Below are 61,724 nucleotides of genomic sequence, written 5' to 3' on the forward strand. Positions count from 1 at the left end.
GTAAAACAGCTCATATTTGTTTTTCTTAAGAATGAATGAATTTACTCATGTTGTGACTTTTAAAATCACAGTGGAAATACAGAAAGTCAAAATTTCACTTTTTAAAGTTGAAAATTGTAGTATACAGTCAACTCTTTGGTAAGATGAAACTATAAGATATTATACACAAAATCAGAATGCTGACTTCAGGAATTAAAATGAGAATAAATCAGTAGAATGATTGATAGATGGATGGAATTTATTGTTGTCATTACAAGTGCAACAACGAGATTATGTCCACAAGTGATCTGTTAATGTCACACCTTCTAAAGGACTTCATGAGATATAAATTGGTTTTGAGTCTGCATTCTTCTATGAGTTTTTTTTCTTTATCAAACATTACAATTGCCAATTTCTCATTTTAGGTAGGTGTAATAAGCTGTGGCTTTCTTCTTGGTTGCAAGCCTAAATAAATTTCAAAAGGTAATGTCCTCATCTCATAATTTTCATTTACTGTTTTTGCTATCACAATTATTGCTGCTAATGATAAACTTTTTAAAATTAATTTTCTGTTGCTTATCCAACTGACGGAGATTTTATATATATATATATATATATATATATATATATATATATATATATATATATATACACACACACACACATACACATATATTCCTTCCTCTCGAGTGCATAATGTCATTAAATGATTCAAGGCATCTGGAGAAATTTTAGTGCATAAAGGATTTGGCTGCAAGCCTAAATTCAACACCTGTGATCTCCGATCCTGCAGATGGCACACGGGCCAGGGATTATTTTAGGAAATGTTTGTCAAACAATGCACTGCGGAGTTGCATTTACAAATGCAACTTAAAACTTTACTGTGCAAAAAAGAAACCTTATATTAACCTTGTCCAGAAGTGGTGTTGACATCTCTGTGGTGTTGTAAGCATCTGGATTGGATTATCACAAAATATGTATTGTCAGATCAGTCAGTATCCTTATATATATATATATATATATATATATATATATATATATATAAATTTTTTATTTCTACAAGTCCAAAAGCCAGGGTTTGTCATGTTCTCTTAGCCAAGATAATTTACACTTCTGTGATGACATTAATGCAGGAAAGCATACTGAGATTCTAAAGCAATGCCATCTTCATGATGACATCTTTCCTAGAGATGTGCATGTATTTTTCAACAGGACAGTGAAACTCTGCATTCTGCACAAATTTCAAAGGCATGGCTGTGATAGAAGAGGTAAAAATGAGTTGACGTGCATACACACCTGACGTGTCCCCAAAACAAAATGTGTGGAATATTGTAAAATGAAACATGACGATAACCCTGTTCTGTTGTACACTTAAAATGTCTGCATGAAGAATGGAACAGTATCACACCTGAAATGCTTCATCGCTTGTATGCTCAATGCCAAAACATCTATTAAGTGTTGTGAGAAGGAATGGCAACATTACAAAGTTGGAAATGCTTTACAAGCGTCCCAAGTTTAGATTTATTTTTTAATGTGCTGTCGACCTTAAATAGAGGAACGGATGTATATTAACAAATGCAATAAAGTTGATCAGAGGGGAAAAAAGCATGAAATCTCTTTGTTTCAAATAAGTGAAAGTAACCATAAGAATCACTGCCTTTATTGATTAGTTTTTTTGCATTTACCATGTCATCCAATCTTTTCCGATTGGCTTTGTACGATTATGTTACTGAGCGATCATAAACTGTGTTTATCTTATGTAGCAGGCAGTATATCTCGAAGGAAAACAAGTTTGCTTTCTTGTTTGTTTTGTTTATGTGATAATGGGGTTTAGAACTTAATAGGTTGTTTTCTTGAGTTAAGAAAAAAAAAACATTAGGCTTTTCTTGGAATTGGAATGTTTGGACTTTGCAAATTTGAGTTTATATTTCTTATGCAATATTAATTTTAAGTGTACGTATGTATTGGTGCAAAAAGCAGTGCACCTTATTTTTTTTCAGCGGTTGGCGTGTTAAAGACAATAAACAGCTCACAGCAATAAGTGAGACAAAACTGACACTGTTTCATAAATTAGGAGAAAATGTTTGAGGAAAAAGATCATTTTCACAAACGACAGGTTTTATATCTTAATAAAACTCATCCATCTCCTTCCTTTCTTTGTTGCCTTGTTGGGAATTAACAAAATGGCACAATTAGCTGATATGGGACCTTCAACTACACAGCAACTTTTAATCGTGCTGATTCTCAGAAAGTGAAAATTTGTCATCTACTGCACATGCACTATATGCTGAACTGTTAGGAATTGTTTTCCCCTTTCTCCTGGTTGCTATGGTCGCAGCTGAGCCTGGTGTGATGATAGCGCAAGAATAAATAATTTGACCTTTTGCATTTTTTAAATTACTTCAGTATTGTTTGTATATTTGTTTTTGTTTGGGGTGGGGGTGTGGTGACCTACTGTTTTGAGATGCGTGCGGCCCTGTCTGGTTTTCATGTGTCAGTGCCTCGGATGACGTCATCACAGCGCGACCGTCGTCGGTTTGTGTATCGTCTGGTGAGCTGACAGCTGCGGCAGCTGTGTTTTGGTTTTGTTTTGCCGCACATGTACCGATGTCATGAGGTAAGAAGCTGAACATAGTCGGCTCTGCCCTCATGTTTTGCTCTCGTGTTACCGGCGACTCGTAGAAAGGTGCGGCTTCTCTGGGAACGCCGCTAGCCTGTTAGCTAGCTGCCCCGCAACACCAGCGCTTAATGTATGCCGAATGCGCAACCGTTGCGGATGTAGTGCAGAAAAAAAAAAATGCGCAGCGATGCGGCAGGTTACAGACGTCCGGCTCACTGACAAAAAAAAACGCCACAGTTATTTGAAAAAGCCTCATTGTTGTAAGAAATATTATGTTTAGTTTTATTTCAACTGCAGAATAGAGCCTGCTGGTACTATAGTACCCTGACTGCTGTAGAATGGATTCTGTTGGTACTATAGTACTTGACTGCTGTAGAATGGATCTTGTTGGTACTATAGTACTCTGCTGAAGAATGCATGGATCCTGTTGGTACTATAGTATTCTGACTGCTGCAGAATGGATCTTGTTGGTACTATAGTATTCTGACTGCTGCAGAATGGATCTTGTTGGTACTATAGTTCTGACTGCTATAGAATGGTATACAAATAAATAATGTTTTTTAATTCTTCACCTCATTGAATGGAACTTTCAGTCTTTCACTTCATGAAATATTTGTCCCATTGAAAGAAAAAACATGCATTATTTGTTTTTATAATGACTAAAATAGATCCTTGTCATTTCATATTTTATTAATTTATAAACAACCGAAAACGTACTTACATTTTGGTGTGCGTTACTGGTGCTTTGACATCAACAGTCCAACACGAACTTTAAATAGGAGTCCAAAATTGTTCTCAGTCATCTTGCAAAAAACAATTCTGACAAGGTAGTCCATGATGCTGTGCACTGACTTCATGTACAGACTGCCGTCTGCACTTTCCTCACTCTAGCAAAAAATTGTGTCAGAAATTTGTCCATCTTTTCATCCTAATGGCTCGTCATGCCTCCAGACGGCTTACTGCATAGTGGTTTTGTTTTTTGTGTTAGAAGAATTAGTACTGCCAATTAGCTCCTTCAAATCGTCGTCCATCAGCAAAACAAACTCTGCTATGTTTAGCTAAACGCTATCTTCACTAGTCTCTGTGTGCATGCGGTGGTCGCTGCATGCAATGGTACAAAATGTATGCAACCAAATTTGTATGGTAAATGCAAAACAACACAAATGGGACAAATAATCCATGTCACGTGGCATACAAAGCACCAATCAAATGACAAGAATTCACTCAGCCATTATATAAATTCTGTTGGTACTATAGTACTCTGATTGCTGTAGAATGGATCTTCTTGGTACTAATGTACTCAATATGCTGTAAAAAGGATCCTGTTGGTACTATAGTACTTGACCTGCTGTAGAATGGATCCTGTTGGTACTATAGGACTCGACCATCCCTGGTTCTCAAGACCAGGCACCCAAGTGGCTCTGCTCTTCTTTTTTTCTAGATATTTAGGTATACACTAGTAGAGTTCTACCTTAGAACTGCAGTGTATAATAGAAGATATACCTTACTGAATTTTCATGAATGTCTGAGGACTCTGATCACTTTGAATGTTTAGCTCACTGATCTGTACACACCACAGTGCTACAAAACAACATTTGAGGGTTCTTATTTATGCAGCAGTGTTTTTCATAAATCACCGCCTCAGAGTCTGTGTTAGCGTCTAATATTTAAACGATACCACATGCTGAAGAGGACTGATGACAAATCAACAGTTGGAACTGGAATAAAAAAAAAAAATCAGAAGGTGGTGACCTGTCTGAGCGTTGAAACGAAAAAACAAAAATAGATGTACAGTGAGGAAAATAAGTATTTGAACACCCTGCGATTTTGCAAGTTCTCCCACTTAGAAATCATGGAGGGGTCTGAAATTTTCATCTTATGTGCGTGTCCACTGTGAGAGACATAATCTAAAAAAAAAAAAAAATCTGGAATCACAATGTATGATTTTTTTTAATAATTTATTTGTATGTTACTGCTGCAAATAAGTATTTGAACACCTGTGAAAATCAATGTTAATATTTGGTACATTAGCCTTTGCTTGCAATTACAGAGGTCAAACGTTTCCTGTAGTTTCTCACCAGGTTTTCACACACTGCAGCAGGGATTTTGGTCCACTCCTCCATATAGATCTTCTCCAAATCTTTCAGGTTTGGAGTTTCAGCTCCCCCCAAAGAATTTCTATTGAGTTCAGGTCTGGAGACTGGCCAAGCCACTCCAGGACCTTGAAATGCTTCTTACGGAGCCCCTCCTTAGTTGCCCTGGCTGTGTGTTTGGGGTCATTGTCATGCTGGAAGACCCAGCCATGACCCATCTTCAGTGCTCTTACTGAGGGAAGGAGGTTGTTTGCCAAAATCTCGCAGTACATGACCCCATCCATCCTCCCTTCAATACGGTGCAGTCGTCCTGTCCCCTTTGCAGAAGAGCACCCCCAAAGTATGATGTTTCCACCCCCATGCTTCACGGTTGGGATGGTTTTCTTGGGGTTGTTCTCATCCTCTAAACGTGGTATGTGGAGTTGATTCCAAAAAAGCTCTATTCTGGTCTCATCTGACCACATGACCTTCTCCCATGCCTCCTCTGGATCATCCAGATGGTCACTGGTGAACTTCAAATGGGCTTGGACATGTGCTGGCTTGAGCAGGTGGACATTGCTGCCCTGCAGGATTTTAAATCATGACAGCATCATGTGTTACTGATGTAATCTTTGTGGCTGTGGTCCCAGCTCTCTTCAGGTTATTGACCAGGTCCTCCTGTGTAGTTCTGAGCCTTCTCAGAATCATCCTTACCCCACAAAGTGAGATCTTGCATGGAATCCCAGACCGAGGGAGATTGACAGTCATCTTGTGTTTCTTCCACTTTCTAATAAATAATCATAACAGTTGTTGTCTTCTACCAAGCTGCTTGCCTGTTGTCCTGTAGTCCATCTCAGCCTTGTGCAGGTCTACAGTTTTGTCCCTGGTGTCCTTAGACAGCTCTTTGGTCTTGCTATGGTGGACAGGTTGGAGTGTGATTGATTGATGTGTGTGAACAGGTGTCTTTTATACAGGTAACCAAGTTCAAACAGGTGCAATTAATACAGGCAAAGAGTGCAGAATAAGAGGGCTTCTTAAAGAAAATTAACAGGTCTGTGTGAGCCAGAATTCTTGCTGGTTGGTAGGGGTTCAACTACTTATTTGCAGCAGTAACATACAAATAAATATTTAAAAAAATCATACACTGTGATTTCCAGATTTTTTTTTTTTTTTTGATTATGTCTCTCACAGTGGACATGCACCTAAGATGAGAATTTCACTCCTCCATGATTTCTAAGTGGGAGAACTTGCAAAATCGCAGGGTGTTCAGATACTTATTTTCCTCACTGTATGTCAGAATTGTTATTCTTGTTTTTCTCTTGGGGTCATCACAGCAGATCTAAGGTGGATCCTGCATGCTGATTTGGCACAAGTTTTACACCGGATGCCCTTCCTGACACAGCTCCACATTGCATGGAAAAATGTGACAGGGGTGACGCCCCTATTCGACAAGGCACCATTCTATTACGATCCCCCACAACCCAGAAAAAGTGCAAAAATGGAATGAAAGGACTGACCCCCAAGTCTATACTTGGCAACCCGCTCAAATACATAAGTAATGCTGCGCCGGCTGCATCCTCGGCCAGACCTGCAACAAACCCTGCTCCTACTTCAAGTTTTTCCCCTGATGGAGCACAGGCAAACAAGTTTCAAGCTGTACTCACTAGTAATACCCCGTTTAAAGATGTTTGAACATGATTGAAGCTGTTAAAACTACGAACACCTGGAAGTGGCCATGTAATGACACAGACTTGGCGAATCAGGATGAAATTTTTGAACAGCTCAAAAATTTTACCCCAATTTCAAAACTGGTGCTGATGATGGCTGTAACTACTGCCTATACCAAGTTTGTTAAAGACGGACAAAACATGAATCAAGAAATTACTATGATGCTTCAAAATGCGTGTCATTGTGCTATTTGGGATGAAACAGGAAGGAATGGTGCTCTGTGGAATAGCCCCATTACATGCAGCTTTCTGCTGTTCAAGATTAAAGTTACGGTATGTGGATTTTATAAACAAGGCAGCAAATTTCATATCTCTCCACTTTTATTTTTTATTTCATTCTGCTTCACTTGAACAAGTTTCTAGCCAATTCTGAACATCCAAAAAGAATAATCAGATCCAACGTCTGTTTCGTTTCGAAAGACCTCAGCCCATATCCACAAAACATCTCAAAGACCTCCTAACATAGCCTAAAATTTCCTGGCAAGGAATCTTATCCTAAGACTGAGCCAGCAGGTGTCTGAGAGCAACTCAGTAAACTGCATGACGTCATCAGCGCGACAGAGACCGCTCACCCAGACGCCGTTTGCATAATCGTCAGAGATTTTAACAAGGGCAACCTAAAGACTGTACTCCCCAAATACTACCAGCATGTGGACATTCCCACCAGGGGTAAAAATATATTGGACCACGCATACAGTAATATCCGTGGCGCTCTGAGGGCAGCACCACGCCCCTCATTTGGCAGCTCTGACCACATCTCTTTGTTCCTGTACCCAGCTTACAGACAGAGACTTAAACAATCGAATCCTGTCACCAGACAGGTGCAGCTATTGTCACCAGAGGTTGAGAGCACTCTGCAGGACTGTTTTGCTAAAACAGACTGGGATGTGTTTAGAACCGCGGCCATCCAGGAGGATTCTTCTGTTAGCGTAGTAGAATATGCTGAGTATGTATCTGGGTATATCAGCACCTGTGTTGAGAACATCATACCCACCATACAAGTCAAGAAGTTCCCCAACCAGAAGCCCTGGATTAATACCGAGGTACTGCGCTTACTGCGTGCTCGCACTGCTGCATTTAAATCTGGCAACGAGGCTGAGCGCAAAGCCGCACAATATAGACTGAAGAAGGCCATAAGAGCGGCCAATAGGCAGCATAGAGAGAAGACAGAGAACTTCTACTCCAATGCTGCCCCAGGAGGATGTGGCAAGGTCTGAACCACATCTCAGACTTCAGAACCGGCTCCAGGACCACCACCATCAGCTCTTCAGACAGCCTCCTGGAAGACCTCAATGTGTTCTACTCACGCTTTGAGAGCTCCACCTCCACCTGTACCACATCCATAGATCATACACACACTTCGGCTGCCCAACCTCCCTCCTCCCCTCTCGTTATCACACCAGCCCAGGTACACAGAGCACTGAGGAGTATTCGGCTCCGGAAAGCTGTTGGCCCGGATAACATACCTGGTCGTGCCCTCAGAGCGTGTGCCAACGAGCTGACTGACGTTCTTACCTCCATCTTCAACCTTTCCCTCAGTCAATGCACTGTTCCCACCTGCTACAAGACCACCACCATCATCCCCCTCCCCAAGAAGAACCCCCCGTCTTGCCTGAATGACTATAGGCCAGTGGCACTCACTCCAATCATTATGAAGTGTTTCGAGAGAGTGGTACTGTCATACATTCAGGGCTGCATACCGGACATCACAGACCCCCTGCAGTACGCTTACAGGCACAACAGGTCAACTTCGGATGCCATTGCCGCCGCCCTGCACGCCTCCCTCTCCCACCTGAAATAAAGACTCTTACATCAGAGTACTTTTCATTGACTACAGCTCTGGCTTTCAACACGGTCATCCCTCACAAACTCACCTACAAATTGTCTGCCCTGGACTCCACCCCACCCTCTGTGACTGGCTTCTGGACTTTCTGACTGGCAGACCACAGTCTGCCAAGATTGGGAATAAGACCTCAGCCAGCATCACCACCAACATCGGTACCCCGCAGGGCTGCGTCCTCAGCCCTATTCTCTACACCCTCTTCACCTACGACTGTGCCGCCTCTCACCCCGACAACACCATCATAAAGTTTGCTGACGACACTGCTGTGATTGGACGCATCACCGGCGGAGACGAAGCAGCTTACAGGAGGGAGGTGGAAGGCCTGGTGACATGGTGTGGAGTCAACAACTCACTCTGAACACAGATAAAACCAAGGAAATGATAGTGGACATGAGGAGGGAGAGGGAACCTCATCAGCCCACTGTCTATCCAAGGCCGCAAGGTGGAGAGAGTGAGCAGCTTTAAATATCTGGGGGTCCACATCAGTAGTGACCTCACTTGGACACTTAACACCACACAGGTGGTAAAGAAGGCTCAGCAGCGGCTGTACTTCCTGAGGAGGCTGAGGAAATTTGGCATGTCACCCAAGATTCTCAGCAACTTCTACAGCTGCATCATTGAGTCCATTCTCACCACCTCGATTACTGCGTGGGTATGGCAGCTCAACGGTGAATGACCGCAAACGCCTGCAGAAAGTAGTGAAGACGCATCAAGATCACGAGGACGCCACTACCATCTCTGCAGAGCATCTACCATCGGAGAGTCCACAATAGAGCTGCCGCCATCATAAAAGACCCTACACATCCCAATACGGACTGTTCACACTGCTGCCTTCAGGACGGAGGTTCAGGAGTGTGAAATGCAAAACCACCCGCTTCAAAAACTCTTTCTACCCCACTGCCATCAGACTGCTGAATGCTGCTAAGGACTGAGCAGACCCCCTGGGGTCACTTCACACTGTTACTGCACCTTACTGTTACTTTACTGTTAACTGTTAATACTTGAATCTTGCTATTTGCACATTATTTCATTTCACTTCATACTGTAACTGCACCTTTATTGTTACTTTACTTTTTAATGCTTAATGCTTTTAATGCTTTTTTTTTAATGCCTATTTTGACTATTATTATAGACACCCGGTGAGAGCAGCAAAGAAGAGAATTTCATTGCACAGGGAAATACGTTTCTTACTGTACATATGACAATAAACCTTTTGAACCTTTGAACCTTGAACTCTGAGCAAGGAGGGGACAGAAACTTTTATCTTTGTGAGGAGGCAGGGTTGACCCTCTTGCTAGGTATGACGCAGTCCTCTGAGAGCTGATTGTTGTCACAGAAAGGGGAGGAGGAATAAAAAATAAATGCTCCGCCCTCCTAGTCATGAATGGACAGTGAAATCAACCGATCACATAACCTGAACTGCATTAAGACGTGTCATTGTGAGGATAACTTAATGTTATGATGATGAAAGCCAGCAAAATTAAATGAATTGTTACACAGCTTGAAAATGTTTGAACGTACCTAATTCACATGCAGAATATCTATATATTAAAAGCATGCATGTGTGAGTTTTTGTATGTTCATTGTGAGTACCTAATATAATTGTAAATAAATTAAAAATACATGCATGGCACAAAATTAAACACATTTCCATTGTGGTCCATTTAAAATCAAATGATAAAATAGAAGTAATAATAAAAGAAAATAATAATAATACCGATAATAATAATAATAACAATATTATCAGTGTGTATATGGCTCACCAATATGCTAAACTGTTATGAAAGTGTAACACAAAGGTAATTTTCAAGTTACATGTTTTATTGCAAACTAGTTTGAAATTGTAGTACACATTCTTCGTAAACCACAAAGCTCAAGATAACTCATTACTATAACTTTAAAATTTCACTTTTCCATATGGAAAAGTGAAATTAATAAGGAGTATGGACCCTTGCGGATGTTATTTTGACGGACAATTCTCAGGTTGTTTTGTAACTTGTTATAATTTTCTTAATACGCGTATCTTTTATACAAATTGACGATGTATATCGGAGAATACATATTTCAAAGTACAATGCCCATCTAAGTGTAAATGTTAGCTGTAGTTTATGCGACTTTTTACCCATCTCCCACTTGGTTTTGACAGAACGGTGGTGTAACGTCCGCAAGGGTCATTTTTAATTTAATTTTTCTGTACTTCTGTCTTTTCCACCATCACCTCTGTTTAAGACACTCCTCGGCTTCCTAAAAGTCCTCCTCCCTACTCTTACCACTTTGGCACATTAGGAGCTCTCTAAAGGCCTAAGGTGCTTTGCGGACAACTTTCATCTTACCAAGGGAAAATTCTAAGAAATGTCTAAGAATTCGAGGAATTCTAAGATTTTTCTTAGAATAACGTCACTTGGAGCTATTTTTAGCCTTAGGCTGCTTTGTGGATATGAGCCCTGTACCCTTACAGCTTCATGGAAAGTCAATCTTTATTCTTTCGGTTGCACATCCGGACACAACGCCAGCTGGCGTGAAAATAGTCAAGCTGGGGTGGATTGTTTAAGTAGCACACAGTTTAATTTTATGCGATTTTCCTACATTGTACCCACTGTTTCAATTCAACAGAAAATAACTCTTGCAAATATACCAGCCCAGTCTCACGCTTTATTGTGTGCCCCTGTCATGAAATGAGTCACATTTTTGTGTTGCAGGTTTTTTTTTACTATTCCTAATCTTACTCCTTCTCCTAACTCTAACCATAACGTAAGTCTCGCCCTTCCCTTACCCCCCCCAGACCCCCCATGTCACCCTGCATTTCGTGCCCCATCACAAAATGAATTTGTGCTCCCGTCCATGATGGTATCACGAATCATAGATTAATTTACTTTTCATTATGTCATCGCGAACTGCGGTGAGATTACGTTGACTGCATCTCTATGGTATAACAAGACGCCCGGCAGCGTGTTTTCACAGCAGTGAGTCACATGATGCGGAAGCAAACCGAAAGTGACATTGCTGCGACTCATAGAATTCATAGATTAGCTTTTGTTTTCACTGCATTTTTCACATATAAAAATACATCATCTTGGAGACACTTTGCTTTCATGGCATCATTTGCCACACCACCTTTCTGAGCACACTGCAGCACACTTGAGTAGCTCCTGAAATTAGCAGCTCTATATACTGAATTAATTTAGAATTGAAAATCGCTTTTGAACCGAATTGTGACCCCATGAATCAGAATCAAAACAAATTGAGAGATACTGAAAAATTCACACCCCTACTGTCCAGCGTATGCTGGAATAGCCTTAATTATAAAACCTGAACAGGCTAATCAGTACAAAATGTGTTGATCTTGGTGTTAATCACCCAATTGAATTGTTTTTTTTTTTCTTTCTTTCTAATAGAATTGACCAGTTCTGCTTTCAATTCCATCAGTTCAGCATATGAAATTTGACAGGACTGCAGAACAGCATTTACATCATTCCTGTGACAAACAGCCCTCTGCATTACAGATGTTCCCACCTGAAACGTGCAGAATCAGTGACTGTCAATTTCAAACCTTGAAAACTGTAAATATTTATTCTCAAACTGGCCTCAGTCCTATTGTGTGTGCACAGATAATTTTCCTTACATATTTAATAATGTTGAGTCTAAATGTAGAACAGGTCAGTGGGATAGGAGTTGAGACCTGGGTTCAATTCCTGGTCACGCGACCAGTGTTTACCTGAACAAGACACTTGATCTACATTGTCTCAGTGCACCCAGCTGTAAATGAGTATCAGCCTTGGTTGGGGAAGTAACCTGCATCAGACTGGTGTCCTATCTGCTTCACGCTATGGACTCCCAGGATAAGTATGGGCACCAATGGGCCTCAGATCCTGTATAGGACTTCTTCATTTGAAATGACTGAGCCTGTTTCTATGGGTGGTGGAAAAACACACATTTAGAGCACCTGCATTTCTGAATGATTGGAATTGAACCTTTTTAAATCCATAGGAATTAAATCTGAGCAGAATTGAAAAATTGGAATTGATTCCGATGTTGTAAATCTGTAACATACTTGTCAATGCACTCTCATTTATATTCTTGTGTTACTGGAGCAGAAGCTGTCAGAATCAGAATTGGCCCACCAGTCAGTTCTGCTGTAACTCAGGTCTGACTCATGACTGAGTACTACGAGGAGGGGGGGCTGCTGTACGAGCAATCACCTCCCATGCACATCAAAGTGGAGTCTCCGGAGGGACCCTTTGGAGGGGGAGTCTCGGAAAACGGCTTCCCCAGGGACGATGAGGACTCAGATGCTAGCTGTGACCAGGGCAGTGGATTACCAGGGGGACTCCCCTTCAACGTGGTAGTGGTGCATCCAAACATCATGGCACCTGGCATGTCCTCAGACGACCTCTTGTCCATTGAACAAAGTAAGTCTGAATAAGGTCACTGCTTGTTTGAAAACTCCTGCTCTATCTGTAAATTCTAAATGCAGCCATTTAACTCAAGTCAAGATACAAATATTAGTTATTGCCTCCGCCAATGAAGTTGGGCTAAGGTTATGTTTTTTCCCCGTTTGTCTGTTTTTAAACAGCCTGGAGTCCACAATTTTTAATATATCGTTATGAAATTTTTACAGAGGATTCATATATCCTGATAGGCAACAACTGATTAAATTTTTAAGGTCAAACTCAGGAAAAATCCTGCACTGTCTGAGGTGCAGAGGCGTGGAAGTCACCAGATGTCAGTGGGTTGGATACACCTACTTTTGGTCTGGTAGCTCCAATGGTTGGCATTTCAAGGGAGTGGCAGTAGCCTTGGCAGACCAGCTCCATCAGTCAATGAGTGTACTATGAGGTTCAGATTTAAGCATTCTCTGGGTGTCTTGTCTGTTGTCTCGGTCTACCCTCTGACTGTGGTGAGACACTTTTTACTTGCAGCTTCACTAAGAGATTGGTAACTGCCACAGAGGGACAGATGGTGATTTAAATACAACCTCTGGCACATACAGGGCTGGCTATAAGGACTGTATTGGTCCTCGTGGATCTTGCAACAGTGGCGAAAAAGGCTCAGTGCTTAATGACGTTGGTCATTAAGTCTGTGGCTACGAGTTGCTGGATCCTGGTTTCAGCAGCCAGAGTGGCACAGATGGACATGATAATGTAATACTACGCCAGGTTGTCTTTTCACCCATATGTCAGTGTGAACACAAGTTCTGACAATTCTTTGTTGTGTTTTTGATCTATTTTGTGAGTATAACCATAACAGGTGATCACCCCACTGCCACTGGTCCACTCTGCAGTTTTTCTTATAATGAAAAAATACTGAAAGACTTTGTCCCTGCCACTGTTGCCAATGTACTTGTTCTTGGGTAGGTAACATCTAGACGTTGCTTTTGTGCAGAATGTTGAGATGACTTGTATTGTGATTTGCTGCTGTATTAAATGAATTTAAAGGAATTTCTGGACTTGGCAATTAGACATGTATTTGTGTGCAGTGACAATCTCATATTCGTAGAGTGATTCACTGATCTTGGCAGTGACGTTCATCTCTTTTGTTTTGTACGCTTTTGAGATAGACTATGTGGAACAGCTTATGGAGTTATGAGGCCCCTGGACAGAAGTGTTTGATGATGCCGATACATTTGCAGGAGAATAAAGGTCCAGGTCTGTAGGATCCTGGTGCTTCCTGTTTTTACTGTATACTTCAGTGACTTTGGTCCTAAGAAGCAGGCCTGCACATAACTGGTACTCATGGTGCTTATGTGTGCTAAAAAGAAATGATGCAGAAAAACACAAGGGAAGCACTTCATAGGAGGAAAGCAATGACAGATTGAAAGTGTACTGTCCTGCTGTGCATCAATGATTTTTAGCACACATGAAACACAATGAGTACCAATTATGTGCACCCTTGCTAATAAGGAGTGAAGGCAGCAACTGGATGTCTTTGACATCAGTTTCTTTTCAGAGGATCCTTGGGTACTGCTAAAATGACTGTGTCAAACAGTTACTTAGGGAGACTCAGATGAGAAGTACAGAACATCAGCAATGACATTTTGGATATACGGTGCGCGTCTGTGGTCATGATCCAGCACACAGGTTCCTCAGTGTTGAAAACGCTGGCAACTTGGGAAAAAACCAAGGGGACGCCCACATTTCACCTGGCTAACAACAGATGGATGATGACTTTTGAGATGTGGGGATGGAATTGGTCCATCTACGGTCTGTCTGTGTGCTAATCATCAAGAAACCAAGACCGTTCCATTGTGTGATCAGTGCAGCAAAGCACAGCACAGGCGCATCCTCCTGGAGCTGACAGCTGTTAATTCAACTGCTGAGGGTTTTTTAAAACATAAATCTATTAGTCTATGAAGTTTTGTCTAAATTGCATTACAAAGCCCACAAATATTCCAGTAATGGTAATGAACAAAAAAAAAAAAAAAAAAACAGCGCATTGACCATGAAAGTGATTCAGTGTTTTTTAATTAATGGTTTATAGCACTTCAGTAGTTATAAATCATTGCTGCTTAAATTTCCTTCAGTTGACAGTTGATGAACAGAAGATTTTTTTCAGGCTGGTTTTATCTTCGCTCAACATCTGTAGTATTTCGTGAACAAAAAAATATAGGTGCAATATTTATTCTTTTTTGGTTCTGTGTACTGCAGTTAAGGACATTTCTTTTTGTCCTTCCTGATTTATTTGTTTGAACTCTTACCATTTTCCTCTGCAGACAGAGCTATGTCAGCTGCACTGGCTGCAGGCGGTGCAGGGAAAAGAAAGAGCCGTTTCAGTGGAGCAGAGCTGGAGGTGTTGGTGTCAGAAGTCACTCGATGTGAAGGCGAACTCTTTGGCCCTGCAGGGAGGCTACGGCGGCGCGAGAGAGAGCGCATCTGGGCAGGAATCCTTGAGAGAGTCAACGCCGTATCCAGAGTCCCACGCACACTTCGTGAGGTGAAGAAACGCTGGGATGACTTGAAGCGGCGCAATGGAGGAAGGCTAGCAGATGCCCGCCACCGCAGCTGTTACTTGCCCTCCAGCAGAAGCGCCTCGATGCTAGGACGACCTTCTCAGGCCAGCCCAAGGCTCCTGCAGTCCAGGCAGAAGCAAAGCAGCAGAACAAAGCCCATCTTCCCGTGCTTCCCTGACTCTGACACAGGTAAGAATTAGTTGTTTCATGCCTCTGATTTTTTTTTTTTTTACCTTGTATGTACACACTAAACCCATCTCTTGCTTTTTTTAATATGCAGTGGGAGTAGAAGGACTGGACAGAGATGGTTTGGATAAAGATGAGGACAATTGTGAGCGTGAGAGAGACTTGGGAGACCCTGACTGTGAAGCAGTAGAGAACACCATGGAGGACAAATTGGGCTTAGGACTGGGCCTGGGCATTGGACCGCCCCCTCCATCAGAACGATGGCTGCCTCCTTCCCCCCTCTACAGTGCGCCTTTTCTCAATGGCAGCCCTCAGCCTAGTAGTCCCCAGCCATCGCTCGGAGCTCAACAAGGTCCTCTCGAAGCCCCGCCACGCAGCTCCTGGCTGGAAGATGAGCTGCGAGGGTAGGGGAAGCAGCAATTCAGCTGGGAAATCGGGTAGAAAAGAGTTTACGGGAATTTGGGGAAGGTTTCAGACAGGTATGAGGACACTTGTTGCATCACAAGAAGCATTAGTGGTCAGTCTACAGCAAAACAATGTCCTCCTGCAAAGGCTATTAGCAGTGCTTGAGGCACAACATCACCGCAGCAGCATCGTGTACAACATGTGCAATCATTCACAAACATCTCAACAGCACGTACAACCACAGGCAGCACAGCAGCAGCTTCAGCAGCACATAGAGGCGCAGCAGCAGCGGATTGAACCATCACACAAACGCAGCAGCAGCAGCAACAACAACCCACCGCAGGTACTGCAGCAACAATCACAACAGCACCAAACTCAAATGCAGCAGCCGCAAATTACCCAGCATTCAAATAGTCAGTCACCTGTAGCAGTTGCTCCAGCATCCCTGTTCTACACTGCACTTTCTCCCATGACCATCCTACTGGCATGAATGGAAGTGTGCAGAGGCCACGGCGAGGACGAGCTGTCGATCACAGGCGCAGGAGACGGCGCTGAGACAAATGAAAGTATGTGTGTGAAATAATTCTTAAAAAAGTGATAATTAATGCTCTTTTCTATTGACAGTGTTTAAATGTAAATAAGGACTGAATTATGACATATACTGTCGTATTTTCTACTTCAAGTAGACTGCATCCAATTAAAAGGGACACTGCATGATACGCAAGTGACAACAAACGTGTCAGCGACTGCTGTCGGTCAAACAAAAGTTTGAAACCCTTCCGCACTCCAAAACGGATTGAATTAGGCACTGCAAGATAATCATTAAAACTAAGTTAATAACATTTAGATGCTGGTTTGTGTAGATACAGATAATGTTGATTTAAAAATGGAAGTTAAAAAGCCTATATTTTTTGTTGTGATCACTTAACATGGTAAATTTAAAGGGGTCATATTGTGTAAATTATTTATTTTTTAAATAAACTCTTTACCATTAAAATTAATGAACACCTTCAACATCTCAAAATGCTATGCCTTTGCCATGACCCTCGTATCAGTAAACCTGGGCCTCAAACAGGTCATCCGGTGATGGTTGTTCTTTTCTGAGCAATTATTTGGTCTAAAGCAGCTCTTATACAGTATAAGTATTTGTAGGCAAGAGACTGAATGATGCACCCTCTCCAAATGTAGAGCCCCCTTGTAGCCAGCAGTCGCTTCTTTCCAACAGGAGAAGACAAGTCATTTCTTGGCTTCAATGTCTGTGGTGAAGTGTAATAGGTTGCTGAAAAGTATAATATGACCCCTTTATTAAGACTCTTCAATAATATGGACAACTTCATGTCAAATTGTTAAAAATAACTTCAGGATTGCCTCGTTAACTTCTTCCTTCAATAAAGATTGGAGTGACAGGAAAAGTCATCACATGAGAAGGAAGTGGCCTTAACCTTAGCTGGATTCTTTATAAATAGTCTTGCGCTAAAAGATGGGAACTTCCAGGAAATCCATTGCTATAGAAGGTAATGACTTCTTTCATAAGATTCTCAGAGCTCCGTCTGCAGAATACTGTAGGCTCTGATTTTTAATATGTATGCCATTGTACTTGGTTTGCAGCAAAGCTGCAATTCTGATGATGCTCTTACTAGCTCAGTAACTGTCTAATACTCTAAATACACTAATTACATTGTCCTAAAGTTCTTGTAATCTGCATTTACTAACGTATATTGTAGAATTGTACAGCAGTATTGTAATTACCTGCTAACGTACTGTATGCTTGTGCTTTGTTTTTTAAGGTTTCACGGTACATTTTTCCCCCAACTTTAGTGTGGGCAATAAAGACTGTGCTCTTCTGTTTGGTGCATTTGGGAAACAAATGATACATTTTACAGTATTACACTTGTTTTGTTGATATAAATGAAGTGGCCCTATGGGTTTTTGTCAGACACATTGCAGTATAGGATTCTGATTTTCATCCAAATGTCTCTGGTGAAATTTTAAAATACACAGTAAGTGTGTAGGGCTATGTTTCATAATCCTGCATGTCATATGGTGGCTGTGTTTGTAGGTAGTTGCAAGGAAACAACATATGTCCATCATCTGTGTGGTTTTGCACACGCTATATTTTACAAATAGCTACTGTTCTGATTAAATGTAATTAAACTTTAATAAAAGTCCACATGGACTACAAACAAATGTAGCCAGTCACTTGTGGATGTGTCACATTGAACATAAGTTTATCAGTGGATTTATATCAGGGGAATTCAATATTGTGACTACGTTGAGGAGATAGTAAACATGCAGAAGTGTTAGAAAAGATCTCCGTCTACAGAAAAAGATGTAAGTTTTGTTTTGTCTTCAGTATTTTTCACATGATATACATACACACGATGTCCAGTCAGCAGTAATATTAACAGAGATGAGGGGGAAAAATAAATCAGACCTAGGGTTTGAAAATGAAAGAAACTGACAAGTAACTTCAAGTACCTGCTGCAATTTTGTTTATTACAATTATTATTTTTAACTATGTATGTAATGATGATTATTCTCCGCAATCATCCCAGACATGTCCAGAAGGTGACAGACAAGCACGTTATATTGCATAAGCAAAACTGTTACTTTGTGAACTGATCTGATGCATAAAAGTTCACCAAATGTTAACTAGTTCATATTCAGTATATCACCTTTTAATCTGGAGATAAGATAATTGCATTATTATTTTTGATTTAGTTTGTTAACCTCGAGGGGATGGAGTCTGTTTCAGCTGCATTTTACAAGAACAAACAAAATGATTTTTCTAAACTGTAGTAAAGTGATTTACAGGAAATCATGTTCATACACTTTTGCTTTCATTTAATAATTTACTAGAAAATGTAAAACTACAGTTAATATAATTGATTTGACACCATTACAGGACTAGTGCTTGAATTTCAATATTAATATACTCGTCTGTAACAAAATGCATGAATTAATCTGGAAATTAAACCTAATTCTTCATAAAAGATGAGCCAGCACAACTAGTTTCCATTTACCTTTTACAGGTAATATAGTTTGGGTTTCATATGAAATCTCAAAGTCCACAAAAAAAATTTTTAACAGTTCATATATAAATTTTCCTGCTATAAGCTAAATTTGGACTCCTGTTTAATCAGCACAGCAAGTAAGATAGTTTGTGCGCTCGGTGACAGACCTGTACAGTATGTCAGACAAACTGCGATGTCGGACATGGTCACCAACAGCTCATTTCCATTTAAGGCACAGGAACAGCTCGTTAGAGACTTGAGAATGACTCCTGCCGCACCAATGTGTGGTCGACTGCCACATCCTGCCAACAGTGACAATTGGAACTAAGCTAATATTTGTGGATTCGGTAATAATTGAACTTCAACACTTTATCTTATGAATTCTACACTCTACCAGACTACCCAAATGGTAATCCTCACTAGCTAAACCAGTAAGAACATATTTCACTCTGGATCGCACTTTGTTACACCATACTGTAATGTGAGAAACCATTTGTCATCTGTTCCTCCCAGGTCATAGGCCCATTCTCCACCAAACCTTGAATTGTGGAATGAGGGAGAACGTGAAATTGCCCTTAAAGGGTTTGTTTTGGCAAAAGTCAAGATTGTTGGGGTGGGGCACAAGCCAAAATTCAGATTTTCTGATATCCTCCAAACCCATTAGACATGCATGTGGGCTCTGGAATTGCCCAGGTCAGACACTAGGGTCAAACCTCATTTTTTAAAAATTCTGATTTGCACCTTTGCACACATAATGAAGATAGGTTCTGGAATTGCAAATTTGCCAAAGGTCATCATTAGGATCAAGGCCATGTCTGTGTCAGTTGGCACACTCCTCCCAGGCCCTATTGCTGGTTTCTACAAAAACATGGTTGTATTTTAAGGCTAATGTCCTGATTATTATTCTCCCCTCTGTACTGGGAAGGGTTTAGGGATAGGACCAGGGTCTGTGGCAATAAAAACAGTGTAAGGAAAATTGTTGAAGGATAAAGGTGACCCTTGATCGTAAATAATTCATTTAGCAGATGCCAAGGAATTTGATTTGAACTCTACAGGGACCAAATGTCCACCACCAGGTGGATCCCAGAATTATCTTTGGCAGGGTCAAACTCTGGTCAACCATCTGGGTGAAGGGCACAGTCCCTGGGGTCAAGATGTCCGATTGCCGTAACCTTATGGTCTGCAGGTATGAGCCGTAAAAATAGACCTAATCTAGTTCCCCTTATTTTTAGACAAGAGTATCAGCAGACCGTCAGCTCTAATGAGTACTACTCTAGTTTGGTTGAATGGTAAGGTAGATGGTAAATAAATATTTCCCAAAAGTCTATGGACCGTTTATTTTGAAAAGCCTCGTTCCTGGCTCAGGGTGTCTAGCCTGATCCTGTCTGGCTCTGGACAGGGGGTGCATGGGTGAAACATGGCCGCCGTAGACCCGTCGGAGTCTCCGAAAACGACAGAAATCCCCCGTGGGGGAGGTGAATCATTCGTGGAGAAGACTAAGCCGTGCCGGCCGGGATGCGACTTAAACGAAACGGACAAATCGGCGCCAGAAAGCGCGGAGAGCCCCGGCGGTGAGCGTCAGGCGGCGCTGGCAAAAGACGGCGGCTGTGGTTGCCAGCCATTCTGAGGTTAGTGTCGAGCCCGGTGCTGCAGCTGACAAAACCACACCGGAGGACCCGACATCGAGGGAAAAAAACCCTGCCCCCCAACGCCGAGCATCCGGCAGCGAGCAGCGGTCTTTCGACTGGTCCGAATCCGAAGACGACGAGGAAGACGAGGCGAACAACCACAGACGGGAGAAAATGAGAAGCGTGGTATGCTATGTTGTTAATGTATTTAACGCTTAGCTTTAGCCTCCAGGCTAGCGTTAGCTGGAGCTATCACTACCGGTTCAGTACACACCGTCGGTAATTTCCTTAAAACAAACACACTGCCCCCCTCACTTACTGCGAACAACCTCTTGTGTCTGTTGACACCAAGACAGAAACGTTTACCTCGCCCACTGCCATTAGCGGCCAGATCAGTGTATTCTGCAGGCTTTATTGTTGCACCACAGGGTTCACATCCTACACTCACTGGCCCCTTCATTAGGGACACCTTACTGGTTCTGGGTTGGATCTCTTTTTCTTCTTCTTCTTTTTTTTTTTTAAGCCTTCAGAGACCTGCCTTAATTATCCTGGAAAGCTGGTGGAAATATCCCTCAATGATTTGGGTTTATATGAACATGACAGCACACACTGTTACGCCACCATAACACTGAACTGTTGTTGCAAGGTACAATAGATTTGCATTTTCACATTGCACCAAATTCTGACTGTAGAAGTATAATGTTGTAGTGGGAATCAAAGACATTTCAAACCACCCACTGTTTTTCCAATCTTCCATTGTCTTATTTGGTGAACATGTGGCCTCAATTTACAGTTTATCACACTTGACATCAGAAAAAAGTGATGTGGGAGGTCGGTTTTTTATTTATTTTTATTTTTATTTTATTTTTTTAGAAACTGGTTCATTCAACGTCATTTCAAAGTTGAAAAACGACACATACAGCACCTGCATACAAAGTGAGGAACTGAAAATATCAACTATTTTTAAAATAAATCTTGTTTCCATGAATACAGTCATTGTACTACACACTAGCAGCGTGATAAACATGCATACAATGTGTAAGTGAGATGGAGCAACTGACTGTGAGGTTGTCAGTGACAAGACGCAAGTTCCAGGTCCGGCTCGGTAAACTTGGCCGATCTTCGTCCAAAGCATACTTGCCACCTAACGGACTTGCCAGTTCTTGCACCAGCTGTACCACCATCAGTGAAATTCGCCAAAATAAAATATAATTTATAAAAGTGGATGCGAGACGATTTTGGCATGCAGCCGGGAATGATAGAAATAGAATTCAGGGGTTGAAATACATTTTTAACCTACTTGCAACTGGTGCTAGTAACAAAAAAATTACTTGCCCAAAAAAAAAAGTTACTTGCACAACCAAAAGTCAGTCTTATATCAACCTTAAAACTCCTCTGATGTGTCAGACTCTTAATTCCTCTCTGGGGAGGGTTTGCCGCCGTTGCTGCTGCTGCTGCTGCTGCTCTCCCCTCAGTTTTTTTTTTTTCACGTGCAAGCGCGAATGAATCGTCCATGAAGATTATTCTATTTATTAACTACACACGTATAATAAAACAAATGGTGACTGGTTTATAACACAATTATGACAGAGTTTCAGGGGAGAGAGAGCGAGGAACTACAGAGCCCTGGAAGTGTCATCGCAAAATGTTTTGCATGTGGAGAGAATGTGAGCACATTTTATTATATCATGCGCACGTTTTATGATATTGTGCGCCTCGTTTTAAGCATCGTTTGAGTAAACAAGGGCACGATCTACTTAAACGTGGCCACAATTTGTAAAACGTACATTCAGTATTGTCTTGACACATAAATGCTGACTATTAGTCAACAACCCAGGAGACAGTGTCATACATTTCCCATTAGAAATGGATCTGGTCAGGGTATATCGTCTCGGTTGGCGCACAAGGACATACAGAGAACTCCAGCTGCCCAGCATGGCATCATCTGGAGTTTAAAGCACATAAAAAGTATGCTGAGGTTGAAGCGTCGTGAAGATGACAATTTATGTCATATTATGAAGTGCATTTTGACAACAAAGGAAAACATGCGCATGTTTTATTAATTTGAGGGCTCAATTGAAGGAAAAACGTGTGCATGTTTTATATTCGTGTGCTCGATTAAAGGAAAACGTGCGCACAAATTATCATGGCCAGAAAAAAATATCACTTTAGGTGACGTCTCCTGGGTTCCATAAAGGAACCGCAGAGACACCACGTTTTTTTTCACGTGCGCGCGCGAACTAATCGTCCGTGAAGATAATTTTATTACTACACAGATGTATAATAAACAAATGGTGACTGGTTTACACAATGAGGACAGAGTTTAAGGGGAGAGAGAGCGAGAGGAACCGCAGCCAGCCAGTTTTTTTTTCTTTTTTGTTTACATGTGCGCGCGCGAACACAACAAATGGAGCACAGCAACTCGCTCCGTGTGTCTGAGTCATAAAATGCAGGGAAGACGAAGACAACACACTGGGAATTGTTTTTTCCTTATTTATTCCTTTATTGGTTCATTCTACTGGTGCTTATAGTTGCTAAAACTTGGATAAGTTACTTGCACTAGTAAGTGCAGTATAAAATTACGTGCACCGCTCAAATAATACGTGCACAACTAGCACATGCACGTACTATTTCGAGCCCTGTATATAAAACAAAACTTGTCCTCTGCATTTAACCCATCCGAATTACAGTTAGACACAATTTAACCAGTAGGAGTAGTGGTGGATAAACTAATGTCTTTTTTTATGGGTGTTATTAATTGATGGACGTGGCGCCTGGTGTGGTCTTCTTCTGCTGCAGTCAAACTCCTTCAAAGCTTCAGTGTGTTGTTACAAGCGGTTACTTGAGTTACTCATGCCTTGTGTATCACCTTGAATCAATGTGACCATTCTTCTTTGACCTTCACTATAAACCTTATATTTCCACCAGTATCAGGTCAGCTTGCATCACCTACTAACTCGTAGCACATGCTTGATCAACTCATTAGCACCATGGCCAAATCGTAGCACCTTTCAAATTGGCAAGCAGACTTGGTGTGTTACAGCTGTTTGGTTTTATTTGTTTGCTTGGTGTCGATTTGTGCCGGTAATTTTTTAAAGTCAGTTAGCGTAATAGCAGGCTAACACTTGTTTAGTGTGGCGTTGTGAGTAGATCCTATCCAAATGTTCTGCTGCATAGATATACATTAGATATTGAATTTGATGAGCAGCATACCCAATGATCTGGCACAGATCTGACAACTTGCTTCTGACGGATTGTTTGTTGCTGTGACGCCACTCTGAACTTCACACGGTTGTATACACTTCTTTTATTTCTGTTTAGCACTCTTCTGGTTATTAATTGTATCTACTCTGAATGTTATTTAACAGTCCTGTTGTGAATCGCTAGCAGTTAGCATTCGCTAGCGGTTAGCTTTCGCTAGCTAGGTCGACCTCTCTCCTTCCCCCGTCGTACTTTTTATAGCTGTTTCTTTTCTACCCGTTTAATACTCTGTTCGTTTTCAGTCGAACTGCTGTAAATTTTAAGTAATTATTTTACTCCTGTGTAAAATCTTAGGAGCGGCTAGCATTTTTGCTAGCGGTTAGCTTGCATTAGCTATTTCGGACCCCCGTCATCATTTTTTTTTCTTTTATTTTTTACACTCGTGTTAGTTAATTAACTGTTTAGTGTATTTATAGCTGCTGCTTTTTTTTTTTTACCTGTTTAATACTTCTGCTAGTTTTTCAGTGTGCAATAAATTTATTTGCGTCTGTGCGAGTCTTAGGAGTGGTTAGCTTATACATTATTGGTTAGCTCGTGTTTGCTTGGCTACATTCTTGAATTTCTTAGTGCACAAGGTACACTACTAATTCTACTTTACACCCTCCGTAAATCCTGCGTGATGTTGGAAGATAGGGTGTCTCTCTTAGAGAGCCGTGTCCATAAGGTAGAGTAGCTTCTTAGCTCAGTGGAGTTAGACGTTACGGGCACTCCAGATGAGGTTAGTGTTGGGGCCGGCTAGCGGCTCATTAGCATCAGCTTAGAAACGCCGGCTGTGGAGGACAGCTTTCGGACTGGCTAGGCGGAGGAAGCCCCGTAGGGCTTGGTGCCCGGTTGTGGCACCCCGATCACACTCGCCAGTGCGAACTGTGAATCGGTTCTCCCCCTTGGATTTGCCTGATGTGAATTCTCTGAGCCCACAAGTGACTTCCACTCCTGTCCTCCAGGCCGAAACACCGGACTTTAGTGATAGGGGATTCTATCACCCGCGAAGTCAGGTTACAGACGCCGGCTGATGTTAAATGTATTCCTGGGGCCAGAGCTCCCGACATTGCATCTCATCTTAGGGTGCTGACTCTGCAGAAGGGAAGAGAGATGAAGGAACATGACATGAGATATAGTCACATAGTTATTCACGTTGGCACCAATGATATCAGGATGAAGCAGTCAAAGGTCACAAAAATGGACATAGAGAGGACTTGTGACCTTGCCAGAAAGATGTGTTGGCATCGATTAATAGTCTCTGGTCCCCTCCCCTCCCGGGGTACTGATGAGGCGTTTAGCAGGCTGACATCGTTAAATAGGTGGGTGGCGCAGTTTTGTAGACAGCAAGGCTTTAGCTTTATTGATAACTGGCCTTCGTTCTGGGGCTGCCGTGGCCTGCTGATGCCGGATGGCCTCCACCCTACTGGGGAAGGCGCCACCATCTTGTCTGCGAACATAGATAGAGCTCCACAGGGAGGGTAACATTAGGAATCTACAGCAGGCCACGAGGCCACGGAGCAGGTGATTGGAGACCCTGCAAGGCTTATGACAAATGTGGCTGTGGAATCCATTAGCTTAGCGGGGAATTTAGTGCAGAAAATACACTATGGTGATAGTGCAGTTTATTTGCCAGGGAGGGAATTTCAACAAGTTGAGACTGTGGCCTGCTTCCGTAGTCATGTCCATAAAAATCATAGAGGGATATGCTTTCCAAACTTAATACCCATTACTATATTGGATGATGTTGAAATTGAGGATGGCCCAGTGGTTGTTCCAGCAATAGCAAAGATTTCGTGTCTGCTACCTACAACGCGCGTGGAATGTCTCAAACCTAAACCTACTTCTAGGCATCTTATATATGCTACTCTGGAACCTCCCCTAAACCAAAACAGTTCAACTGTCAACCCCACTGAGGTCCTTAGACTGGGTCTCATTAACATAAGATCAATGTCCTCAAATCATTGTTGATCAATGATCTAATTATTGATCATCACTTAGATATGATTGGGCTATGTGAAACCTGGCCTAAACCAACAACTGTCCTCCCCTTAAATGAGGCCTGCCCACCAGCATATACATTTAGTCAGGTCCCTCGTGATGCGAAGCAAGGCGGGGGTGTTGCTCTTATTTGTGAATCTAGTTTAGCTTATTAGCTGTTGGGGGTTACAAATATCACTCTTTGAGCATCTGATTCTCCGCTCTGCTCAGGATATTACACATTGCCAAGGTCAGAAGAATAAAAATCAGTCATATTACTTTGTCACTGTATATAGGCCTCCTGGCCCATATTCTGAATTCTTAGATGAATTTTGTGCGTTCATCTCTAATTTGTCAACTAGTGTAGATAACATTCTGATCATTGGTGACTTTAACATTCATATAAATAAGCCTTCTGATCCCCTCTGCAATTACTTATGGAAATTGTGGATGCATTAGGATTTTGGCAATGCATTCAGGGTTCGACGCACATTAGTGGAAATACCCTGGATCTGGTTCTCGCACGTGGTATTGCTGTCACGAATATTGACATCATGCCTCTTACATCAGTGGTGTCTGATCACTCACTTATTAAGTTACGGTTTCACTGCCGTGTTTAGTGGAACAACAACCTTATATATCATTACGGCGATGCATTAACTCCTCAACTAAGACTGAACTCGAAGCTAGACTGCCTGATGTCTTAGCTTCACATTTGACAATACCCAGTCAGTAGACAGACTTGTGGATAGTTTAAAATCAGTGCTCAAAACTACACTCAACATGATTTCACCACCTGTGTTAAAACTGCGCTCCCCAAATCACAGTCACCTTGGTTCAATGATTATTATTATTATTATTATTATTATTATTATTATTATTATTGGCTACAAAGCGGACTTACTACTCTGATTTGATCAACAAAAACAAGCATAACTCAAAGTTCTTGTTCGACACGGTGGCAACACTTATGCATGGACAACCACCTGTAGTTCGCTGTCCTTTTACAGCACAAGATTTCCTGGAATACTTTGGGAAGAAAATAGAAGACATCAGGTTAAACATATCCCAGCATGCCTTAACCCAGCCACTACACCCTGCTATTGAGGTGGGTGCCACTACTGAGGTATTACCTAGATTTACAGAATTTGATAGTATCTCACTCGGCATGCTGACAAAACTCGTAATGTCAACAAAAAGCACAACCTGTTTATTTGATCCTATACCAACAAAACTGTGTAAGGACCTGTGGCCCACTCTTGGGCCGACTGTGCTGGAAATTATTAATCTTTCTTTAACTTCTGGATCTGTTCCTAAATTTTTCAAATCTGCAGTGATTAAACCATTACTTAAGAAACCTAATCTTGACCCTAGTGTACTGAAAAACTATCGGCCGATATCAAATCTATCATTTCTCTCTAAAATTCTGGAAAAGTGGTGTCATGGCAGCTCGTAGACTATCTTACTGAGAATAATCTCTTTGAGCCACTGCAGTCTGCTTTTAGAAAATATCATTCCACAGAGACGGCTCTCACTAAAGTGGTGAATGATCTTCTGCTTACAGTGGATTCGGACACCACTATGGTTCTGTTGCTATTAGATCTCAGTGCTGCATTTGATACAGTGGATCATCATATTCTACTTGATAGGCTGGAAAATCATTTTGGGATTACTGGGAGTGCCCTTGCATGGCTGTAACACTACCTCTAACCTTAGTGACATGAAATTTGGGGTTCCACAGGGGTCTGTCTTAGGCCCCCTGCTTTTCTCCCTTTATATAGCACCCCTTGGGCACATATTGCGGCATTTTGGGATTACCTTTCACTGCTATGCAGATGATACTCAGTTATATATGCCAATAACTGCTGGTAATCTCGTTCACATAAAATCCTTAGAAGATTGCCTTGCAGCAGTGAGAAGTTGGATGTCAAGAAACTTCCTACTTTAAACTCTGATAAGACTGAAATGATAGTTCTTGGTCCAGTGAGACATCGGCATCAATTTGACCAGTTACGCTCAGCCTCGGCTTGTGTGTCATACATCACACTGACAAAGTGAGGAACCTTGGGGTAATTTTTGATCCTTCGTTGTCTTTGGCCGCCACATTAGAAATATTACGAGGACTGCTTTCTTCCACCTGCGAAATATAGCGAAGATTCGTCCCATCCTGTCTGTGGCTGATGCTGAGACCCTGATCCATGCATTTATCTCTTCTAGATTGGACTACTGCAATGTTCTATTTCTGGTTTACTGCAGTACAGCATTAGGGGTCTCCAATTGGTTCAAAATGCTGCAGCCAGACTTTTGACACGAAGCAGAAAGTACAACCACATTACACCCATTTTGGCATGCCTTCACTGGCTTCCTGTCCCAGTGAGATCAGATTTTAAGGTTCTGCTACTAACCTATAAAATTATTCATGGACTGGCACCTCCCTACCTAGCTGACCTAATTAAAACTTACGTACCGGCCCGGGCTTTACGTTCTCAGGGTGCAGGACTACTTTGTGTCCCTAAGGTGACTAATAAGTCTGCGGGTCACAGAGCTTTCTCTTATCGTGCCCCTGTTCTGTGGAATGATCTCCCTGCGTCAATAAAACAGTCAGATTCTGTGGAGATGTTCAAGTCCAGACTTAAGACGCATTTATTTTCCCTTTCATATTGCTAGCATACTGGTACAGTTTTGTTTTACCTAAATTATGGGTCTTTTAGTAAAGTTTAGGGCTAGCGGCTGGCGATCACCTTAGTATTTCTCTGTTTTCTTGTTGTTTAATGCTGGCAAATTATACGAGGGCTGTCAATAAAGTATAGGTCCTTTTATTTTTTCAAAAACTATATGGATTTCATTCATATGATTTACGTCAGACATGCTTGAACCCTCGTGCGCATGCGTGAGTTTTTCCACGCCTGTCGGTGACGTCATTCATCTGTGAGCACTCCTTGTGGGAGGAGTCGTCCAGCCCCTCGTCGGATTTTCATTGTCTGAGAAGTTGCTGAGAGACTGGCGCTTTGTTTGATCAAAATTTTTTCTAAACCTGTGAGGCACATCGAAGTGGACATGGTTCGAAAAATTAAGCTGGTTTTCGGTGAAAATTTTAACGGCTGATGAGAGATTTTGAGGCGATACTGTCACTTTAAGGACTTCCCATGGAGCGGGACGTCACGCAGCGCTCCCAGGCGCCGTCTTCAGCCTGTTTCAAGCTGAAAACCTCCACATTTCAGGCTCTATTGATCCAGGACGTCGTGAGAGAACAGAGAAGTTTCAGAAGAAGTCGGTTTCAGCATTTTATCCGGATATTCCGCTGTTAAAGACGTGCGGACGGGTCCGCGTGTCGGGACGCAGCCGGCGTGGTGCGGCGGCACAGGAAAAACACCTCCGTGTTGATAACCATTTGTAAAATCCAGGCGGCTTTTGATGGCTTTCAGTGGAATGAGTATCTCAGAAATTGTTTAACAGCTGGGCATGTTCCAACTTGTCCTTAAGGCTTCCAACAGAGGTGTTTTTCCAGTGGCGGAGCGTCACGGCGGCTGCGAGCTGACGCTGCAATCGTCAGAAAAACAATTCCTGTCCAAAACAAGACCTCTGTGACTTGTGTTGGACTTGTCATTTTGGATATTGGAATGACCTCACACTTCTGCTTCTCTCTAGCTGGAGGCAGTGTTGGTACTTTTGTCTGCCTTTTGTCCTCAGAGACCACCCCACATGGATCCTAATTGACTTAGGTTGTGCGTTTCCACTAATGATAAAGGAGAAAGAGTGTTTTGTTTTTCCTCTGCTTCTCCTGCCCGAAGACAGTGCTGAATGAGGAAATGAGGCTTTTTTTTCCTCCTGCGCTTTCTGCAAATATGTGCACCAAATATGACCATAAAATTCCTGAAAAAAAAATCACAGAAAATATCACTCATTTTATATATATATATATATATATATATATATATATATATATATATATATATACACACATACACACACACACACATAGTGAAACCTCAGTTTTAGAACATAATTGGTTCCTAAATGTTGTTCTTAAACCAAAACCAATTTTCCCATAAGAAACGGTGTACAATGGATTAGGCTCCATTTCCAACAAAAAAATAAAAAAACATTAGTTTATCATCTCCACCCGCATGTTGAAATCGGCCCACATCAATTTTTTAATTTTTTATTTTTGGCTAATTTAATTGACGGCAGTACAAGTGATGCAAGAACTGGCACATCCACTAGGTGGCGAGTATGCTTTGCCCGACAACGGCCGAAGTTTACCGAGCTGGGCCCGAAACTTGTCATTTGTTGTCATTGACACACAGTTGCACAGTCTCACTCACACACAATATGCATGTTTGTCACGCTACTAGCATGTAGTACACTGATTGTATTCAACATGGAAACAAGATTTATTTTAAAAATAGCTGATATTTTCAGTCCCTTACTTGGAATGCAGGTGCTGTATGTTTTGTTTTTCAGGTTTGAAATGATGTTGTATGCACCTGTTTCTAAGAGGAAAAAAAAATCCGCCTGCCCTTGCCACTTTTTTTCTGATGTCAAGGATGGTAAACTTTTTTTTTTTTTTTTTTTTTTAATGGGACCTTAATCTGTTCTTGGCCCCAAAAAGAACACTGTTTTTTATCTTTTCAATACCATTTCATGCATAAAAGGCAGACAAAATACAAAGAATATGCATAGTATCTTGTACAAAATACTGTACAGCAATTATAATGAAATAGACAATTTAATTTCACCTTACCTGTACAGAAGAGACTTGCTGGTGAAGGGGATGGATGTTACTTTCCGTTAGGACATTTTCACTCCACACCATCTTTTTCTCTCCCTGAAAAATAAACATTGTGCTGTTCAAAAAGGATTTCAGACAAGATTGTGACTTTTTTATTATTAATCTGGACTTTCTTTCATTGGAAAAAGATGCCATGGCTTTGAATTGATTTACAGGAATTTATACAAGAATGTGACTTTTTTACTATACGGTATGTTATTGATATTTTACAGTGATTTTAAAAATATTCTGCAAGTTTTGCTGTGGTTTTTGAAACGCTTTAACAGTCTTTTCAGTCTTCATGAATTTCATGTACTTTCATTGTTCCGAGTTAATGCATAATTTGGTTTACAGTTAAAAGAAAAATCAGTCCAGGTCCTACTTCCACATCATATTCTGTTATTTCAACATTATCATTGACAGTTCAAATGAAAAGTTGAATCTAGGATGATTTAAATAGGCACTTTTGAGATTTTTCTTCCAGGAGATGGTGAAAATCTATCATTAGATACAGGGCTACGTCCCCCAGACCCCCTGAAAATTTTCTACTGATTTCACAATTTGCATTTCACAGCCCTGGCTTACCATGTTGGTGGCATTCTCTGCTTTAACTGGAATGTGGACTGACATCATACAGGGATAGTGACTCAACACAAATGTGTATCACTACGCTTTAGCTTTTAGGTTCATATTTCAGAAGAAAAAGGCAAATTCACCAGTTCCATTTATGGTTCTAAAGTTTCTGGATTAAATGCCATTTCTGGAGTATAAGTCACCTGTTTTTTTATTATTATTATTATAATCGCTTGTACTCATGAACGAGATCGCGAGTACAAGCGGCCGAGATGAGTTTCCTCCGCAGGGTGGCTGGGCGCTCCCTTAGAGATAGGGTGAGGAGCTCGGAGTCGAGCCGCTGCTCCTCCACATCGAAAAGGAGGAGGTTGAGGTGGCTCGGGCATCTTTTCCGGATGCCCCCTAGACGCCTCGCTGGAGAGGTGTTCTGGGCACGTCCCATTGGGAGGAGGCCCCGGGGAAGACCCAGGACACGCTGGAGGGACTACATCTTTCGGCTGGCTTGGGAACGCCTTGGGGTTCCCCCGGAGGAGCTGGGGGAGGTGTGTGTGGATCGGGAGGTCTGGGCGGCTTTGCTTGAGCTGTTGCCCCCGCGACCCAACCCCGGATAAAGCGGAAGAAAATGGATGGATGGAAATGGATGGATTATTTACTAGTTTGCGAGGTCCTGCGATTTATAGTTCAGTGCGACATATGACCACAGAATTTCTTTACACTTGAAATGAGAAACACACCACTAAAATGCCTTTTTGTTTAAAAAACAAAACAAATCAAAACTGCACCATAAAAATGCAGAGGAACAGATGTTCGTGTGTGTGTGAGCAGTTACAGTGCAAACAAACAGGCATTAATTTCCACAGCAGAGTAACAATGTAAACAGGAGACAGATAAATGCTGCTGTGAACTGATTTAAAACTGAACTTACTGTATGCGTGTTGTCACTTTGGAAAATGTTTCACATAGAACCGTAATCCAACATAGGTCAGCGCTGGTCTCAAAAGGTCTGTGTGATAATCCGCCCTTAATTATTAAATGAGGAAAAGTCACAAACAGCTGACTGCACTCTGGAAAGAGACTCAAATAAAACTCTGTTTTTAGATCACAAAACAGGGCCCCAGTGGTTCTGTAGCTGGGAAGAGCCATAAAAAGTATCCCGTGCGAGTCCAGAGGGAACAACCACCTGCGTAGTGGGTCCACTGGCCCATGCCTTCCGCCAGTGGGAGAGAGGGAGGGCAGTGGGGTAACTGCTTCCGCAGCCACGGCACCGCTTCTCACCCCAACAATCTTAGTCCTAAAGCTATGATGTGGATCTTGGTATGTGACTGTGGTGCCAAATTTATCTCAACATGCCTATCTTCAGGAAGGGGATATCGAATAACAGGAATGACCGGTGTCGCGGACCGAACGGTCCGCCCTGCCTCCACTGCGAATGTGTCATTTCGGAGTTCAGCAGCTTGTCTGAGACAGACTCTCTTCACCCAAAGTGATCAAATGGATTAATGGGATTATTAACCATCAGATGACGAGGTAAAACCTCTTAAATCATTCGAAGGTCAGTTTTAAGCAGAAACAAGGCGAAACTCACTGAGGCTTTGAAATGACTGATGCGCAGTGAACGCATCAGGTAGTAGCTCCTGTAGCTGTGGTGCTCTGATCGCTTCCTCCGTCTTTTATGATGAAATAATGCTGAATTTATGTCGAAATGATTGTTGTACAAAAGCTTCAGATATCTGTCGCTGAGACAGATGATGACTGCAGTTTGAAGCAGAAATGAGGTGATAATTGGTGAACCGCGGCTGATGACGCATGCGCAGTGAAGGCAGGGCGGACCGATTTTTAGGGGGGACCGTTCGGTTGGCGACACCGGAATAAGATCAAGTAAGAAACAAAGAAAACAAATGTTTGTCCTGAGGAAACACCGTAAAAAATTTTTTACTGGAAGACACACTTTTGAATGAAGGTGGACTTTTTCTTTTTCTCTATTTGGAAGAAACCTTATTTGAAAGCATAGGGACAGCTCTTTAACAAGAATAAGAAAATGAATGTTTATTTTCTAAATTTACTTTTAAAAAAAAGTTACCTTTGCACGTTCTCCTCACATATCATCTGTTTGCGCTGGTAACAAAAACATTAATTAGATCTTAGTTTCTGATGGCTAAAGCAATGTTTGTGTTGTAAATATATAAATGATACACCGGGTTTTTCAAACATTTCATTCATTGCGTGACACGTTCACCTCACATATCATTGTGTGTTCAATGGCTGAAAAAGCAGTTTGCACTTGTAATAAAAACATTAATTAGCTCTTACCTTCTGATGACTAAAGCAGCAGTGTTTGTGCTGTAAATACATAAATGATACAGCCGTTTTTCACATGTTTAATACCGCAATTTAATCCATTTTGCTTGTTCTTTCACAAAGTGATAAATATGATATACTCCGGTGCGGCTCATACAGTGGTGCTCATAATAATATTAGTGCTATGTGACTAAAAAGGTTAATCCAGGTTTTGAGTATATTTCTTATTGTTACATGGGAAACAAGGTACCAGTAGATTCAGTAGATTCTCACAAATCCAACAAGACCAAGCATTCATGATATGCGCACTCTTAAGGCTATGAAATTGAGCTATTAGTAAAAAAAAAAAGTAGAAAAGGGGGTGTTCACAATAATAGTAGTGTGGCATTCAGTCAGTGAGTTCATCAATTTTGTGGAACAAACAGGTGTGAATCAGGTGTCCCCTATTTAAGGATGAAGCCAGCACCTGTTGAACATGCTTTTCTCTTTGAAAGCTTGAGGAAAATGGGACGTTCAAGACATTGTTCAGAAGAACAGCGTAGTTTGATTAAAAAGTTGATTGGAGAGGGGAAAACTTATATGCAGGTGCAAAAAATGATAGGCTGTTCATCTACAAAGATCTCCAGTGCTTTAAAATGGACAAAAAACCAGAGACGCATGGAAGAAAATGGAAAACAACCATCAAAATGGATAGAAGAATAACCAGAATGGCAAAGGCTCACCTATTGATCAGCTCCAGGATGATCAAAGACAGTCTGGAGTTACCTGTAAGTGCTGTGACAGTTAGAAGATGCCTGTGTGAAGCTAATTTATTTATGAGAATCCCCCGCAAAGTCCCTCTGTTAAATAAAAGACGTGTGCAGAAGAGGTTACAATTTGCCAAAGAACACATCAACTGGCCTAAAGAGAAATGGAGGAATATTTTGTGGACTGATGAGAGTAAAATTCTTTTTGGGTCCAAGGGCCGCAGACAGTTTGTGAGATGACCCCCAAACTCTGAATTGAAGCCACAGTTCACAGTGAAGCATGGTGGTGCAAGCATCATGATATGGGCATGTTTCTCCTACTATGGTGTTGGGCCTATATATTGCATACCAGGTATCATGGATCAGTTTGGATATGTCAAAATACTTGAAGAGGTCATGTTGCCTTATGCTGAAGAGGACATGCCCTTGAAATGGGTGTTTCAACAAGACAATGACCCCAAGCACACTAGTAAACAAGCAAAATCTTGGTTCCAAACCAACAAAAATATACCTCGCAGATGTGAAGAAATCATGAAAAACTGGTTATACAACTAAATACTAGTTTAGTGATTCACAGGATTGCTAAAAAAGCAGTTTGAACATAATAGTTTTGAGTTTGTAGCGTCGACAGCAGATGCTACTGTTATTGTGAACACCCCCTTTTCTACTCTTTTTTACTAATAGCCCAGTTTCATAGCCTTAAGAGTGTGCATATCACGAATGCTTGGTCTTGTTGGATTTGTGAGAATCTACTGAATCTACTGGTACCTTGTTTCCCATGTAACGGTAAGAAATATACTCAAAACCTGGATTAATCTTTCTAGTCACGTAGCACTACTATTATTCTTAACACTACTGTATATATTTATTTTTATTTATTTATTTTTTCTTCTCTTAAAGAGGCATTTTTTGATCCATGTGACTTATACTCCAGAAAATACGGTAATCCATTCACTCACTTCAACTGGTTGTTTTCCTCTCTTCGATTTTGATACAGGAGGCTGAGGGGTTTACTACACCTCCTCCACAGAAGGGACAGATCCGGGACAGATCACGAAACTAGAAGGACAGTGTGGAAATGAGATGAAATGTCAGTGACTTAAGGAAACAAATGCACACGTGTATATAATCACACTGTGCAGTCATACTGTGTATTCTGTGTACAGTTCTGTGCACTGAACCACCACGTGTGCACCATACAGCGCAATAAAAATACATGTTTGAGACACCCCTATTTACCAGGGTGTCTGGATTCATGCTTTGAAGAAAAAAGTGGTTGCACTTGGCATCTGGAGATCTTTTGGTGATGACTGGGAGGTATTCTGTCTATAAACATGCTCATTAAATGTTATAACCAAAAAGTTTGTTTGCACCTGTACTTTTGGTGCTGTGGTAGTTAGTGATACTGAGTGATATTAGTCTTTGGTCATTTTTAATATGAAAAAGAGAATTTATTTATTTAAACCACCAGTGATCAAGCTTTTCAGGACTGTGGCAGGATTGCATAAATAATGAGCACATCACATAATTTTAATAATAAAAATACCAGGGTTGAATGAAGTTCTGCCTCCTATGCAGATTTTTCAACAAGTGCGATTGTCACATGAATCGCACATCTGCTTAAAGCTTGGAATGTTCTGTATCAGACAGTGTTGTTATTTTTCCACGCAGTCATGCAGTTTCCCTTTCCACACACTTAGGCCAATGCCAGACAAGATTTTGCATCCCATCTGTAATGAAATCTGATGTCTTCTTTCTGCACCAGCTGCTTACACCCTGCATCCAAAGTGTAACATGTCCATTCAGGTGTTCTTTCAGCTTGGGAAACAGGAAAAAAGCTGGGGTGCAAGAGATCTGGACTGTACAGTGGGTGTAGTAAGAAGTTGTAAAATTTGAGTCAGTCCATTAAATCCTATGTTTGTCAGCGTGTGTGTGTGTGTGTGTGTGTGTGTGTGTGTGTGTGTGTGTGTGTGTGTGTGTGTGTGTGTGTGTGTGTGTGTGTGTGTGTGTGGGGACGAGAAATGTCATGCTGAAGAATTGTCATTTCCAGGACTAACATGCTTCAAACATGTGTGCAGCTTTTGCAAAGTGTTAACATATTGGTTGGAGTTGACAGTTGCTGTGTTCCATAAATTCTGTGAGGACTATGCCATCACACCCACATTTGATGCTGTGCATCTCTGGCTGTAATGGCACACCTGTCATGGGTCTGGTCATGCAGACATGTCTTGGCTGGATTTTCAGCCTTCAAACTTCTTGCCCACTTCCTGAGTATACTAACATCAACACAGGCATCGCCATAGACAACACTCATTCCTCCGTCATAAAAAAAATTCTATAACTGTACGTTGTTACAAACTCACATCCATGTACATCACTGCGGTTTACTGACTACTGTGCACATGTGTTTTGTCAAAGGTGATTCTGCACATGCCTGAAATTGCATCCGAAAACTGGTGACGTGATAGTCAATCAGTAAAGGATTATTCTTGTACCAGTTTAACGATATCTTGCTAGTTATTGAAATAATTGTATTGAAAGACAGAACCTTTCAGATAGGGCTGCAGCTATCGAATATTTTTGGAATCAAATATTCTATTGATTTTATTGATTAAGCGAGTAATCAGATTAAAAAGTACCTTTTGTGTTTTTAAACAATATCAGTAGTGGCAGGGCTCTCCCTAAAGCAGTGGCACAATGTTTCTGTGCCATCATGCAGATTTTTAAGTTTAGGGTGTTCCCTCTCTCTGTTTTGCCGGGTTATTAATTTTTTCATATTAAGAGTTTCAGAGCTTTGCCAAACCCAGGCAGTCTGTGAAATCTTCAGTCTGTGGACAGTGCATTCTTTTTTTCCTTCTTAGTGCATATTTCATTTGCACTTTTTATTACTGTGATTTATTCAGTGTTTAGTGTATATTTAACGAAGTGGCTACGGGTACATACATCTGTATGTTCTGCGGGACTGCTAAAGGTACGGACCGAGGTTCACTGAGTGGACGTACGTGACACTGGTGGGAAATACACATATGGAACAAGCGTTGAAGCTCTTAACAGACACAGAATATTTTACATCCACTAATGCTTCAGCTGAACTGTGCTGTTTCTTTTTTCTCCCTTGTTTCAGAAGCCGTAACTGGCAACTGTCAGCCTGTAAGCTCGCCACCGTGCTGATAATCATTCGAGTACATTTGTTTAATGAAGCTGCTGTAATTTAAGAAATTCATCAAATGTAAATGAAGAAATTCATCAAAATATCGACGTAAATTGCGAAGGTGTTTTGCTTTTTTCATCGTCCATCCACCTCAAGTTCAAAGCGCTGTTTTCTAAGCGAGGCGGAAAGAATTGTACGTTACACCGGACCTTTAACCGCATATGGTACGGGTACTGACATATTTGCGCATTCTGATTGGTTGGTAAGACACGCTCCGTATCTTTCGAACGGTCTCTGTAGATACAGGTCCGTAACCGTAGCCACTGCCTACAACCCCTGGCAATAATTATGGAATCACCGGCCTCGGAGGATGTTCATTCAGTTGTTTAATTTTGTAGAAAAAAAGCAGATCACAGACATGACACAAAACTAAAGTCATTTCAAATGGCAACTTTCTGGCTTTAAGAAACACTATAAGAAATCAGGAAAAATAATTGTGGCAGTCAGTAATGGTTACTTTTTTAGACCAAGCAGAGGGGAAAAAAATATGGACTCACTCAATTCTGAGGAATAAATTATGGAATCACCCTGTAAATTTTCATCCCCAAAACTAACACCTGCATCAAATCAGATCTGCTCATTAGTCTGCATCTAAAAATGAGTGATCACACCTTGGAGAGCTGTTGCACCACGTGGACTGACATGAATCATGGCTCCAACACGAGAGATGTCAATTGAAACAAAGGAGAGGATTATCAAACTCTTAAGAGGGTAAATCATCACGCAATGTTGCAAAAGATGTTGGTTGTTCACAGTCAGCTGTGTCTAAACTCTGGACCAAATACAAACAACATGGGAAGGTTGTTAAAGGCAAACATACTGGTAGACCAAGGAAGACATCAAAGCGTCAAGACAGAAAACTTAAAGCAGTATGTCTCAAAAATCGAAAATGCACAACAAAACAAATGAGGAACGAATGGGAGGAAACTGGAGTCAACGTCTGTGACCGAACTGTAAGAAACCGCCTAAAGGAAATGGGATTTACATACAGAAAAGCTAAACGAAAGCCATCATTAACACCTAAACAGAAAAAAACAAGGTTACAGTGGGCTAAGGAAAAGCAATCGTGGACTGTGGATGACTGGATGAAAGTCATATTCAGTAATGAATCTCGAATCTGCATTGGGCAAGGTGATGATGCTGGAACTTTAGTTTGGTGCCGTTCCAATGAGATTTATAAAGATGACTGCCTGAAGAGAACATGTAAATTTCCACAGTCATCGATGATATGGGGCTGCATGTCAGGTAAAGGCACTGGGGAGATGGCTGTCATTACATCATCAATAAATGCACAAGTTTATGTTGATATTTTGGACACTTTTTTTTATCCTATCAATTGAAAGGATGTTTGGGGATGATGAAATCATTTTTCAAGATGATAATGCATCTTGCCATAGAGCAAAAGCTGTGAAAACATTCCTTGCAAAACACACATAGGGTCAATGTCATGGCCTGCAAATAGTCCAGATCTTAATCCAATTGAAAATCTTTGGTGGAAGTTGAAGAAAATGGTCCATGACAAGGCTCCAACCTGCAAAGCTGATCTGGCAACAGCAATCAGAGAAAGTTGGAGCCAGATTGATGAAGAGTACTGTTTGTCACTCATTAAGTCCATGCCTCAGAGACTGCAAGCTGTTATAAAAGCCAGAGGTGGTGCAACAAAATACTAGTGATGTGTTGGAGCGTTCTTTTGTTTTTCATGATTCCATAATTTTTCCCCCAGAATTGAGTGATTCCGTTTTTTTCCCTCTGCTTGGTCTAAGAAAGTAACCGTTACTGACTGCCACAATTTTTTTCCTGATTTCTTGTAGTGTTTCTTAAAGCCAGAAAGATACCATTTGAAATTACTTTAGTTTTGTGTCATGTCTGATGATTTTTTTTTCTACAAAATTAAACAACTGAATGAACATCCTCCGAGGCCAGTGATTCCATAATTTTTGCCAGGGGTTGTATATTTAAAGATGCCGTACAGAGTGTAGCTCAAACCAAAGTCAAAATCTTTGTTTTCTGTGGATACTTGGCGAATAACAGAGCCTTTGAAAAACGGCTGTGGATTGCAGCGTTTCCACAAAAGCTGCCTAAAAACTGATACTTAATAAAAACTCTTACCAAATCTGAATTAATGCTTTATTTTAATCATTAAACATGACTCATTTAAAGTGTGCGTCCTTAAGCTTCATCTGCGGAGGTGAACGGCCAGTGGAGCAAAACGTCTTTTTTTTAAATATATACAAACACACTGCTTCACTTTAAATGCGCAATAAGTCCGTTTCAGACGATCCGCGCGGACCCTTTCTTTTAAAAGGCTTTATTTTACTCAGCGTGTGGCTTTGCAAACTTGTAGCATCGCATGCTATATTGATTAGCGCTATGGTCTTCTTCTGTGTTTTTTGTGGGAGCGTTACAGCGCCACATACAGGCTTGACAGATGTACTACAGCTTTAAACGAAGCCTCAAGGCAAAGAATTTGCCTCGAACATTTTTTGTAATCGAATTATTCGAATTACTCGATGAATCGTTTCAGCCCTACTTTCAGACCATCCTCTTAATGAAAACGATGACAATTCATGTTTTTTCAGCTAGTGTTACAGAATTTTCCATTAATGTTCGCAAATGCAGAATCAAATCAAATCAATTTTATTTATATAGCGCCAAATCACAACAAACAGTTGCCCCAAGGCGCTTTATATTGCAAGGCAAAGCCATGCAATAATTATGTAAAAACTCCAACGGTCAAAACGACCCCCTGTGAGCAAGCACTTGGTGACAGTGGGAAGGAAAAACTCCCTTTAACAGGAAGAAACCTCCAGCAGAACCAGGCTCAGGGAGGGGCAGTCTTCTGCTGGGACTGGTTGGGGCTGAGGGAGAGAACCAGGAAAAAGACATGCTGTGGAAGACAGCAGAGATCAATCACTAATGATTAAATGCAGAGTGGTGCATACAGAGCAAAAAGAGAAAGAAACACTCAGTGCATCATGGGAACCCCCCAGTAGTCTAAGTCTATAGCAGCATAACTAAGGGATGGTTCAGGGTCACCTGATCCAGCCCTAACTATAAGCTTTAGCAAAAAGGAAAGTTTTAAGCCTAATCTTAAAAGTAGAGAGGGTGTCTGTCTCCCTGATCCGAATTGGGAGCTGGTTCCAGAGGAGAGGAGCCTGAAAGCTGAAGGCTCTGCCTCCCATTCTACTCTTACAAACCCTAGGAACTACAAGTAAGCCTGCAGTCTGAGAGCGAAGCGCTCTATTGGGGTGATATGGTACTATGAGGTCCCTAAGATAAGATGGGACCTGATTATTCAAAACCTTATAAGTAAGAAGAAGAATTTTAAATTCTATTCTAGAATTAATAGGAAGCCAATGAAGAGAGGCCAATATGGGTGAGATATGCTCTCTCCTTCTAGTCCCTGCCAGTACTCTAGCTGCAGCATTTTTAATTAACTGAAGGCTTTTCAGGGAACTTTAAGGACAACCTGATAATAATGAATTACAATAGTCCAGCCTAGAGGAAATAAATGCATGAATTAGTTTTTCAGCATCACTCTGAGACAAGACCTTTCTAATTTTAGAGATATTGTGCAAATGCAAAAAAGCAGTCCTACATATTTGTTTAATATGCGCATTGAATGACATATCCTGATCAAAAATGACTCCAAGATTTCTCACAGTATTACTAGAGGTCAGGGTAATGCCATCCAGAGTAAGGATCTGGTTAAACACCATGTTTCTAAGATTTGTGGGGCCAAGTACAATAACTTCAGTTTTATCTGAGTTTAAAAGCAGGAAATTAGAGGTCATCCATGTCTTTATGTCTGTAAGACAATCCTGCAGTTTAGCTAATTGGTGTGTGTCCTCTGGCTTCATGGATAGATAAAGCTGGGTATCATCTGCATAACAATGAAAATTTAAGCAATGCTGTCTAATAATACTGCCTAAGGGAAGCATGTATAAAGTGAATCAAATTGGTCCTAGCACAGAACCTTGTGGAACTCCATAATTAACCTTAGTCTGTGAAGAAGATTCCCCATTTACATGAACAAATTGTAATCTATTAGATAAATATGATTCAAACCACCGCAGCGCAGTGCCTTTAATACCTATGGCATGCTCTAATCTCTGTAATAAAATTTTATGGTCAACAGTATCAAAAGCAGCACTGAGGTCTAACAGAACGAGCACAGAGATGAGTCCACTGTCTGAGGCCATAAGAAGATCATTTGTAACCTTCACTAATGCTGTTTCTGTACTATGATGAATTCTAAACCCTGACTGAAACGCTTCAAATAGACCATTCCTCTGCAGATGATCAGTTAGCTGTTTTACAACTACCCTTTCAAGAATTTTTGAGAGAAAAGGAACGTTGGAGATTGGCCTATAATTAGCTAAGATAGCTGGGTCAAGTGATGGCTTTTTAAGTAATGGTTTAATTACTGCCACCTTAAAAGCCTGTGGTACATAGCCAACTAATAAAGATAGATTGATCATATTTAAGATCGAAGCATTAATTAATGGTAGGGCTTCCTTGAGCAGCCTGGTAGGAATGGGGTCTAATAGACATGTTGATGGTTTGGAGGAAGTAACTAATGAAAATAACTCAGACAGAACAATCGGAGAGAAAGAGTCTAACCAAATACCGGCATCACTGAAAGCAGCCTAAGAGAACGATATGTCTTTGGGATGGTTATGAGTAATTTTTTCTCTAATAGTTAAAATTTTATTAGCAAAGAAAGTCATGAAGTCATTACTAGTTAAAGTTAAAGGAATACTCGGCTCAATAGAGCTCTGACTCTTTGTCAGCCTGGCTACAGTGCTGAAAAGAAACCTGGGGTTGTTCTTATTTTCTTCAATTAGTGATGAGTAGTAAGATGGCCTAGCTTTACGGAGGGCTTTTTTATAGAGCAACAGACACTTTTTCCAGGCTAAGTGAAGATCTTCTAAATTAGTGAGATGCCATTTCCTCTCCAACTTACGGGTTATCTGCTTTAAGCTGCGAGTTTGTGAGTTATACCACGGAGTCAGGCACTTCTGATTTAAGGCTCTCTTTTTCAGAGGAGCTACAGCATCCAAAGTTGTCCTCAATGAGGATATAAAACTATTGACGAGATAATCTATCTCACTCACAGAGTTTAGGTAGCTACTCTGCCCTGTGTTGGTATATGGCATTGGAGAACATAAAGAAGGAATCATATCCTTAAACCTCGTTACAGCGCTTTCTGAAAGACTTCTACTGTAATGAAACTTATTCCCCACTGCTGGGTAGTCCATCAGAGTAAATGTAAATGTTATTAAGAAATGATCAGACAGAAGGGGGTTTTCAGGGAATACTGTTAAGTCTTCAATTTCCATACCATAAGTCAGAACAAGATCTAAGGTATGATTAAAGTGGTGGGTGGACTCATTTACATTTTGAGCAAAGCCAGTCGAGTCTAACAATAGATTAAATGCAGTGTTGAAGCTGTCATTCTCAGCATCTGTGTGGATGTTAAAATCGGCCACTATAATTATCTTATCTGAGCTAAGCACTAAGTCAGACAAAAGGTCCGAAAATTCACAGAGAAACTCATAGTAACAACCAGGTGGACGATAGAGAACAACAAATAAAATTGGTTTTTGGGACTTCCAATTTGGATGGACAAGACTAAGAGTCAAGCTTTCAAATGAATTAAAGCTCTGTCTGGGTTTTTGATTAATTAATAAGCTGGAGTGGAAGATTGCTGGTAATCCTCCGCCTCGGCCCATGCTACGAGCGTTCTGGCAGTTAGTGTGACTCGGGGGTGTTGACTCATTTAAACTAACATATTCATCCTGTTGTAACCAGGTTTCTGTAAGGCAGAATAAATCAATATGTTGATCAATTATTATATCATTTACTAACAGGGACTTAGAAGAGAGAGATCTAATGTTTAATAGACCACATTTAACTGTTTTAGTCTGTGGTGCAGTTGAAGGTGCTATATTATTTTTTCTTTTTGAATTTTTATGCTTAAATAGATTTTTGCTGGTTATTGGTGGTCTGGGAGCAGGCACCGTCTCTATGGGGATGGGGTAATGAGGGGATGGCAGGGGGAGAGAAGCTGCAGAGAGGTGTGTAAGACTACAACTCTGCTTCCTGGTCCCAACTCTGAATAGTCACGGTTTGGAGGATTTAAGAAAATTGGCCAGATTTCTAGAAATGAGAGCTGCTCCATCCAAAGTGGGATGGATGCCGTCTCTCCTAACAAGACCAGGTTTTCCCCAGAAGCTTTGCCAATCATCTATGAAGCCCACCTCATTTTTTGGACACCACTCAGACAGCCAGCAATTCAGGGAGAACATGTGGCTAAACATGTCACTCCCGGTCCGATTGGGGAGGGGCCCAGAGAAAACTACAGAGTCCGACATTGTTTTTGCAAAGTTACACACCGATTCAATATTAATTTTAGTGACTTCCAATTGGCGTAACCGGGTGTCATTACTGCCGACGTGAATTACAATCTTACCAAATTTACGCTTAGCCTTAGCCAGCAGTTTCAAATTTCCTTTAGTGTTGCCTGCTCTGGCCCCCGGAAGACAATTGACTATGGTTGCTGGTGTCGCTAACTTCACATTTCTCAAAACAGAGTCGCCAATAACCAGAGTTTGTTCCTCAGCGGGTGTGTCGCCGAGTGGGGAAAAACGGTTAGAGATGTGAACGGGTTGGCGGTGTACACAGGGCTTCTGTTTAGGACTACGCTTCCTCCTCACAGTCACCCAGTTGGCCTGCTTTCCCGGCTGCTCGGGATCTGCTGGAGGGGAACTAACAGCGGCTAAGCTACCTTGGTCCGCACCAACTACAGGGGCCTGGCTAGCTGTAGGATTTTCCAAGGTGCGGAGCCGAGTCTCCAATTCGCCCAGCCTGGCCTCCAAAGCTACGAATAAGCTACACTTATTACAAGTACCATTACTGCTAAAGGAGGCCGAGGAATAACTAAACATTTCACACCCAGAGCAGAAAAGTGCGGGAGAGACAGGAGAAGCCGCCATGCTAAATCGGCTAAGAGCTAGTAGCTGCGCTAAGGTAGCGGATTCCTAAAAACACACAAAGTGAATAATGTGTAAATAATTTAGAGGTGATTCAGCAGAGGGAGTGCTTTAGTTAAGGCACGTGAAGATTACACTGTGAAACAAATCGTTATCTAGTTAACTAGATCAATCTAACTGCTGTGCTCCGGAACAGGAAGTGATACAATACCGCAGTGAGAGCCAACCACCAGTAGAGGCAGTCAACATTAGTTGAAGTGCTATAATTGGCCTAATCCTCACCAACAATGTTTATAGCTATTATTCCTGATTTCCATTTCAGATGGCTTTGTTAAAATATTTGTTTCCGAATGGGGACCATCTGGCATCATGCATGCGACTGAACATTAATGGGCTGCCTCTTGGAGAATTTGTTTATGACCAGGACTTGGTTATTATCATAATACTAGAAAAATTAAATTCACCCCAGGGTTCTCTCCAGCACAGTTGAGCATAGGGGGCCCCTTTCCTGTGATTTAGATCCCCTACGCTATGATTTGGGCGCCTGCGCTGTGATTCAAACAGCGTAGGGAGGCGTTCCTGTTTTTGTTGTTTGTTTTCTTTTTTAAAGGACATGTCACATGTTATTTAACATCCCAGTTAGCAACACAAAAGTATTCATGACTGTAAGTCTATTCACGCACATGCGGTAATAATTAGTTGTCGCTGATGTATTTTATTTGCTCCTTTTGTGAAGCGTCGTGTGTTCCCGAAAAAAGCAGAAGTTAAAAAGCGAAACACTCAGTCTGCAAGTCATAACCACAAAATTAATGAAGAAAAAGCAGAAGAAAAAGTGACGGACATCACCTTGCTGGGAGGAGCTTTTTTCAACGACTGTTCGTCAGTAAGGCCGGACGGAGCTGTGGCTCACCCGGCCACAGACCTACACCAGTCAGTCAGACAGAGAGCCAGCAGCCAGTGTTACCGGCCAAACACACTCACTCCGAGTTTCTTCACTTTTGAGTATATACGAGGGCTGTCAATAAAGTATAGGTCCTTTTTATTTTTTTAAAAAACTATATGGATTTCATTCATATGTTTTTACGTCAGACATGCTTGAACCCTCGTGTGCATGCGTGAGTTTTTCCACGCCTGTCGGTGACGTCATTCGCCTGTGAGCACTACTTATGGGAGGAGTCGTCCAGCCCCTCGTCAGAATTCCTTTGTCTGAGAAGTTGCTGAGAGACTGGTGCTTTGTTTGATCAAAATTTTTTCTAAACCTGTGAGACACATCGAAGTGGACATGGTTCGAAAATTTAAGCTGGTTTTCAGTGAAAATTTTAACGGCTGATGAGAGATTTTGAGGTGATACTGTCGCTTTAAGGACTTCCCGCGGTGCGAGACGTCGCGCAGCGCTCTCATGTGCCGTCGTCAGCCTGTTTCAAGCTGAAAACCTCCACATTTCAGGCTCTATTGATCCAGGACGTCGTGAGAGAACAGAGAAGTTTCAGAAGAAATCGGTTTCAGCATTTTATCTGGATATTCCACTGTTAAAGGAGATTTTTTTTTAATGAAAGACGTGCGGACGGGTCCACGCCTCCGTGTTGATAACCATTTTTAAAATCCAGGTGGCTTTTGATGGCTTTCAGTGGAGTGAGTATATGAGAAATTGTTTAACAGCTGGACATGTTCCAACTTGTCCTTAAGGCTTCCAACAGAGGTGTTTTTCCTGTGGCGGAGCGTTGCGGCGGCTGCGAGTCGACGCAGCAATCCATCCGCACGTCTTTCATTTAAAAACATCTCCTTTAACAGTGGAATATCCGGATAAAATGCTGAAACCGACTTCTTCTGAAACTTCTCTGTTCTCTCACGACGTCCTGGATCAATAGAGCCTGAAATGTGGAGGTTTTCAGCTTGAAACAGGCTGACGATGGCGCCTGAGAGCGCTGCACGACGTCTCGCACCGTGGGAAGTCCTTAAAGCGACAGTATCACCTCAAAATCTCTCATCAGCCGTTAAAATTTTCACCGAAAACCAGCTTAATTTTTCGAACCGTGTCCACTTCGATGTGTCTCACAGGTTTAGAAAACATTTTGATCAAACAAAGCGCCAGTCTCTCAGCAACTTCTCAGACAAAGGAATTCCGATGAGGAGCTGGACGACTCCTCCCACAAGTAGTGCTCACAGGCGAATGACGTCACCGACAGGCGTGGAAAAACTCACGCATGCGCACGAGGGTTCAAGCATGTCTGACGTAAAAACATATGAATGAAATCCATATAGTTTTTGAAAAAAATAAAAAGGACCTATACTTTATTGACAGACCTTGTATATATACACACACACAGTTTGAGCAACGGAGGTTCTGCAGATTTGTCTGAGGTGAGTATTCAAAAATAAAACATGACATTACTGCACCACTTAAGTTTTTATTAGCTAATGTTAGCTTAGCGTTTAGCTGCAGGCTGTTGAATCAATCACTGTTGAGCTGAGTGAACATTTTATTTTCCTAAATTGTTTGAGCTATTTTTATTTTTACCAAATAAAGCTACACGGTTTTTTAATGGTTACTGCTCTGACTACAAGAAAAGTGTCAACTTTAAATAACAGATTTTTTTTTTTCCTATCCAGTAATCAGACAAAGAAAATAGCACAACACTGTTTCTTGTTTCTTTATATTGAAAGGAACCTATTTCTTGACTTATCCCATATCAGGAACATTTCAACATTTGCTGTGCAGAGAACTTTGTGAATACAAATGCACTTCAAAAACATCCAGTGGAGCTGAACACCAAAACCTAAAGTCCAGACGGAAGAAGAGAACATCTCTGCTCTTCAGAATATGAGAAAAGTGTCTCCAAAAACTCCATCAAGAGGCTCAAGCTGAGGAAGAGACCATCTGTTTAAATGTCCTGAGAGTCCAGCTCACCTGTTGCCTCTGAAAACTCACACCTGCTTCTACACTTCAGAATAAAACAAAAGCTCTTTAAAGAGTAACTGTTTTCATTATTTGATAAAGGTGTTTCCTTTTACATTTTAACATTACATGAATGAATCATTAAACATGTCCATGAAGTCAAAGGTCAGTCAGAAATTCACATGCACAGGTAGAAGAAGCTCTGCCACAAAGCATTCACAATCACTACAATTGTCAAATACATATTTTAATAATTACTCTGTCCTGATTACAGTAAAATCAGTCACACAGTCAACAAGGACATAATTAAATATTGGAATGACTAAGTAAAAAAATAATTTCATCATAAGATTTTATGTCACACTTAGAAATCCTAATTAACAGACACACTGCAGTCATTACATCATCTCCTGTTGTGTTTATAATAAATATGTATATTTATTTACTGTGTGTTTTGTTTTTTGTTTTGTCTTGGTTGAAATGCATATATAAGTGAATGAATCTACCAGACTTGAAAATGGAAACATTTGTCTAAAAATAAATGCCCAAGTTCCTTATAATGTTAATCAAGAAATAATCTAATTTGAAATGACAACAGATTATGGTTTTAATTTACAAATGAATGGTTTCTAAAGAATCACTTTTTTTTTTGTACTTGGATCTGTTTTAATTCCAAGTTTTCTAATGCAAGAAATGTTTTTTAACTTCAAATTGTACAGTAATGAGAAATTAACCTTGAAGTAAAAAAAACATTTGTAATGATTTTCTTTAGAAAACTGCTGTGTATTAGTAAACACCTTCACTAATTTAGAGTCGAGGTCACTAGGCAGTGGTGGGTTTGCAGGGCTGGCTGTGGCACAGCGGTGTGCCGTGGCCACCCACGGCAGTCTGCCACCTGCCATCTTTTACCCTGCTTTTAATGCAACACTTTCTCTTTGCACACTTAGGGGGTCATACACAGCAAGGGAGATTAATTGTAACAACTATGGGGGGGTTGGTAGGTAGGGCGAGTGTGGTGCGTGGGGTTGGCCCCGGGTGGCTGTGGATGTCTGGGGTAGGGGGTCTGCCTCGCCGGTTCTGCTGTGGTCCCCTGGCCCTGCTCTGGGCCTGTGGGGCCCGGAGTCATGCAGCCCGTTGTGAGGGTGGGTGGGGGTGGTGGGGCGCTGGTGTTGGCACTGGGGGGCTGGCAGCCGCTGGGGGGAGGGGGGGGTCGTGGTGTCCGCGGGATGGGTCTCACTCGGGCAGTCTCCTGGTCATGGGCTGTGGTGGCTGGGTGGGATCTGGGGTGGGGGTAGGTTGGGGGGGGGGGGGCACCGCTGGCTGCGCTGGGGAGCCTGGCTGTTGGGGGGCCTTGTGCTCTTCCTGGCCCCGGGGTCAGGCCTCGCCTCTTGTCTGGGGGCTGGACCCCGCCCTCATGTGACTCGGTGGTCCCTACCTTGTGCTTTGGATTTAGTTGCGGTGGCTCCTTTGCTCCCACGTCCTTGCCGCCGCTCGCTCCCGCCCTTGGGGGCCATGGCCCGGGTGGTGTGGTTCAGGGGCTCCCCCTATTGGTGGGCCCATGCCGGCGCCCTGTGTGCTTCCCTTGGGTGTGGGGCGAATCCCTGCGGCATTGTGGGGTGGGGGTGCTGTCGGGGGTGCGTTCCGGCGCCGTCGGGCCACTCCCCTGTTGGTTTGCTGTGCTGCCCGGTGGCTGCGGGGGCTGCCTTTCCTGGCCCCCGTGCCCTTCTGCTGCCCCTTTTCTCCTGGCTCCCCCGGGGCCCTGCGTCCTGGACCCACTTCCGTTGTCGCTCACGGCCGGCCGCGTGGCTTCTGATATGCCGGAGTGGTCCATGTCATATGGTAAGGTTGTGTACTCTTGTCTTGGCCCAACACACCAGCCACAGCAGTGATCGGATATTTAGCTGTGATCTTGGTCTCTGTGTGTGGATGGTCACGTGTTTGTGGCCATCACCACAGTTCGGTTTTTGGGTGCTCTTAAGAGGATTAACACTACGGTGCTCTGGATTAGGGCGTGGATGCTCACTACTTAGAAAACAGACTGTTGCTGTCACTGTTTGTTCATGTGTGGTTGTTTGTTATGGTATGTTGTATGGTTGGGGCCCCGTCTCCTCGGTGTCTAACGTCACAGTTATTGTCTTCACCACTCATCTCTCGTTCTTGTCTGTCTTTGTGTTGTTTTGGTGGTCGGCCCTTCCTGATAGAAGCTGTCGGTTGGCTTTGAGTAGGATGTTGTAGGCTGATCAGGAAGAGCGGATGGGGGTCACACACACACCACATTCACTCATGTACTACATACCTTCTGTCTTGCAAGAATAAACTGCATATATGTGTATTAATGTTCATAAATGGTTCTGCCAGTGTGGCATTTACCATTACTATATATGCAGACAGAGGGGAAAAAAAACCAACAACAAAAAAAAATGCTGTGTATAAATTAGCAGTTGTGATGTTCCTCTGACACACATCATGTCTTACATGTTTTTGTCTAATGCCTTGTATCTTTTGGCTTTAAAGTAAGGCTGTAACAAAGATAAAAAATCTTGGGCTTCACAAAATTTAGTCAGTACAGTTAATTTAGGGAAATAGTGTTTCATGGGGTTATAAATTTCAAAATTTTCCAGTGGGATGCCCCCAGACTCTCCTGTAATACTCACATCTGCAGCACTCACCACGTGCCTATGCCATGCCAAGTTCTCCTCTATGCTGTGAAAACCCTGCACTCAACAAGGCTGCGAGCTTGGCTACTGAGGCATTTGGTGTTTTGGTGAAAGAAAACCCTCCTCTGTCCCACTTCATCATGAAGTTGTATAACTGGGGATACTATATATATATATATATATATATATCACCCACAGGATTCAAACCCGTGCCTTCCAAAAGCTCTGCTTGCCAGTTGGAAACTTTACCAGTGAGCTACCATTGCTGTCCTGTGAGAGGAGCTGGAAACTGCCTCATATCAGGAAGCACATGGATGTATTTTAAAAATAACTAAATAAATAAAAATGACACACCATATAAAAACAGCGCATTGTATTAAATCCCTCTCATCAAGCAGGCAATACAACTATGATCAGTCTGTTCTTCTGTAGATCACCCATGGTCACTGATGCACAGTCATGAAATGACATGAATGAGAAGCAGTTCGCTCATCTCATTCATGTCCACATTTGCTGGCGCGTGTCCTGCCGACAGCACGCCGCAGGACACTGCATCATGTGGAACAGAGCTCACGTGGGTGACGTGAAAGTCAGATCGCCTTCTGCATGTTATGATCTGATGGTCCGTTTCAACCTGGGGACAGCCTGTCCATGTGCGCACGCTCACTCGCTGCAGCCATGGTGAAATATGTTTTTATTTATGTGCACTTGATGACAGCAAACAGACATACGCGCATCACAGTGGTCAGTTGTTAGTCCATGTCCGTCCAAACACAGTACTGTCCAGCTGGGATGTCCAGAATGACAGATCTCCACACCTGCTTCAGTGGGTGGCCACACCTCCTGTCAGTTTTTAGCGAACACACCAAAGCCACACTCGTGGGGCACTTAGACAGATTTCACTGCCAGTATGACAATGATTGTCTGCAGACTGTTGACATGCTAAGAATGCGAATGGGCACACATTTCCTAAGTTCCATGCGAGTGGTGTTAGATGTCCATGCGTGTCACCTGGAATTTGGCCAACACCTGCGACGAGAAGGTTCGATGGGCTCATACAGTGCACACTCTGTCAGCCACTGGCGTGTGCAAATAGTTGTAGCAACAGGTCTACGAGGTGTTGGAAGCAGCTACGAAATTACACGGTTTACATACGATTCCTGCTTTATGCGCACTTAACACGCAATTCGACCAAATGCACACTAGGGGGGAAGGGGCCTTACAATTTGTATCGCCGTGATTTTATTGCCACAGTTTCCAGGGCAGTAAAATTGATAGAAGTGTATGATTTATCAGCCCTAATTTTTGTTGTATCTCATGAGGGCTGGTTTACGAGTATAGGGCAGATTTTTGTTGTTTATATATATGTGTGTGTGTGTATATATGTATACACTGAAAACCCTTCCAAGATGGTGCCACGTGAAGGCGCCCTGGTATTCTGGTGCTGTTTTTGTGCGTGAATCGTGTGTCATCGTGTCCCTATACCCGCGAGGAGCTTCTAAACATCAAATCAACACCCACAGACATTATGCCAGTTTTTTTAGTGCCTGCAGCTGAACTGGTTCACTTTTTGGCCAAAAAAGTGAGACGACGGCGGAGAGGGAAACGCGCTGGAGCTCTCGTGCGCCTCAGACGAAGGGGCATGCGCACGCCCCTACCTGGGATATTTCTCTCCAACGTCCGCTCACTCCACAACAAGATGGATGAGCTGGCACTGCTGATGAAGAAGAATAGAGATTTCTCCTCATCTTGTGTACTGTGCTTCACGGAGACGTGGTTAAATGCACAGACACCGGACTGTGTACTCCAACTAGAGGGATTCCAACTCCTCCGCGCAGACAGAGACCGAGCACTCTGGTGGAAAAACTAGAGGATGAGGACTCTGCTTCTATATCAACAACGCCTGGTGCTCCGATGTGACTGTGATCTACGAACACTGCTGTCCCTCTCTGGAATATCTCCTCATAAACTGCAGACCGTTCTACTCTCCACGTGAGTTTAACTCTTTCATACTTTGCTCTGTGTATATTCCACCAAGCGCGGACGTGCACGAGGCCGAGCGCGCGCTCGCGGATCAGATTATGAGCGTGGAGAGAGACTTTCCGGACTCTCTTGTTATAATTCTCGGCGATTTTAACAAAGGGAATCTCAGTCAGGAATGACCAAAATACAAACAGTTTGTTAAATGCCTGACCAGAGAAGGGAGCATGTTAGATCATTGTTACACGACAGTGAGTGGCGCCTACCGCGCGGTGGCCCGTGCATCTTTGGGACTCTCAGATCACGTGATGGTCCACTTGATCCCCACGTACAGACAGAGACTAAAACTCTCTAAACCTGTTGTGAGGACGTCTAAAGTGTGGAGCAATGAAGCTGTAGAGGAGCTACGTGCTTGGCCACCACGGATTGGGATATGTTTGAGGCTTCAACAGACAGTCTAGATGACTACACGGACACTGTGACGTCATATGTTCATTTCTGTGAAGACAGCATCATCCCACAGCGTACCAGGGTGAGATATAACAATGACAAGCCCTGGTTCACACCTAAACTCCAGCAGCTCCATCAGCAGAAAGAGGTGGCTTTCAGAGAAGGAGACAGAGACAGCTATAGAGGTGCAAAGTACAGATTTAGCAAGGAGGTGGCAAAGGCTAAATCCATGTACAGTTCACGTCTGCAGCAAAGGTTCTCTGCCAACGACTCGGCCTCTGTGTGGAGGGGGTTGAAAGAGATCAACTACAAGCCCAAAGCACCTCGTTCTATTGACGACCTCAAGCTGGCCAATGACCTGAACGTCTTCTATTCACGGTTTGAAGACAAGGACTCACACCTCCCCACCCCCCACACAACTGGATATTTAAACACTCTGGACCTCCCCCCTCTCACTGCTGCCCTCCCCACTCCCCCTGTTGCCCTCTCGGTCCAAGAGGAGGACGTGAGGAGACATTTCAAAAGGCTGAATCCATGTAAGGCCCCGGACCCAGACTGTGTCTCTCCTGCCACCCTGAGACACTGCGCTGATGAGCTGGCCCCAGTCTTCACGGGGATCTTCAACACCTCCCTGGAGTCATGCCATGTTCCAGTCTGTTTCAAGTCCTCAATCATAGTTCCAGTCCCCAAGAAACCACGCATCACTGGACTTAATGACTACAGGCCTGTGGCTCTCACGTCTGTAGTCATGAAGACCTTAGAATGCCTGGTTGTATCCCACCTGAAGTCCATCACCGACCCCCTCCTGGACCCCCTGCAGTTTGTCTACAGAGCCAACAGGTCTGTAGATGACGCCATAAACCTGGCCCTGCACTCCATCCTGCAGCACCTGGACTCTCCAGGAATCTACGCTAGGATCCTGTTTGTGGACTTCAGCTCTGCATTCAACACCATCCTTCCAGCTTTGCTCCAGGACAAGCTTTCTCTGCTCCACGTGCCCAACTCCACCTGCAGGTGGATCACAGACTTCCTGACGGACCGGAGTCAGCGTGTGAGACTGGGAAAAAATGTCTCGAACACTCGGGTTCTCAGCACAGGATCTCCACAGGGCTGTGTCCTTTCCCCTCTGCTCTTCTCCCTCTACACTAACTGCTGCACCTCCAGCCACGATTCTGTAAAGCTCATCAAGTTTGCGGACGACACCACCCTCATCGGACTCATTTCGGATGGGGATGAGTCTGCCTACAGGAGGGAGGTGGACCGGCTGGTGACCTGGTGCAGCAGCAACAACTTGGAGCCCAACGCCCAGAAAACAGTGGAGATGATCGTGGACTTCAGGAAAGCCACAACCCCCCCGCCCTCCCTCGCCCTCACCAACAGCCCCATCACCACTGTGGTCTGTCACCGCTTCCTCGGCACCACCATCACCCAGGACCTCAAGTGGGAGTCAACCATCAGCTCCCTCATCAAGAAGGCCCAGCAGAGGATGTACTTCCTGCGGCAGCTGAAGAAGGCCAAGCTGCCTGTCCAGCTGATGGTGCAGTTCTACACGGCCATCATCGAGTCCATCCTCTGCTCCTCCATCACGGTGTGGTACGCCGGGGCCACAGCCAGGGACAGACACAGACTGCAGCGCATTGTGGCCTCTGCTGAGAAGGTGATCGGCTGTAGCCTTCCATCTCTCCACGACCTGCACGTCTCCAGGACTGTGGGCCGAGCAGGTCGGATCACAGCTGACCCTTCTCACCCTGCACACGGTCTGTTCAAACCACTCCCCTCGGGCAGGAGGCTACAGTCCATCCAGACCAGAACCTCCCGCCATAAGAACAGTTTCTTCCCCTCTGCCGTTAGACTCATGAACTCCTCATAACTCAGTCATTTTAAGCTTAACTCTGTCACTTTATCATTTTATCACGGGTCACTTTAGACAGTGTACTTTGGTTTTTAATTGCACTCCTCCCACTGCACTGTTTTTTCTGTTTCTCTGTTGCACACAGCCTTTCATATTTCATATTTCTTTTTTTTTTTATCTTATATTTTATCTTATTTTGACACATATGTTATATTTTATCTTAGCATTTTATCTCTTCTTAATGTTGCACCATTGTACCAAAGCAAATTCCTAGTCTGTGAATCCTGTTCACTGGCAATGGCAATAAACTTCTTCTGATTCTGATTCTGATATATATGAATACACTGTATTTGCCTGTCGAGGGCCCAGGGCCAAGCATCAGCTAAATCACCTTTTTTGAAGAAAGTTTGTTAAACAGCCACCTGAAATTTAAATTAAATTACATTAAAATTTAATGAATGAGAAAATAACAAATATACACAATCAGGTACGTTATCTGTGATATATTTTTTTATTTGTGATGAAATAGACATTCTATGAAATTAGCATTCCAATGTCCATGATCTTATAAATCGTAGATTTCCACTGAAATGTTGTCCCCATTTAATGGAAATCTAGGATTTTCTCTACACAGCAACACTATCATCTCCAACCGATATGTGGACACTTTGCAAAAGCTGTGTGCACGGTGGAAGCATGTTAGTCCTGGAAATGACAATTCTTCAGCATGCCATTTCTTGTCTACCACACACGTGGACAAACAGGAATCAATGTAGGATTCAGTTCTTTTCTTCAGATCACTGTTGTGTTCACTGCTTATTTGGTTGTGAGCTCTGTCTATTTTTTTTTTCTCTACAACAAAAATAGCCACAGCAGTTGCCATAATACAAAATGACAGCTGTCCAAGGCCAGAATTCATTGCAAGACTTCCAGTCCAATCCAGATATGTCGGCATATACAGTTGTTAAGGTCTGTTTTTCTAGGGGATCAATACTTATTTCATGCGATAAAATGCAAATTATTTAAAAATCATACAATGTGATTTTCTGGATTTTTTTTTTTTTTTTTTTTTTTAGATTCTGTCTCTCACAGTTGAAGTGTACCTACGATAAAAATTACAGACCTCTCCATTCTTTGTAGGTGGAAAAACCTGCAAAATTGACAGTGGATCAAATACTTATTTCCTCCACTGTAAATGGTAAATGCAGGACGTTTCTGTTGCACTTTCCTGTCTGATTTCATGCTTTGTAATGATGCCTGGTGTTAATTTGTTCACACTGAGGGCAGCATTCAACTGCACTTGGGGTGGGGGGGTGGGGGGGGGTGTAGATATAGGTGTTAAGGAACTTGCACAGGAACTATCGTAATGCATTTCTTATCTGATCAGAGAATTGAACTTTCTGGATCTGGACAAATGCTGGCTTCTTTCAGGTCATGGATGGATTGTGGTCTGTTTTTGGGGCGGCGGGGGTTGGGGGGGGGGTGCTAAAAAACATTAGAACGGGAATTCCCATAGTGTTGACTGCGGACACCTTTTGGGCCTTCTGCTGGGAAGCCATTTGAGGTCCTTAAAAGTAATAAAAACCTCTTTGTGTTTTATAATAATAATAATAATAGTAAATAAAATTTAAAAGTAAAGACCCACTGACACAAGCATGATTTTGATTCGCAGGAGAGTAAACTCATCTTTAATGGTTCCAGACTGAACATGACAGGGGCACTGGCACGTGCAATTGCACAAAGAGAATTTGAAATGTTCAAAAAATCCTTCACGCATAAATGTCATGCTACATGGCGCCATCTGCTCGCCAACACGAAGTGCAGCTCGTTCAAATGAAATAAAGAAGAAGTGAACACGAGCGAGTGGTTGTGTCAGCAGATCACATCAGAGCGCAGCGCTTGTTTGAAGGATTATAACCAGATGTTAAATCTTTCATAAACATACTTTAACCGGTGCAGAGAAAAGGAAAGAAAATGCAACTGTTTTACCAAACCATGACAATGTAAACATGACAAATAATTACCTTTTAGATGGCTCCAAATGCTTTGTCCAGCTCATTCAGTGTGAACGGTGCTGCTGGAGCAGTCCTCTGTGATTCAGGCAGCGCTTAGAGCCATTTTCAACAGACATCTTGCAGAGAAAATGATTAATCCGCTACAAAATAATTATTTTATATAACAGCATCCAGTGTAGAGCGCGTGGCAGGGATGGTAGGAACATATCACGGCATCCAGCTGGGAACACAGCAGGTGGGATCCTCACACGACGTGCATGAATCAAGTCATGCTCGTGTCAATGGGCCTTAAGCCCAACTTTATCTTAAGGCCTACTGGCACATGCATGACTTTGACTCACGCACAAGCACGACCTGTGTCGTACTGGAGAGAAAACTTGTCTTTAATGGGTGCAGACTGAATGTGAGAGGGGTGCCGGTGCGTGCTATTGCTCACAGAGAATTTTGAAATGTTCAAAAAATCTTTCATGCACAAATGTCGTGCTACGTGCTGTGATCTAATCGCCAACACGATGTGCAGCTCGTCAAGTTGAGTAAAGAAGAAGCGATTAGAGCGAGTGGTGACGTCAGCGGATCGCATCAGAGCACAGCTCATCTGAATGTATAACAAGAAGTTAATGTGTTTATAAGCATACTTTAACACCTGCACACAAGAAGGAAAGAACACGCAACTGTTTTATCAAGCCATGACCATGTAAACATGACAAATAATTACCTTTTTAGACGGCTCCAAGTGCTTTCTGCAGGTAGTTAGGCGCGCACGTATGCGAACAGCTCCAGCATCCTCTCTGATTCAGGAAGCGATTAGGACTGTTTTCAGTGGCCAGTTTGCATAAAAATGAATAATCCACCACAAAATAATTATTTTATATACACAGCGTCCAGTGCAGAGCACGTGGCAGGCGGTGGAAAAAAGAATGGCATGGGTGGGGCCATCAGGATGACAGCGTGCTCGTGCGTGAGTCTAAAGTCATGCTCGTGTCAGGGGGCCTTTAGCCCAACTTCATCTTAGTCTCATGTATCAATCAAAATTGTGATTAAAAGTTTGGTTGAGCCACAGAAGATGTTCAGATTTCAAAATGGGCTGCGGCATGCGTAACTTTGGCTGCATCAGGAAATATCTGGAAGCATATTATTCCTAACATGTTTGTGGACCAACAGGGTATATGGACTCAGAATGCCCAATGAATGAAAACTCATATTGAGGTTTCTTAAAACTATGTGGAACCCAATCATCTACCAAATCATTGATTAAATGCTTTACTGTTGCCATCTCTTCTATCAGTATTAACATTTGCACACTTCTCTTTTCCAGACCTCAGCCATGTTACGGGGGAAGCTGAAGAGGTGCAACAGGATCAGTGTGTTGACGCTAACATTACCTCTGATGTAGATGCAGACAAGACTGGGGTGAAAGAAAATTCATGTTCTGGAGAGAGGAGCACAGAGAAGGAGATGGCACCTGTGGGAGACATAGATGGAATAGAGGACATTGTGGATGATGATGATGATGACGACGACGATGCCGATGATGATGATGATGATGATGACAGTGACGATAGTGAAGAGCCAGACCAAGGGGTCGAAGATGATACAACAGCAGAATCAGAAAAGTGGGGGTTTAAATGTAAGGAATGTGGAGAAAAGTTCAAGCGACGGGAGACATTTAATCTACACCGTCATTTTCACGCACATGAAGATGAGCTCACAACCCTTACCTGCAAAGAATGCGGCCTTACCTTTCAGCATCGCAGCATCCTCATTAAACACAGAAATGAACATAAAGTGAAAGAAGAACAAATAGTTCCTGCAAAGAAAGAGGCGTTCATGAAAGAGCAGGGTAGGTACGAATGTGCAGAATGCGAAAAGATCTTCATGACAGTCGATAAGCTGAGGCTCCACAACTGCAGCAATAGCTCAGATAAGCCTTACCACTGCCCTCTGTGTCGCAGAGAATTCCACTTAAAGTCTTCTGTCACCAGGCACATGGTGACCCATTCCCGGGACAGCGTTTTTGCATGCCAAGAGTGTGATCACATCTTCACAAACAACATAGCTCTGCGCAACCACCAGCGATCTCATGCTGCCCTGAAACCTTACGAATGCCCCGAATGTGGCATGGTTTTTAAACATTACTCTGTCATGGAAGACCATCGCCGCAAGCATACAGACAGCACTCGCTCTCACCTGTGCAACATCTGTGGTAAGAGCTTCAAGTATAGCAGCCTTCTGCATCAGCATCAGTACCTGCACACAGGTCAGAAGCCTTTCAGTTGCCCGGAATGTGGTAAACGTTTTGCCTTTGCCCAGAACATGAAGGCGCACTGTCGTCAGCATAGATTGCGCAAAAATAATTCTCTGCCCTGCAGTGAGCCGAGCAGCAAGCAAGCTCCTGTGTCTGAGCAGGAGACCGTGAAAAGACCAGGAAAAGAAAACACAAACCAAAGCGAGGAACACAAACAATCATACAGCTGTCCCCTTTGTCGAGAGAACTACGACACACCGGCTAGCCTAAGAACCCACATGCGTATTCATGAGACAGAGTATGAGAAATTGGACAAATCAAACAGAGCTCCTAAGGAGTTTAACAAGAACTGGGACAAAGGGCACACATGTCCTCAGTGCCCGAGTATTTTTCGTGAGGTGACAAGCTTGCATATGCATGTGTTAAGTGCCCATAGTTCTGCACAATATTTAGAACAGGTTAAAGCATTGCCTATAAAACAAACTTTTCCCGTAAGCAGTGATGACGTACAAGCAAACTGGAACAGTGATGGCATAAGTATTAAGTCATACAAATGCCCTGAGTGTGGAAAATTGTTCAGGCATCGCTCAGTGTTAGAGTTGCATATGCGCATACATTCCAAGGACAAGCCTTACCAGTGCAAAGTGTGTGGCAAAAGCTTTCGATTCAGTAGCTACTTACAGCAACATCTCATCATCCACACAGGCAAAAAGCCCTACAAATGTCCAGACTGTGGGAAGGACTTTGCCTTCTTACAAAACATGAAGACCCATCAAAGGTTGCATCAGGAAAAACCATTCCGTTGTACCAGCTGCCGTAAAGGTTACAGTGATGAGATCCAGTTACAGCAACACATGCTGTCGCATAACGGTGACAAGCCTCACAAGTGTGACCTTTGTGACAAAAGCTTTGGATTAGCCTATCTGCTTCGTGATCACATGAACACTCATACAGGTGAAAGACCTCATCGTTGTGAGGAGTGTCACAAAACCTTTTCCTGGTTTAGCAGTCTTCTTGTTCACCAAAAGATACACGCACGCAAACGCCAAGGTTTCAACCAGTACAGTTCTTTACCAGCGGGTATGAAGATAAGAGGCAGGGGAAGCAGGGGAAGAAGAGGGGGTCGGCTCTAGTTGGGGTTGGTCTAGACCACTGGGAGGGTCAGGGCTAGTTACTTCTAACCCAAATATCCAGTGTCGCTGTGAGAGACCATGAGTTGCACAGAAGAGCATTTCAGCCACAATCTCCCATGGTGTCCCCTCATGTGGATGTACAAGCCAGACAGCAGAAGAACAGTGGCCAACCAAGAAAACCGTCTGTTACCTGTCCAGTGGAAGGTGGATGGTGGTGACGGTAATGCCCATTGCATCGTCACAGCAGCCACATTTGACTCCGCAACAGACACAGTTTGACAGCTCATCACAACCAGGTCCACAACAGCACCATCAGAGAACTTCAGGCTGGGCTGAAAGTGCTTCAGTATCTCAGACAGGCCCCAAATCGGTTCAAAGTTTAGAGACTGCACAAATGAAAAACAGTGTTGTCAGTTCCCTCCCCACAGTTGTGCCAAAAAAATCCAGTCCATCAGCAGTGAATGAGCTTGAGCAACACAGACAACAAAAACTTGTTGCTTGGAGTAGCACAACTTCATCTACTGCTGTACCTTCCGTAAGCTCTTTACAACGAGAATTTACCATGCCCGCCACATACATGGATGGGGCGGCATTGTGGAGCGTCAGACCTACTCCAGTACCACCAAGTACACTTAGCTCTCCAAATAAGCTGGGCCAAGAGCTACAACTGTGTAGATGGGCAAATGCCCCAATGCCAGCCCAAATTGAGCCACCTGCACCTCCTAAAAAAGATGACCGACTCTGGGACATAAATAATCCTCAAGTAATGCCGTCGACTGTTAACAGCTAGAGAAGCCGTGGAACGGATGCGAGACGCAAAAGCATTGGGCTTCAGGCTTAGCAGGTGCATCCACCTCAGCTCAAATAGACCAAAGCAGTGCTATGCCAATTTCAACTTCTGTATCTCATGGCCTAAGTAGCACCTTGTGGGACCTCCCACCACCACCAGGAATTCCAAAGGACTATAAGCCCCTCTGAGAAACTAGTGGTAATCATGATTTCCAGCTACAGCAAAAGCAAGTGTCACCATCTTGGGCCAGTGTACAGAGTCAGACTTCCTCACAAAAGCTTCCCATCTCTTTACAATACGAGCCCCATCGTTTTGCCCAAGGGATCGGAGCACCAGTATGGGGCTTCCAGACTAATCCTGTGGGTCCACAAACCCTGCTCGCTGGACAACTCAAGCCAGGGAATGGACAGGAGCTGCGCAAGCAAACAACCAATGGTAACAGGCACTCAAATAATCCTAAATCAACCTTCTCCCTTTTTCTCACCTCCACTTGCTCCGCTTCCTCCTCTTGCTTTGCCTGGTCCTCACCTCTTCACTCTGTCGCAGTTTGGTGCACTTCCCAGACCTCCACACCCAAATATCTTTTTTACACCACAGGCAGTCATGAACGAGAGGCCGCATATGCCCCAGACCCTGCCCCTACCTCAACTTGCCCCGCGCACAGAAACTCACAAACTGGGACCCCGTTTGCCTTTTGCCCCAGAACGGCTTCTTCAGTGCATGATATGCGGGGTGCTCTTTTCCACGAGAAACTGGATCTACAGATGCATTATTTGCAACACGCACAAGGAGAGATTGACATTTTTACACTAGCAACACTAGTAAGATTTTGTTTTATAATATATGTTCCATTTAAACCTCATTTATATGACTCTGTCATGTGCAATTTGGACCAGATGACTGGATGGGCATTAGAAATAAAAACATAAAATTTAAAAAAAAAAAACGATAAGTTAGTTATGCACACTTGATATAATTCTCTTCCTACTACATTCAATTTAAACTTAAGCTCCATACCAGACTGAACAGTGTTTATTGATGTAGAGTGAGTGTATGTGTGCCATTGAATTCATTTAACCACATTTTTTTAATTCATTTAAATTATACAAAAGATTTTGTTGGATTGAGGGGTGCAAACTAGTGAGGGTCTCTTGTCTACATTTCATTTATTGCCAATGACATTTAGGTTTAGACGATGTTAGTAGTTTAAAAATTTTGTCGTGTCTTAAACCATTCTCACTGTGTTTCTTCATGTACAGTATACTGTGTGCCTTTATGAGTACAGTCTGCATGTCTGCTGTCTTGGTATTCTAGCCCTAGTTTGTTCTTAAGGTAGACTCAACAATGTGACCTCACTCCCAGGATGCAAAGCAACTCCTAAGATGCTGTAAAGAAATGTAAGACTTTGCTTTTTAGGGTGGGAGGGGTTAATGCTCAGATATTACATGTGTCAGGACGTACTCAAGGTGTCA

The 61,724-nt window shown here is 42.5% G+C and overlaps 2 protein-coding genes across 3 annotated transcripts; both read left to right on the plus strand.

Moving 5' to 3' along the window:
- The first annotated feature begins 2,463 nt into the window (after window positions 1-2,463).
- On the plus strand, window positions 2,464-16,366 carry si:ch211-261d7.3 (myb-related transcription factor, partner of profilin). Of its 2 annotated transcripts, none has more exons than XM_034175117.1 (4): window positions 2,464-2,596; window positions 12,336-12,650; window positions 14,951-15,376; window positions 15,468-16,366. In XM_034175117.1, exons 2-4 carry the CDS (start codon window positions 12,395-12,397, stop codon window positions 15,779-15,781), a joined length of 996 nt encoding a protein of 331 aa, XP_034031008.1. In that variant the 5' UTR covers window positions 2,464-2,596; window positions 12,336-12,394; the 3' UTR covers window positions 15,782-16,366. The 2 variants fall into 2 exon arrangements, with proteins under 2 accessions (XP_034031008.1, XP_034031009.1); XM_034175118.1 differs by having other exon boundaries at window positions 2,489-2,596; window positions 12,386-12,650.
- Window positions 16,367-20,452: 4,086 nt separating this feature from the next.
- On the plus strand, window positions 20,453-60,409 carry zgc:66448 (uncharacterized protein LOC327401 homolog). The gene is made up of 2 exons (XM_034175120.1): window positions 20,453-20,608; window positions 57,399-60,409. The coding sequence occupies exon 2, from the start codon at window positions 57,540-57,542 to the stop codon at window positions 59,460-59,462; it is 1,923 nt and encodes a 640-aa protein (XP_034031011.1). The 5' UTR covers window positions 20,453-20,608; window positions 57,399-57,539; the 3' UTR covers window positions 59,463-60,409.
- Window positions 60,410-61,724: the final 1,315 nt, after the last annotated feature.

The sequence above is a fragment of the Thalassophryne amazonica genome, chromosome 7 (assembly GCF_902500255.1).
Source record: "Thalassophryne amazonica chromosome 7, fThaAma1.1, whole genome shotgun sequence".
In the NCBI taxonomy this organism is placed as follows: domain Eukaryota; kingdom Metazoa; phylum Chordata; class Actinopteri; order Batrachoidiformes; family Batrachoididae; genus Thalassophryne; species Thalassophryne amazonica.

Excerpts from the sequence above, each read along its gene's own strand:
- si:ch211-261d7.3 (XM_034175117.1), top strand. The coding sequence starts at position 12,395 with ATGACTGAGTACTACGAGGAGGGGGGGCTGCTGTACGAGCAATCACCT. Across the intron at positions 12,651-14,950 it reads CCTCTTGTCCATTGAACAAA|ACAGAGCTATGTCAGCTGCA; the intron begins GTAAGTCTGAAT and ends TTTCCTCTGCAG. Across the intron at positions 15,377-15,467 it reads CTTCCCTGACTCTGACACAG|TGGGAGTAGAAGGACTGGAC; the intron begins GTAAGAATTAGT and ends TTTAATATGCAG.
- zgc:66448 (XM_034175120.1), top strand. The coding sequence starts at position 57,540 with ATGGCACCTGTGGGAGACATAGATGGAATAGAGGACATTGTGGATGAT.